The sequence below is a fragment of the Ascaphus truei genome, chromosome 1 (genome assembly GCF_040206685.1).
Source record: "Ascaphus truei isolate aAscTru1 chromosome 1, aAscTru1.hap1, whole genome shotgun sequence".
NCBI lineage: Eukaryota > Metazoa > Chordata > Amphibia > Anura > Ascaphidae > Ascaphus > Ascaphus truei.
In genome coordinates, this window is record NC_134483.1 from 16,810,939 (window position 1) to 16,883,027 (window position 72,089).

At 45.1% G+C, this 72,089-nt stretch overlaps 1 protein-coding gene across 2 annotated transcripts; it reads left to right on the forward strand.

Annotated features, from left to right (window-relative positions):
* The first annotated feature begins 11,158 nt into the window (after positions 1-11,158).
* On the forward strand, positions 11,159-35,852 carry DCAF12 (DDB1 and CUL4 associated factor 12). 2 transcript variants are annotated; one of them, XM_075582708.1, is made up of 9 exons: positions 11,159-11,408; positions 19,936-20,190; positions 21,690-21,896; positions 26,090-26,150; positions 26,375-26,568; positions 28,788-28,853; positions 29,872-30,034; positions 31,988-32,160; positions 34,486-35,852. In XM_075582708.1, exons 1-9 carry the CDS (start codon positions 11,346-11,348, stop codon positions 34,642-34,644), a joined length of 1,341 nt encoding a protein of 446 aa, XP_075438823.1. In that variant the 5' UTR covers positions 11,159-11,345; the 3' UTR covers positions 34,645-35,852. The 2 variants fall into 2 exon arrangements, with proteins under 2 accessions (XP_075438823.1, XP_075438830.1); XM_075582715.1 differs by lacking the exon at positions 11,159-11,408 and adding an exon at positions 18,438-18,525.
* The last annotated feature ends 36,237 nt before the right edge of the window (positions 35,853-72,089 follow it).

The window sequence follows — 72,089 nt, forward strand, 5'->3', positions numbered from 1 at the left end:
CATGGTAACAGAAAAAATAGATTCCTCAGGCCCCCACCGACATGTTTCGAGCGTGCGCCTTGATAAAGAGCGCACGCTCGAAACATGTCGGTGGGGGCCTGAGGGCTCTATTTTTTCTGTTACCATGCTCTGACCATAATAAACCTCTTGGTTTGGGAAACACTCTCTAGCATATTTTTTATGTAGCTGTGCTCCAATTCTCCTTTCTGGATATCAGCCCAACTTGTACACAGTGACCTTGCTGGCAGAAGGGACAATATGGCGCTGCCTTTGGATTGACAGCGCGGAACCTTTAGATATATATATGCACATCCTTACATATATAAACCACAAAACAAAGGTATCAACAAGCTTAGGGTGAAAAGATAATGTCTCAAAATTCTTACAATCTTTTATGAAACGTCTACAATGAAAATCTTCAAGAAGCACATTGTCAAAATTCATTTTTTCCTAAGCTTTTTAACATATATTTTTTAAATATAAATGGGAGTTTTGAAAGAAGAGTGAATGTACATGCTCTCCCGTTTTGCATATTTGCATACTAAATACACCATTCTTTTTACACAGGTTGTCATGTATATGCACCACATTAAACTTAATATGTTCTCCACATAACATTGACATTTAAATTATTCACTCACATGTTACATTGAGCAAGAGTTCTCTGTTTACAGGCTGAAACGTTCTTAAATGATACACTGTAGATCTTTGATGGTAAGTCTTAGAATCAGGATATGAAAAATAAATTAGGAGTGTAGACAATGCTTGAGAGATTACTGTGAAGTTCAAATATGTCAAACTGAAATGTTATTTTCACGTGTATCATTTGAAGAATCCTTACATAAATTGGAGGACAGACACTGATGTGTCTTATTTTTGTACCATAACAACAAGAGAATTGCAAAAATACCATTTAAATAACATACTTACATTAAAATATGTGTGTTTTTCATGCATATGCTGGGATATGTGGCTCTTTACTGTATCGTGTAAAAGTTCCTTTTTCCCCCAAATTTTATGAAATAGTCTAGATTCAATCCTTCAATGAGCTCTGGAAATTTTTATTTTTTTAATTGACATTCCACATGTTTATCTTTCTAGAATTTTAATGAGAATTTAAAGGACTTACATTTTTTATTAATTTGATTGTGTTTTGTAACTAATGTTTCCCAGATGTTTTCTAAGAACAGGAAAGCATATGATTCTTCTATGGAAAAGTGGCAAAACAAACTGCCAAAATGCTGTATTAGGAAAGAAGAATAAAAATTGGAGGGAGAGTAGTCTGAATTAGGTTAGGAAGCCATCACTTGCTTCCCCTCAGTCATTGAGCTTGAACATGCCAGCCGTGAGTCATTTTCAAGTCTGTTGGGCATTGCATCCATATCAGAAGTATATTGGGCTTCTTTGCTATGTCTCTTGCATTAAGCTTGCAACTGACCCATCTTTGATGGGAACTCACTTGCTTATACCAAGCAATGCCTTGTGAAGGCAACAAGTGGCTCTTATCTCAGACCTTCCCCAAGGCTGGTTGATAGAGTAACAACAGCACCCAGCAAGTAGCCTCAGCACTGAGCTTCTCTCCACACTTGTTGAGCTCTACTCATGTCTTATATAAACCACAAAACAAAGGTATCAACAAGCTTAGGGTGAAAAGATAATGTCTCAAAATTCTTACAATCATTTATGAAACGTCTACAATGAAAATCTTCAAGAAGCACATTGTCAAAATTCATTTTTTCCTAAGCTTTTTAAATATATTTTTTAAATATAAATGGGAGTTTTGAAAGAAGAGTGAATGTACATGCTCTCCCGTTTTGCATATTTGCATACTAAATACACCATTCTTTTTACACAGGTTGTCATGTATATGCACCACCTTAAACTTAATATGTTCTCCACATAACATTGACATTTAAATTATTCACTCACGTTACATTGAGCAAGAGTTCTCTGTTTACAGACTGAAACGTTCTTAAATGATACACTGTAGATCTTTGATGGTCAGTCTTAGAATCAGGATATGAAAAATAAATTAGGAGTGTAGACAATGCTTGAGAGATTACTGTGAAGTTCAAATATATCAAACCAAAATGTTATTTTCACGTGTATCATTTGAAGAATCCTTACAAAAATTGGAGGACAGACACTGATGTGTCTTATTTTTGTACCATAACTACAAGAGAATTGCAGAAATACCGTTTAAATAACATACTTACAGTAAAAAATGTGTGTTTTTCATGCATATGCTGGGATATGTGGCTCTTTACTGTATTGTGTAAAAGTTCTTTTTTTCCCCAACTTTTATGAAATAGTCTAGATTCAATCCTTCAATGAGCACTGGAATTTTTTTATTTTTTTAATTGACATTCCACATGTTTAACTTTCTAGAATTTTAAATGAGAATTTAAAGGACTTACATTTTTTATTAATTTGATTGTGTTTTGTAACTAATGTTTCCCAGATGTTTTCTAAGAACAGGAAAACATATGATTCTTCTATGGAAAAGTGGCAAAACAAACACTGTATTATGAAAGAAGAATAAAAATTGGAGGGAGAGTAGTCTGAATTAGGTTAGGAAGCCATCACTTGCTTCCCCTTAGTCATTGAACTTGAACATGCCAGCCGTGAGTCATTTCCAAGTCTGTTGGGCATTGCATCCATATCAGAAGTATATTGGGCTTCTTTGCTATGTCTCTTGCATTAAGCTTGCAACTGACCCATCTTTGATGGGAGCTCACTTGCTTATACCAAGCAATGCCTTGTGAAGGCAACAAGTGGCTCTTATCTCAGACCTTCCCCAAGGCTGGTTGATAGAGTAACAAAAGCACCCAGCAAGTAGCCTCAGCACTGAGCTTCTCTCCACACTTGTTGAGCTCTACTCATGTCTTATATAAACCACAAAACAAAGGTATCAACAAGCTTAGGGTGAAAAGATAATGTCTCAAAATTCTTACAATCATTTATGAAACGTCTACAATGAAAATCTTCAAGAAGCACATTGTCAAAATTCATTTTTTCCAAAGCTTTTTAAATATAATTTTTAAATATAAATGGGAGTTTTGAAAGAAGAGTGAAAGAGTAGTCTGAATTAGGTTAGGAAGCCATCACTTGCTTCCCCTTAGTCATTGAACTTGTACATGCCAGCCGTGAGTCATTTCCAAGTCTGTTGGGCATTGCATCCATATCAGAAGTATATTGGGCTTCTTTGCTATGTCTCTTGCATTAAGCTTGCAACTGACCCATCTTTGATGGGAACTCACTTGCTTATACCAAGCAATGCCTTGTGAAGGCAACAAGTGGCTCTTATCTCAGACCTTCCCCAAGGCTGGTTGATAGAGTAACAACAGCACCCAGCAAGTAGCCTCAGCACTGAGCTTCTCTCCACACTTGTTGAGCTCTACTCATGTCTTCTGTAACGGGTATTCCCTGTGAATACAGACGCTACTACCTGCTGTGTATACCTGTGTGGCTCTCAGGACCTGGCTTGTACACTGACGATTCTACTCTCTCTACTCCTGGACATTGGCATACGGAGAGGACTATTCTCACGGACACCCCCAGGCGTTGCAAGTATAACAACAACTCTCTTCCTACAGGCCCAGCAACGCTATACCACACTCTGGGCTTGCTCCCACTGCTGTGGGTGTGTGGTGTCATACCGTTCCTACCTCAGTACTGGGGTCCTGCCAGGTCTGCGGGCATACATGCGTGACACAGAGCTAAGCTTTTGCCAGCCAAGAGGTTTCTACCGTTCAGGAAGCAGAACCCGAACCCATCCCTCCCAGGACCTTGGAGCCAATGCACATAGATGTCCCAATGGAGACCAGGGTGGTAAGCCGGGGAGTGTCTGATGTGACTGACCCTCCTAACCCTGACGCTGTGACAATGGATGAAGGTACGGAGCAGAGCCACACATTTTGGAAAGCTGTGCGGTCGGCCTGGACTTGGAGGGCATGAGACAGTGTGCTGCCAATACTGCCTCTGAGCCTGAATCTGAGTGTTACCTGTGGCAGCGCAGACATCTGTACAAGGTCCAAACCCCTGTGGTTCCAAACCGATGGTGGACTGGGACAAGCCAGTTAGGTGTGCCCATGGCATACTGGGCCCAGATTCTACACTTGGCCTACACAATACCGCCAGCTAGTCACTAGGGTCCGGATGAGAGCCCGCCTTATGCAGAATGTCTACTGGTCAGGAGTAGCGCAAGTGGTGACAATGTGCTGTCGTGTCTGTGACACGGACGAGCGAGTAATCAGGCATGGCGATCAGGCGAAAGCACCCAAGACCACTACCAAGGATCAGAGAAACTCTTCCAGTGGGTAGCTGTGGATATAGGGGGGCCCGCAAAGGTAATTAAGGGGTAACTTGTGCTTTAATGGTTGGGCATCGGCCCTTTCTTTAATCAATGATGGTGAGGATGAAGAGGAGGAGGAAGACGGCCTTCACCTTGGCAGGGGTAAGTAAAAGATTTAATAATTTATTTTACTGTATATTTGAATGGGCAAAAGCACCAGTAGCCATATTTGGCTACTAGGGCATTTGCCCATTCTGTGGGGAGGGGGTGAGTTTGTTGGGGGTGGAAGAATTGGGTGAATGGGTAGTTCCTCCTGGGTGGGTGGTTAGGACTCCGGGGTGGGTAGCGGGAGGGGTTAAATGCTTAATTACCTTAGCGGTAGTAGCCGCTAAGGTAATTAAGGGATTAACCCCTCCTGTAACCCTATCGGGAGGGTTAACCACCCATCCTGGGGCAACAACCCCCTTCACCCACCCCCACTACCTCCCCAAAAAATGGTTACTTTGATTTAACCCCTTCATTACCTTAGCGGCGAGCCACTAAGGTAATTAAGCTACTTTTATTATTATTTTTATTACATAGTATTGGAGTGCTGATATCTCATGCACGTTTAGATGTCCAGGTCCCATGGGCCGTGACGCCGGATAATTAAACTTGCAGGGTACCGGCACCCAATACTGGGACCTGTAACTCAGGAAGCAGGCCTCTACTTCAATACTATGTAATAAAAATAAAAACATTGCGATAATCTGTTTGAGCTGCGCAGAGAAAGGGACCGATTCTATCTGCTTTCACTGCGCACCTCTTCCAGACTGGTGCTGATAGATAGTATTAACACATCGGGAGTCCCATTCAGAAGCAGGAAATCCCGTTGTGTTAATGCTGATGGGCAATTAGTCTGGCCATGGGGAATACGCGGTCTGGTCGTGGTCTGGCAGCTTTTCATCTGCAGTTTCCTTGCGGAATACTGCTAAATGAACCTGACTGCATCTGTATCTGACTACAATGGATCTGAGCCAGGGGTACTGGCAGATCCAGTTGACCCTGGAGGCCAAGGAGAAATTAGTCTTCATCACTCCAAGCAGCCTGTACGAGTTCTCCGTAATGCCGTTCCAGATGAAGAACGCACCAGCCACCTTCCAGCGCCTGGTCAACCAGTTACTGGAAGGGATACTGGTGTATTCCGAAGCCTATTTAAATGACCTAGCAGTCTTCAGTTGCATCTGGGAAGAACACCATGGGCACATAGTGGCAGAAAAACAAGAAAAGCGGGTACTAGCTTTAATGGAAATGGCTGGCTATTACCACAAGTTCATGTCTCGCTAGTGTCATTGCCAAGCCCCTGACTGAATTTACACGAAGGCGATTTGCCATCGCTGTAGCCTGGTCTTCTGAATGTGAGACTTAAAGAGCGCCTTAGTCAGTACTCCCATTCTAGCAGCTCCCGATTAAAGCAAGCGGTCCTTGGTACAGATGCCTTCACTTATGGCATCAGTGCGGTCTTCAGCAGAGTTGACGCGGACGAGAGCGAGCACCCAGTTGTGTACTTGACCCACAAGCTGTTGGAACGGTAGGTCGCCTACGTGACTATTGAGGAGTGCTTGACTATTGTTTGGGCACTTCAAAAATTACAGCCTTATCTTTATGGCAATCGTAAAGTTACGTAGTGGTTACGGACAACAACCCCCTTAGTTGGCTGCAAAGGGTCTCCGGGGAGAACGGTAAGTTGCTGTGCTGGAGGTTAGCCCTTCAAGAGCATGACACAATACAAAACAAGAAGCGCAGTGACCATGGCAATGCCAATGGTCTCTCCTCACAGGATGACCCCAGTCCAGCCCACTAACCTACAACTAACGTTGACCCAGGGGACCAAACAATTGGGGTTGCTACCCAGAAGGATCTGTCAGGATCCATGATCCTCGGCGCGCTCAGCGTGATCTTCGTTTACCACAACCCGCGACCGGGTCTTCCGCTTTTCCCACCTCCTGCAGCACATCTCGCCTGCTTGCGAATACCAGCATTCCATCTAGGGGCACGCGCGGACCACACTCTGCACTAAATGCCGTCCCTGCTGGCCCCGCCTCCAGGCTACGCTCGCGCGGTGACGCCACCGTCACGCAGCTCACACCTGCAATGCGCAGCACTCACACACATGAGCAGAACCTTCCTCGCTCCTCTGCCTATACTACACCTGTTGCTAATTTCTCTGCCTAGTATACACCTGTGCTGATTCTCTCCAGCCAACCACAGCCGGGCATAATACTGAGTATGCTCTCCTCTCATTGGAAAACCTTCCTTTATATGCTCAGCTGTCACACTCGAAAATTGGCAGAGCATAAACCTTCCTATGAACGAAGTGTTCACTGCTGTCTCGCCTCCACAGTCTTGTCGCGCTTCCAGATCCTCGTTCCTGACCATAGCTTTTCCTCCGGACTCCGTTCTTCTGTTCTCCTGACCTCGGCTACGTACGACCATCCGCACCTCTCCAATACGGACCTCAGCAACGTACCACGACGATCTGCCTCTCTCCAATCCAGACCATGGCTAAGTACCTCCTACGATCTGCTACTCTCCAACACCAACCTCGGCAAGTATTACTGACCATCCAGGCCTCTCCTACCCCGACCCGGCTACCTCGACCAATCTACACTCCAGGCGCGCCCACGCGGCTGTGGGTTGGTGTTATATCAAATCCCCACCTGGGCCTCACGGTCACACATTGTTTGTGGTGAGCACTCCATTACACTCTTCTTAAATGGGGATGTGTGACAAAACAGACAGCAGGACAGGTACAATAAAGGTTAAGCCCAGTCATGCTGTCCCTTTCATCAGGGTCACTTACATGTGGCAATAAGGCAATAAGATTGGCTGTAAATGTATTTTCTCCAAACTCTGTAAAATGGTAAATCTTTATTGTATTTTGAAAGTAGTGGTACTGTGTATGTTATGCTTTAACACGTGGGGCTGCGGGACATGGTCAGGCCCCCTTTTCTCTATGAGAGCCAGGCCCCTCTGGACAATTAATTTTCCTGTGCTGGGGAGAGACACCCATGAAAGGGCACGTAGACCGTTTTCTAGGCCATAGGAGGGTGAGGAGAAAAAGGCAGAGTCGAGGGAAGGTTGTAACCAAAATACGTCTGCTCATTTTCCACACGGACCAGAAGAAGAGTCATTTTCTTGACCACCAAATAGGAGTCATCCAATCCACCCTTGTGGAACTCCAGCTCGGATCAACTCATCTGTGACAGGGAGGACAGCTTGGTCGAGCTGTTTCTCCATGCATTCAAATAGCAGGGGGAAATCTACAAATGCAAGGCCGCTCCACAGCTACAGGAAGTCAGATGTTGCTCGTCGGTAGTCTCGGTGATCGGAGACTACCTGGAAATATGAGCCAGCGGACATTGGAAGACTTTGTAGCCACGGAGGCCTGATTTGCAAGAGACAACAAAGGTAAGTGTGCTTATGTCGTACTCAGCGGGTTAGGAGACCCCAGTTAACCCAGTAAGTGCTGAATCTGGCTATTTTATGTGTTTTATACAATTGTTTGTGTTTTGACCGTGTTTATTGTGATGTTCCCTGTTGGCTTTTTTAATATTGGAAATAGCTGCACACCTATAAATAATAATAAAGAAAAGATACAACTACCGGTGCTCCGGGTCCAGGAATCTCTGCGTAATATCCCAAGGGTAATCAATGAAGGAGGCAAGGCAATGCGGATTTCTATCAGGCTATTTATTGCCAAGAAGTTGACGTTTCGATCTCAGAGGGCCTTTTCAAAATGAATGGCATAATACAAAAGTTTACACAAAACCCCATTAAGTAGACCTAACACCAGGTGTCCCAAATTGATACTAATTAATGACATCATAATCCCACACCGCTCATCTCCTCCAGGGCGTCGGATACCTCTGGTCATGCTGTCAAATCCTCCCGTTGTGCTCAGTGGACATCACTCCCCATTGATTCCTTCTCACTCCATGTAAATTTACATAATCGCGCGAGATGCGTGACGTCAGCACGAGATCCGTGACGACAGTGCGTCAGTGCGTTCCCATCTCCCTGTCAGCCGATGGGTAGTCTTGCATGCTCTTCCGCATTCTTTCCTCCTATCACCAACATCCAGGTAGGAGAGCGTGTGACGTCACTGCGCACCGTCATCCCCATGGTCCAAGCTGATTCGTCCTTAAGATTGTGTACAGTGGTTGCTAAGCAACCCGTTTAGTTGCTGAAAAGCAAATTTACATCATTAGTCATTCAAGAAACTCCAGAGGCACAATTGATCTGGTGTCAGGATACTGTGTTTCCAGTTTGTATTATGTGGGATTAGTGCCAAAGATGTTTTCGTATCAATGTTCACTTATAACCAAAACGTGATTAAGAATAATCTGTTCATTTCTATTGATGAACAGTGATGATGATTAAAAACAAGTAGTGTATAGCTTAACGTAAATGTAGGAGAGAATTCATCAAAAAAAATGCATCTGAATCATAGAATGCATTATATAATATTGTAAATAGTCCTAAAAAAAACAGATATACAAACCTCGGATCTAAAGGATGACATCGTAAAACTGACTATATGGTCTTTCAACGCTCAGTCAAAAAGCAACCTAGGGAAAGATTATTATTTAATCCCCTCAGGAAAACTGTATCTAGCGTGAAGATCCAATAAGCCTCGCGTTGTAAAAGTGTGGCATCCTTTTCAGACCCTGCTATAGATCTCTTAACTTGTTCTATGCCCATTAATTTTAGAGAAGAGACAGAGTGTCTATGTTCTTTACAGTGCTTAATCAGTGCCGTCTCCTCCAATGAATGGTTGATTTTGCTTTTGTGCTCAATGTACCAGGTCTTAAGCATCCTTTCGTTTTTACCTATGTATCGTGAGCCGCAAGGACACGTCATCATGTAAATAACCGATGTAGATGTAAATGTGATTCTTTCTTTAATAGTGTATCTCTTGCCACTCCTGGGATGCGAAAAGTCCGTACCAGTATTTAAGCTGTTACACACAGAGCAATTATGGCATTTATAGCAGCATGGTTTTAAAGTGCTTAAGAAATGAGGCGTATCATAAGCCTCCTTTCTGTCCGCTCTGCTCAATAAGTCCTGAAGATTCTGCCCTCGCTGGTACGCGAATCTAGGCTTTGACATACAGATATTATTTAAAATTGCATCACTCTCTTGGATTTTCCAGTGTTTGAGAATGCTTTGATTTCAAAATGTGCGCTCTGTGGTATACGTTGTAACTATCGTAATCCTCTCAGACTCATCGTGTGGTTGAGATTGCAAAATAGGTCGTGTGAAATCTTTGTCTACCATGCTCTTAGAGTGTCCCCTTGCGAGAAAGCGAGATTTGAAGTCTTCATATGTTTCCTCTAGTTGTCCTGGTCGGTCCACAATCCTGCGAGCCCTCACCTTTAGTGAATAGGGTAGCATATTTTTTAAGGGGATCTGGATGAAAATTAGTGGCATCTAATGTGGCATTAAACTAAAAAAGGTGTATGGCTCGCTATTCTAATACTACAATATAATTAATAAGTGATCTAAAGACAAACTAATTGCTATAGTGTGTGTCTTGTGGCTGCCTGATCAGTGATTTCGACCACCCTCATCAAAAATTGAACATTGTGAAAAAAAACAAGTGCTGAATGGCGCCTTTTAAAAAACTTAGACTAAAATAAATACTAAACTAAATAGTGTACAGGCATACCCCGGTTTAAGGACACTCACTATAAGTACACTCGCGAGTAAGGACATATTGCCCATAGGCAAACGGCAGCTCGCGCATGCGCCTCTCAGCACGTCCTGAACAGGAATACCAGCTCCCTACCTGTACAGAAGCTGTGTGCAAGCGGGGAGACTATAGCGCCTGTTACACATGCGTTATTTACATCAGTTGTGCACATATATGATGATTGCAGTACAGTACATGCATCAATAAGTGGGAAAAAGGTAGTGCTTCACTTTAAGTACATACAATTTTCGCTTTACATACATGCTCTTGACCCATTGCGTACGTTAATGCGGGGTATGCCTGTATATATATATATTATCTAAGCAATAACAAAAAGGATATCACTATGAATATAACGTTTAAATGACAGTCCGGCTTAATCCATGGCTGCTTGGTTGGTTGAACTCAGCATATGTAAAGAGGGGGGGGGGAAAAAACCACAACATAGTACAAAAATGTTTTGGTAAGAGCAGATTATACCAAATGGTCTGAGAACGATGAATTCCTCAGAGGTAGGAAAAAGATGCAGAAAAGAAGATTAAAAATGTACATTTAATAATCATTAAAAACGTGTATACTTAACATAATCAGATCCAGATCATGGCGCGGCCATGGCGTCACGGAGCTGGTTCGCCCTCATTGGGCCGGACTACTCGCATGACGCGCGATGCGAGCGACAGGTTCAAATTTGCTTGCTTCGGCAAGCAGCTAAGCGCCCCCGCGCAGGCGCTATCGCTCACACTGGCAACACACATTGTCAATATAGCGGCAATTAAAAAAAAAAAGCATCTTTTGGTAATGTGATGTATGGTAAATAAATCTGCTCTCGAAGTCCGCCATGAATAAATTGGCGCAGGAGGGTGCCACGTTCGTGTGCTGTGCCCGCCGTCTGTATGTAAAAGTCCTTTTCAAAACGAAAATAATTGTTAAAGAGGATAAAGTGCAAAAGTGTTGTCAAGCAACCGCGCTGGCTCCGCCTCCCCCGTTGTCAAGCAACCGCGCTGGCTCCGCCTCCCCCGTTGTCAAGCAACCGCGCTGGCTCCGCCTCCCCCCCGCGTCACACAGCCCGGTTGCTAGGAGACGCGGCCGGTCCCGGCGCGTCACGTGTGGTGACGTCACCGCGCCGCGCTCGAGGTGAGAGGTCGGAGGGCGGGGTTTCGGTCGGGTTCGCATCTGCCCCCCCCCCTCTCTCTCTGCCTGCTTCCGGGCGGACTGTTCCCTCCGCGGTCCGCTTCTCCCGCACCGCCCCCCGTTATATGAGCTGTTCGGTGGCCCGGTCCCTCTCCATGCGGGCGGGGAGGGTGTTCGGGCGCGAGCATGACCCGGAAAGCAGCTAGCAGGAAGAGGAGAGCGGCGCCGGGGACAGGCCCCGGAGAGGAGGTAACTGGGGTGGGGTGGACAGAGCTGGGAGAGGAGGTAACCATGGGGGGGGGCAGAGCTGGGAGCAGATGTAACCGGGGGGACAGAGCTGAAAGGGGACAGAGCTAGGATATGTGGTAACCAGGGAGAGCTGGGAGAGGAGATAATAAGGACGGGGAGGAGAGGAGGTAACGGGGGGGACACAGAGCTGGGAGAGGAGGTATCCAGGGGGGGGGGGACACAGAGCTGGGAGAGGAGGTATCCAGGGGGGGACACAGAGCTGGGAGAGGAGGTATCCAGGGGGGGGACACAGAGCTGGGAGAGGGGATAATCGAGGGGTGGGCAAAGCTGGGAGCAGAGGTAACGGGGGTGGGGGACAGCTGGGAGAGGAGGTAACCAGAGGGGAGAGGGGGCAGAGCTGGGAGCAGATGTAACCGGGGGGGGGGGGACAGAGCTGAAAGGGGACAGAGTTAGGATATGTGGTAACAAGGGAGAGCTGGGAGAGGAGGTAACTAGGGGGGGACAGCTTGGAGAGGCGGTAACCAGAGGGGGACAGCTGAGAGTAGGTAACCAGGGGGGGACATAGCTGGAAGAGGAGGTAACCATGGGGGGGACAGAGCTGGGAGAGGATGTAACCAGGAGGGCGACAGCTTGGAGAGGCGGTAACCAGAGGGGGACAGCTGAGAGTAGGTAACCAGGGGGGACATAGCTGGGAGAGGAGTTAACCATGGGGGGGACAGAGCTGGGTGAGGAGTTAACCGGGGTGGGGGAATAGCGGTCATGCTGGGAGAGGTGACCGGGGGGGGGGGGGATTGGGTCGGTGGACCAGGTAACCAAAAGGGGGACCGAGCTGGGAGCGGAGGTAACCAGGGAAAGGGAGTGGTGGTGGTGGTGGGGGGGGGAGAGAGACGGGTCTAGGAGAGGGAAATAATGTACATTCCCGAGGAGCCCATTTGCTTCGCATCCATATCCTGATGGCCTTGACCCTTTCCCAAACTGTGCTATTGGTTTGCAGCGCAATGAAACGGGCAGTAACCACTAGGTGACTAATGGCACTTAAAGGGTTACATTTGTGTGATCAATGTATTTATTTTTTTTACCAAAGTCTGACGCGCGCACACACACACACACCATTTATGTTGGTTTGTAAACATGATAGGGTATCTCTGGCTGCTCCCTTTTGTGTGACGTTGCTGTGTGACGTCGCTGTGTGTTCCATAAGGCTTTGCTTGGCAGAACTCCCACACCTGATTGACAAACCCTTCCCATTCAGGTGCCAGTAAGAAACGCAGTTTGTAATTGATTTCCAGAGACACAAGAAGCCATATATTTGCTTTGAACATGGTCAGATTTATTGAACAAATCCCCCCCCCCACGCTACGTGAATTGCACCTTTCAAGTAACTAGATTGTTAAAGACTGTCTCTACAATATATGCTTTTTGAACATATTTCTGCAGTGCTGTCTTATTCATCTGATCTTAGTTGAGTGTATGAAGTATTTATTATATATAGTTTTCCTTATGTAGCACCGCAGTTTTTCTTGGTGTGTGTGTGTGTGTGTGTGTGTACGTGTGTGTGTACACGTGTGTGTGTACGTGTGTGTGTACACGTGTGTGTGTGTGTACGTGTGTGTGTGTACGTGTGTGTGTGTACGTGTGTGTACGTGTGTGTACGTGTGTGTGTGTGTGTGTGTGTGTGTGTGTGTGTGTGTGTGTGTGTGTACGTACGTGTACGTGTACGTGTACGTGTACAAGATATTTTACCAGGAAGTAATACATTGAGAGTTACCTCTCGTTTTCAAGTATGTCCTGGGCATAGAGTTATGATGACAAATACATAGTTAGATAAGTGAACAGAGTATACATTATATACAAGACATTGCATGCACAGTTAAAGATAATATATATTATAGGCGTATGTAACAGTTACAGACCAGATTAAAATGTGAGACAGCCTTAGTTTTGAAAGAACTTAAACTGGTGGTGGCTTTGAGACTCTCCTGTAGGTTGTTCCAGGTGTGAGGGGCACAGCTAGAGGAGGAGGAACAGCCAGGGACTTTGTTGAGCCTTGGGACCATGAACAGTCTTTTGGAGTCTGATCTCAGGTGATAAGTGCTGCATGTGGTAGGGGTGAGGAGCTTGTTCAGATAGATGGGTAGCTTGCCCAGAAAGTATTTGAAGGCAAGACAGGAAAGGTGAACTTTGCGCCTATACTCTAGTGATGACCAATCTAGTTCTTTGAGCATTTCGCAGTGATGTGTGTTGTAGTTGCATTGGAGAACAAAATGGCATATTGAATTGTAGAGGGTATCAAGTTTGCCAAGGTGGCTTTGAGGTGCCGAGCCATATACTATGTCTCCATAGTCAATAATTGGCATCTGGTGTGCGATACGCTTTCTGACCAGGGAGGATTTGTTCCTATAAAGTACACCTAGATTGGCATAGGTTTTGGATGACAGGGTATCAATATGCATCCTGAATGTTAAGTGGGAGTCAAACCATATGCCCAGGTATTTAAAACTAGTAACAGGAGTTGTGGTGGTGTTAGCGTTGGTTCTGATCTGGAGCTCAGTCACTGGAAGCCTTGGTCCCAAATACCATTGTTACAGTCTTGTCAGTGTTTAAAAACAGTTTATTTTGGGAGATGCAATACCTATATATTCTCTTGAAAAAGGGTCCTTTCGTTTAAGACTTTGGCCAAAGCGTCTTAAGCCTGCTGCCACTTTCAAGGCATGACCGTTGGCAGATCCCAACACTCCTTTCAAGGTCATGCCTTGAAAGTGGCAGCAGGCTTGAGACGCTTTGGCCAAAGGGTTAAACTAAATTACCCTTTTTCAAGAGAATATATAGGTATTGCACTGTGTATTTTTGTCACATTGGAAGTAACTTTGGACATCTTTGTATGTTTTTTGTTGTATACATTTAGCCACGCCCACTAGCACTTCTTTTGACACTTATATACATGTGCATAATTATGCTTTTAGCTTCCACTTCGGATTGCTATGACAACTGGGGACGCGATCAGTAGCGCATGCGCAGCCCCATGCGAAACACGCGTATGTATGACTGTTTACACCAGTCAGCGCGTCATTTACCAGGATGCATTGCTTGGGATTGCGTGTGCACTTTACAGCCTATGTTGGAGGGGGCTGGGTATGTATACACTTTGCCCTGTATTAGGCCGAGTCCATAGAAGGACAGGCCGTGCTGAGCCGTGCGGACGCTCCGCGCTGAGCCCCTGCATCCTCAATGAGGATGCCTTGAGAGGGGGCTCACGCGAGCGTCCGCAGGCGTGCTGACGAGATGGAGGTTTCAGCCGAGCGCCAAGCTGTTTTTCAGCGCCCTGTCGGCTGAAAACCTCCAATCCCAGCACAGCAGTGTCGACGTCACGGCGCCGTGACGTCGGCGCCGTGATGTCGACTTCAGTGCGTCGCGGGCGATTGGCCAAGCGACGTCACTGCCCCGCCTCCAACCACCTCCCCCGGGCTCCGATCGCGCCCGCTGGCTCGCCTGTATGGGCATGAAATCGCCCAGATTTCAGTAGGCGAGCCTCAGCGTCAGCGCGGTTCGGATCGCCTCACCCCTCTATGGCCCAGGCCTTACTCTATTGGTTACTGAAGAACGAGCCGGTTATGAGCTCCTGGTCACATGATTTAGTTATACTTTTGGATTGGCTGATCTGTTCTTAATAACAGCTGATGATTTTCACATGTTATAGATTTTATTTGATTGGTCAACCGGGTGATTAGTAGGCACTGGTGGAGGTATAAGTTTGATTGACGTTCATTCCCACACTGCATAACCCTGAGGAAGGTTCTGTTTGTGGAACCATCTGTGTCTACATCTTCAATACAACGTGTGTGTGTGTGTGTGTGTGTGTGTTCTGCATACATGTGTATTGAAGCTTCCCTACAAGCTGTAGGAAGATCATTGATGAACACTGAGAAGAGCAGGGGCCCCAGAACAGAGCCTTGTGGGACATCACAGGTGATATCCAAGGAGTTAGAGCCTGAGACAGACACATGTTGGGATCTACTTTTATAGGTAGGAATGAAACCAGTTTAAAGCATGCTTCCCTATTCCTGAGCTCTGGAGTTCATTTTGTTTTGGTCGTGCGACGGCTGGGTCACGTGAGCGGTTCAGCCAATGAGGGACGTACTTGTTTTGTGATGTCACGGCCACACCCTCCCGTCAGGTCTTCCGCCCCCATCCTAAAGGCCACACCATGCGCTCTGTCCTGCACGTCGGCTCTATCCGAGGCCTTAGAAGTACTCAAGAACAGAAAACATTTGAACTCAAAATGTTAATACACTTTGACACTGAAACAAGGGGACTTAAAGCTGCAGTTAAAGCAATATCCTACGTACGTGTTTCTTTTAATGAATCGGTTCTGTACTATGAGAAAATACTTGTGGCGCTTTTTTGGGGAGAGGAAAACAATTTTTAAGGACTTTTTTTATGTATTCTAATGTAACAAGCATTTTTGTTTCTATAGCAACCATTTACAAAGTCACATTCCCTTTTGCCCTCTCTCTAGCAGTGCACCTATTGTATCGAGTGCCTGCCCACATGATCTTTCACACAGAACTTTGCATCTTGGGTAATCTTCTGCAGGCCTAATAATGATTTTAAAGAACCCTAAGCCGAATCTTCAGTGAACAGGAGAACGGAGCGATCGGCAACTTAGCTCAGGGGAGAGCAACTTTTGGAGCCTCGCCCCCCCCGTCACTTGTTTGGCGGAGTTAAATGATGCCGCGGGGTCATGTGACCCTGTTGCAATGGAGACGGATGTGTGCTGTCACTCCGCATGACACCACGCCGCGTTGCCATGGCGACGCACCACAGCAACTCTTCTGTATTGATGGTCCTGAGAACTAGACTCCAGTAAAAGAAAATGAAGGGAAAAACAGGGGAGGGGGAGAGGGAGAAAAGAGGGGGGTGGTGGGAGGGGGTCGGGTTCCCCTCCCTCTCATGGCGGCGCTTCCTCACACCCATCTGGCGGTCCATCATGATTGCCTCTATTGGGGAGAGAATATAGGCGATACGTTCAATGGGTCAGCCAGGGTTCCCATATAGTATAGAACCTCTCCGTCGAGTGGTTGAGGAATGCGGTCAATTTTTCCATTAACATTACCTCGTTCAGTCTCTTACTCACAGATTACTCCGTGGGGGGAGATATCTTCTTCCAAGAGGACGCCACTGAGCATCTTGCTGCTGTTAAAATGAAGGAGATTAATTTCCATACTGGGCGGTCGATTTCGTCGTTCGGCCTGCCCAGTATGTAGGTCAGTGGATCTATAGGGATTGTGAGGTCTGTGACCTCTTTTATTAGGTTTTGAATTGTGAGCCAATATTTCTGAATTTCTGGACATAGCCACCAAATATGGGCCATTTTTGTCCACAGCCTCTCCAGCATAGATCAGAAGCCAGAGGGTAGATTTGTTTCGGTCTCACCGGAGTGAGATACCAGTGGAACATTATCTTACATATGTTTTCCTTGGTTGTGGTGCATACAGAAGTTCCTGATGCCGAGTCCCATATTTCTTCCCAGTCCTCTGAGCATATAATCATGTGTGGCGGGGTTCGCTGGTTTCTCCAATTCAGCGTAAATTTGAGATATAAGGCCTTTTTGGTGTGTCTCCTCCCGACACAGTTTTTCAAACGTTTGTGAGAGGTGGGAATTCTAATGTGGGGGACAGTTTTTGTAGAAAGTCCCGAATTTGGAGGAACTTGAATGTATCCAATTCTGGAATGTCGAATTTGTTGCGTAATTCTTGGAAGCTCAGGAACTTCTTGTCGCTTAGTAGGTCGCCCACCGCTCTGATCCCCTTATTCTTATATTGTTCAAATTGCTTTGTCTCGCAAACTCTGGGTTATTGTACAGCGGAGTGAGTTGTGAGCCGGGGGTCGAAAGCTGAAATTTGGTTTTAGTCTTTTTCCATATGTTCCATGTATGTCCCATTGCCCCTAATTCCGAATGCTATTTTATTTGTATTTTTTTTGAACTGCAGCTTGAACTGCAGCTTTAATGCTGATATGGGGGGGTTTTAACCCACTACCCTAATTTTTTGTAATGTTTCTCCTTGCCTCTGTGTATTTTAAAAATGCTTCTCTTTGCAGACCTATATATTTTGTTTAGTGTTACTCCGTCTTCAAGCCAGCTGTCTGCAGTCGGTATGGGACGTTTGGCCGCAAGCGAAACGGCCCGGCGTCCTGCCGCTACCGCCCGCTCGGACCTGCCAGGTCTGATAAGTGCATGCTTAAATGTGCCGCGCCAGACCGCTACACTGCCTGGCTTGTCGGAGCGGGTACATCGGCCAACTTTAAATGTCCTATGTGGCATATTTAAAGATGGATGGGCTAGGCAGCGTAGTGGTACCGCACGGGACATTTAAACATGCCCTTATCAGACCTGTCGTCTTGGGCATGGCAGACATCGCGTCTCCACTGACTTGGTACAGTCTCCAACACCCACAGTCACGGCTGTAAACCTGACTTTCTTAAGTATATTAGGAGTTCCCACATATACAGTTCAGTCGTTATATCTCGGAATATGAGACGCTCGTCCTGGCACCAATTGTGTTAAGGACTGATGTGTTACTAGGTAACAAACTTCCAGGATTATGAGCAAATGTTTTGGCATTATGTAGGGTTAGGGACCAAAATACCACAGCACTGAAGAGTTTAGGTTGTTACAATATGATACTTTCCTGCTGTATAAAGTCTCATAAAGGTCAAACTAAAACACAGCAAATCTGCATCATAGATGAAATGTCCAAGAAGAGGAATTCGGACAAATATGGGTTAATTGGTCAGCAGTTTCATCCATTAGGGGGCAGTTGCATCCATCAAGGGTCACCTTGCATCTTACAAACAGCTTTGAGCTGCCCTGTGCCTTCCTGTGTTATTGTTTGACTTGTAGAACCTAAGGTGTAACTGACCTGCACAGAACCGGGCCGGCTGCTCACACTTGGGCTGGTAACTGTAACTGTTGCTCTGCCGGTCAGGACGCCCAGCTTCAGATCTCATTGGTCTTCTCCCCAGGCAAGGCACTACATTGAGGCCCGTCAGCTGCCTTTTAATGCTCCTTCATTACTTTAAGCGCAGGGGGCCATGCCTTGACACCACGGACACGCAGGTCTGTGATTAGCTTTCTGCCTACATTACAGGTCCTCTTTGCCGTTCTATTAAACATTTATCTGACAAACGCCCTCTTTGGGAGTTTGATGCTTTTTACGCAGCTCTGTAAAAAAAAACAAATGAGTCGGCTGCTAGAAGGGGTTGGAAAAACGTCTAAACCCCATAATCTGTAGCTATCACATGAGTATTGAGGTTTAATCTATATGTTTACTTTAATAGTTTTATCAAGTATCTGTCTTAATATATATACGAGTGGGCCCCAGATTATAATCCATTTGGTCATAATTACTGTATTTTATTGTATGTTTATAGCCATGTGCAGTTGATGTTTTTTCTTGGTTATAAAAACTGAAAGGGAACATTGTTAAAATCCTAGCACTAAGCACTTTGCCTCTGGTTTATCTTATCTGCTTCTTGTTACTACTTGAACATCTATTTTGTCTTATAGCTGGTGGACCGTACTTGTGTTCAGATCTATTTTGTTTATTATTTAACATACTTTTAGATTAGAGCACGGGTGCCCAAACTGGGGGGCGTGAGATTTATTTGGGGGGGGGGGAGGGGCGCGGCGGTTGCAGAGGCCCCGCACTCTTTCCCGAGGCATTTAAATTAAATGCCGGGGCATTGAGCGAGGCCTTTGTAACTCAACTTACTGAGATTCAGCTGGCTTCGTGACGTGTCTCCATGGCAACGTTGCGTCACATGACCCCGCTGCACCATTTGACGCCGCACTAAGGTAAGGGGGGGAGAGCCGGCAGGGGGGCGCAGCAACAAAGTTTGCGCACCCCTGGAATAGAGCATTAATAGCATTATCCCTGTTTTTAAGGGTGAACTCCGCCTTCTGGTAAAAAAATAATAATCATCTTCAACATATTCCTTCTACTTGTTAAATCTATTTAATTGTAACATCGGGATGATGAATCTCTATACACTTCTAGCTACGTCTACGAGCATGGGTGCTGGAAACAGATCTGCCTTCCGGGTTTATATATTTTTACCTTATTATGTATGTTGCTGATTTCGTATATCCTGCACCCCCCATTCCAAAACATACCTGTGCTCACATATTAGAGTAACAATTCTCTCCCTCTCTCTCTCCTTTTTTTTTTTTTTTATATATATATATATAGTGTATGTGTATATATATGTGTATATATATGTGTATGTATGTATATATATATATATATATATATATATATATATATATATATATATATATATATATATATATATATATATACGCACTGCATTTTTCATTTTTTAGAAGCGTCCGCCATTGTGAATTTGTGTGACTGGCTGTTTGGGAATTCCCGCCGGGTTTACTGCCCTGTTGATCAGTGTTGCAGTCTCCGGTGCTATTTCCCACTGTATTATTATAATAATAACTTGGGGTTGGTTTGTTCCCCAGCCCGACTGGGATCATGCTGCTCACAAAAGGAAGAGGCTTCCTCCTGAGAAGAAGTCGGTGGTTTACTACCTGAAAGGTAGAGAGGTGAAGACGCAGAATGATTGCAACTACCGCCGGCTGTTAAATGGATATGCCGCTCAGACCCTCCCCAGCCTCCTCAAGGAGAGGGCTTTCCATCTTGGGACCCTCAACAAAGTCTTTGCCTCTCAGTGGCTAAACCATCGGCAAGTGGTGTGTGGAACCAAATGCAATACGGTATGTTCATTTCTCTTCCATTGTTGACGTGTGTGTATATCTTTATTTATATAGCGCCATTGATGTACATAGCGCTTCACAGCAGTAATACACGTGACATAATATAACACACAATGGGAATACGCGCTTCATACATGAAGTAACATTAGGAAAAGGAGTCCCTGCCCCGAAGAGCTTACAATCTAAGTTGAATTTACTTAGGAGCATTGTAGCATGTTAATGTAATGTTAGTGGTGCTAAGGAGTACAGTTTAAGTCCAATGTAGGCAATAAAGGTATTTCTTATTGTTCTGCATAATACTTAGGTCCCTGGTTTATACAAATGCACCTCTTGATCCACAATCTGGGTTCAGTCCTCAGTGCTGCCTCCATGTAGATGGGCTTCACTAAGCTCTGATACAGAGTATCATCGCAAGGCGATCCCACATTAACTTGAATGACAGATAATGCAGGCTCGTGGTGTGATACCCAGTATCGTCGCTTCGTGAATCTCCTCTTAGGCTGCAAACCCGCTGCGGCCGGCGGGGCGCGCGGCCGCGAACCCCCAGACCCTTGCCTGAGTGGTTGCTGCCTCGTTCCGACAGGGTTGACTACGTACTGTGACGCGTCAGCCAGCCGATGCTGCAAGAATCTTGGGAATTTCGGTGTTGACACGTCACGTGGTACGCGAGTCAGCCAATGGGGAGGAGGGGAGGGAAGGAGGGAGGCGCCTTGGGCGGGGAGCAGGGAAGGAGCTGCGTGTTATTAAAGTGTGTGTGTGTGTATATGTATGTGTGTGGGGGGGTGGACGGCACCACGATCAGAGCCCTCCCTCCTCCCCCCTCCCGCCCCTCTCCGGCTCCCGGCTCACTACAGGCCGCATATCGCGGTCTGTGTCTGTCAGCGCCCCGCCTGTCTGCAGTGCGGGCGCGCTGACTGAGGGAGCGGGGCCTTAGCCTATGTATCTATACATCTCAAGGAAGGCGTCCTAATGTGTGTAATGATAAAAGGGCGCATGTAATAGGAAACCCACTTACTGATGCGGAGATGTAAAAAAAAAAACAATTGGTGTTGGACAATTCTAAGAAGCCTATAATAGTGTAGTACCCAAGTAGCATACTTAGTACCCAATAGTGTAGTACCCAAGTAGCATACCAATAATCAATACATTGAAAAATGTCATCAATCCCCATAGGGGAGTAAAAACAAACAACTCTCGGCTGCAATGCAAAATTAAAACATCTGGCACACAAGGCTGATAATGACCGACTGACTGTTTTTAACCCATTAACCCTGTGCTGTACTAGGCCATGGTCAGGCAAACATGTCCCTGCTATTGGTTTACTTTGGTCCTAGCAGGCACTTCCCCTTTAAGCGGCAGGTTGTATCACAACTTCATGCCTTCAAGAATCCAGAGCCCTCCTTGAAAACCAGTCTGCCTTGACATTGCTAAACATTGTTGTCCTCTAGTTTACTTGTATGAGAAAATGAAATGCTGAAATATCTGCTCTTCCCTCGCAGCTGTTTGTGGTGGATGTTCAGACTGGCCAGATAACAAAGATTCCCATCCTGAAAGATCGCGAGACTGCCGTTGTGAGCCAGCAGGGCTGCGGGATCCACGCCATTGAATTAAACCCCTCCAAGACTTTGTTAGCTACAGGAGGGGACAACCCAAACAGCCTCGCAATTTACCGGCTGCCTACCCTGGATCCCATCTGCGTGGGAGATGTGAGTTATTTTTATCTGACGGTTTTTTATTCACTTTTTTTTTTTATTCTTTAAAATATTTTGTTTTAGTTGCTCAGAAAATAAACGGGTGTCCCGCTTACGTTGCCATATTGAAACGATGTAAAATAACAAATAATGTGATCTTGTAAAATGCTTGGCTGTTTTTGAAAAAACAATCCTTAAGCGTAGGTGTCACGTACGGCACACCTGTGAGCACGTGACCTGCATGTGGGATGAGTGTTAATACACAGCTCACAAGAGGTCCCTCTCTTCACCTTCTGCAAAGGTCCTTCAAATGAACAATATCTCCCCTCAATTCGTCACCATATACCATCTATCACGAACAGCACACAAGTGAGCACGTGCCTTAGATATGCAACCAGGGTTAATGCACACGGCTGCTCTAGCCCACTCGCCTTTCTCCTGCGCAAGGTACTTTCAATTAGTTAATGTTAACCCCTTTCTCGATTGCAATCATATCTACTCACTGTCACACCCAAAAAATATCAAATTAAATTTGCAGTCTCGGGTCCCTGTTTATTAAAGAAAACGTTGCACTTGGCATGCAAAATTCTGTTGTGGCAAAATGTAAGTTAGCTTTTACAAAGCGTGCAGCAGTTCATTCAGAGCCCAAAGCATATACTTATTACAGGTTTATTTGAATATATAAAAATACAGTGCTTTAGATGACATAAAAATATTATTACAAGAACATACAGTTACAATAAATGCAGAACAGTCTCTTTAAAATAAACAGAAATCCCTATACACAACGTTACCATATGTCACGGCGTAGGAAAGATGAGAACTTGCATGTCTGATCCCAAAACACACCCCTGTTGAATTCTGATTTTCAGATTTCCCTGGTGAGACTTTTGTACCATTTCTTCCCCAAACATAAGCCCACCCCTATCATAAATCAGCTCGGGCTGACTTAAGGGAAAAAAAACAACCTTTCTTGACGTTTAAATTTGACTGAATGTAGAAACTCGGAACTTTAATTTCCTGAATACTTCGACAGACGCCATCTTCACGTCTGTGCTCTCCATGTGCCCGTCTGCATCTAATTGGACAGCCTAAGGTCTGTTTTCACAGGAGAAACTGTTATCGGTCTTTGACACCTCTTAATCATGAAGTGTGGTAGAATTTGATGCGTCATATTGCAACAATGCCAAATCTGTACCTGTTGGTATTCAGAATAGGTGTCATCACGTGATATCCACATTTTTAATAAAGTCATCCAATTAAGTGGTGACCTGTTTGTTCTCTCTCACTCTCACTCGTATGTTACGGTTTTCTTTGAGGCTGACCGCCCAGAATCTGGCTGTCGTCTATAGCCTTCTAAAATACAAACATTTCACTTTTAGTGGGCCATCAGAGCCCCCCCCCCCCCATTTAAGTCCTATCTGTAGGTCAGCACAGACAGGACCATCAGAGTAAAGGCGAGAGCTACGTTAAAGCGTAATGTTAAAAATTAACATGGGTGTGCATGTTTACCATTGTGTAATTGAAATCTAATGACCGTCTCATAGTGAGGAACTTTGCATGTTGATTACTCTATGCAGATAAGTAGATGCCCATCAGCGCATTTGTCTACACGGTTTTATTAGCTTTAAAATATATCCTTAATATCAGTGGGGATGAGTACATTATTACAGGCCAATGTAAATGTTATACATGTTGCGTTTACATCCTGATCATGGTTTTAGAAAAAATATTCTTGGCTGGGGGGGCGGGGGGTAAAAATCATATTGAAGTTGCTTAATAACTGTTCTGTGATTGAGTCCTGGCATTATTCAGAGTAGAGTAATCGCTCCGAGATGGGGCATAATAAGTGAGGTTTATATATTGAGATTTTCTCGTCTGTCTCTAATATTTATTTATTTTTTATACATTTGCAACGCTAATTTTCACCTATCTTAAATTCTGGTTGAGGAGGGGAGGGTTGGGTGTTGAGGTGTTAAATATCACTGAGGGCCATGGTTTTATGTTTGACCGACCTTTTTCAATGAAGCTACTGCGGTATCTTTGCAGCCATCCATTAGGCATATGTGCATTAATTTCATTTAAATTCAGTGGCCCCGCATCTTTATTTCTTGAATTCCTGCCTCTTTTCTCTTACTCAATATGCCTGGTGGCTGGAGACGATATACATTTGAATGGAGCTTTATGGTTCCTCGGTACAGGGAAGGGCAGCCACTTCACAGCACACTGAAGAGGACCTGTCTCCACGCTTCCACTTCTGCAGCTTTATGTTCGTCCCTGGAGATGGGATGGAAGTTCAGTTTGCAGTGATGGACGTGAAGATTTTAGCTATAGTATGTACCCCCGCATAAAATTCCATGGGGCCCGATTATGAATACAATGATCACTTAATTATCAAGTTCTCAATCCTAAGAGACGAAAACTGGGTTCACTGATATTTTTAGGAAGGAGAAATAGCCGCATTCTGTGTGTTCAAAGGATCCTCAGATCATTTATTTGTAGTCAAATGAGACCACAAAGTTAACCCTTCCTCAGGTTCCCAAGGGGTAACTTTGTGCCCCGAAATGTTGCTATTCCTGTTCTCCTTTTGAATACAAATTAAAGTATTTGAACACGAAGATTGCGGCTATGTCTCCTCCCTTATCGCTGTAACATGGTGCTGGTTGGGGAATCCCGTCACGGAGATGCTACGCGCCACCGTATACTGTACGGCAAACCATATTGGAACAGGAGTTTTCACTTTCAATTGAAACGAATGCTTTGCTTGGTCTCCGTCTCGATTTTTGTTTTGCTCTCTTTTGTGTTTATAATAGTTTAATTAGTCGAAGTGTTAAATGTGAAACATGAAGGGCGATATTTAGTACTCATTAATTCAGCGGACAGGAAGAAAAGGAACACATAAATTTTTCACAGGACCCACAATTTTTATTTTAATGGTGAATTAATCTTTCTAAGGAAGCAAGTTAGACTAAGTGTTTTCCGTTTAGTTTTTTTGACCTTTTGCTGATAATAACATAACAGAACCAGGAATATCGCGGGCACTCTCTGCAGGACAATAAAGATGTCTGATCTGTCCGTATATCAGTTGTTTTTGTTATTTTGCCGTATTTTTCATGTAATAATTCAAAAAGTTTTTTTAAAGTGGCAATGAAAGCTTTTTTTTTTTTTTTTTTTTACACCGGGCTGAAGCGGGGTTTCTCCGGAGCTGACACCCATTGATTTCAGCTCTGGGGACACCCTGCTTCCCGAGATACTGCAGGCCAATAGGAAGCAGTGACATTTGGCAAGGCTTCCTATTGGCCAGCGTGACACGGGAGCGTTAAACTTTGCAGAGATAATCACGCCTTTTGGATGTCTATTTCAGGGAGCAGGGGGTCCCAGGAGCTGAAATGAATGGGGTTCAGCACCGGCGACCCTGCCCCCCCCCCCCCCCATCCCTCCCTGCTTCGAACCTATGTTAAAAAATAATATAAAGAGCATGAATTGCTACTTTAAAACGTAACAATTTAATCTAACTGTTCTGGGATACTGAATGCGTTCTTTGTTTAAGTGCCGGAAGGCGGGCGGCACACGTGTGGACAGGGGCCCACAGGAAATGAACCGAAGTGGATGTTACACCACTTCCCTTCTGATTACGTTTACAGCGGAACACGGTCTCCCTCTAGAAAACGAGTGTTCAGTGCATGATGCACCGGCTCTTATGACGTGCCCTGGCCCCAGAAGTACCAGCAAGTTTGACGTGCCCCGGTACCACAAGTACTGGCCCGTATGACGCGCCCTGGCCCCAGAAGAACCAGCTCGTATGACACACCCTGGCGCCACAAGTACCGGCCCATGGGACGTGCGCTCTGGCCCCAGGTCTACCGGCCGTGTGACGTGCGCCCTGGCCCCAGAAATCCCGGGCCGGATGACGTGCAGGCCACAGCTCGGGGGCACTTGGGATTTTTTTTAAAAATACGCTCCCTACCACAGCAATAGTATTTTATACTTTCATATGAAAAGTAGGCTGGTATTCCACGGGGCGCCAAACATATGTAAAGGTTTCCACTGTTGATCTAAAGTTGACAACCACTTAAGTAGAGCGATATGCAGCAGCATACAGTAAGTTACAGGAGCACTCTAATCCACTTTGGTTTGCACGTGGAAGCCGACCACCATCTCTTCCTCAATTAAACTCCACGCGTAACTGTTTTTTCTTGCTCACCCAGGATGGACACAAAGACTGGATTTTTTCCATCGCATGGATTAGCGACACCATGGCCGTTTCAGGTAAGGTCATTTTGCTTTTACTCGAGAGACACTCCCTTTGTTTGCTGCCTATCATACACATTTTCAGGGAGGTAAATGTTTTCTCACTAAGAGTAATGCTGTTTTAATTCCTATTTCCATATACTACAGCTAAAACGAGATATTCAAAGCCTACCCAGTCAGCATAGTTTGTAGGAGAGGGGAGCCTGCTGGTGTCTGTTAAATCCGCTCTTGGTTGTGTTTAGGTTCCCGGGATGGCTCGATGGGCCTCTGGGAGGTAACAGAGGAGGTGCTGAGTAAAAGTGATTTGCAACCTGGGATTTCCCGAGTCCCAGTGTATGCTCACATTACCCACAGAGCGCTGAAGGACATCCCCAAAGAGAACAGTAACCCGGATAACTGCAAGGTCCGCGCGCTGGCGTTCAACAACTACAACAAGGTCTGTTCACGGGGCGACGTCACTATACATTTCCTTCCCTATTTCTAACGCACCTAAAATCATCTTCCCTGACTCCCGTGTCCCTATAAAGGGGGGGGTGGCCAACTCCAGTCCTCAAGGGCCACCACCAGGCCAGGTTTTAAGGATATCCCTGGTTCAGCACAGGTGGCTCAGTCAAAGATTGAGCCACTGATTGAGCCCTCTGTGCTGAAGAGCCAACTGAGCTGAAGCAGGGAAATCCTTAAAACTTTACCTGTTGGTGGACCTTGAGAACTGGAGTTGGCCACCCCTGCTCTAAGGCACCTTACAAATCTGAAATATATGAAGTACTTGTGATTTTATGTGTTTTTACCCCTTTAAACCCATAAAGCACATTATTGCTTGTTAGTTCCCCTTGGGTCTCAGTGGAACTTCAGCTGCAGTCCTGCTGCTATCAAAATAAAAAGAACTGTGGCCCTCACAAACATGGCGACTTCCGGTCAGTGAAACGGTATGGAGCAATGCTGAAACCGTCTGGCAGGAATCTTCGTGGCTGCACTTTAATCACATGCCAGGAGCCCAGAGGGTCAGACACTACTTCCCCTGAATGGATTGAAGCTTTCATTTCAAATAAAGTTGTTCTATTTAAAGCAGCAAGCGGTAGTGTCAGCCCTTTGTCCCAGATATTTAACCCTCTCACTGCCGGCGAGGGGCCAGCTGCACCTTGCAGAGAGCGCAGTGTTCTAGGACTAATATAGATGTATATCTTTAGCGCCATCCATGTACATAGCGCATTACAGCAGTCGCACATGTGACACAATAGGAATAAGCGCTCCGTACGTAAAAGTAGACATCAGAAAAAAGGAGTCCCTGTCCCGAAGAGCTTACAGTCTAATTTGGATGCAACCCACCAAGCAACATTCCCTATTCAGATTTCTCACCCTGGTCTACAAATCTCTCCATGGTCTTCAAATCTCTCCATGGTCTTCCCGCCCCGCATCTCCCCTTACCTTTCAGCACTCATCTCTCGCTACACCTCTTCCAGTCCTCTTCGCTCCCTGACTGCCACAACTTTCACTCCCCCCCCCCAGCCTCCTGTACCTCCTCGATTCCGATCATTTGCCTTACTCTCTCCCCTCAACTGGAACAAGCTCCCCCACCACATCCAATCTGCCCCCTCCCTAACTATCTTCAGAAGCCAACTCAAAATTCTCTCCAACACATTCCATGATCCCCCGTTAGCCTCCTATCTCATCCCCTCTCACACCTTCCTAAAGTCTCTCCTAAACCCTCCAAAGTCACCCAATTCAACGATCCAATCGCCACCACTGTCAGACCATCACCATGCCACCGACAAGACTAAATCCAGAGACCTGACCCCAACCCCTGCCCACCAAGCAAGCTCTCAATACACCTAACCCATAACCTGGTCATAATGTTCCCATCCCTACCCACCAACCAAGCAAGCCCTCAATGCATCTAACCCATAACCTGACCATAATGTTCCCACCCCTACCCACCAAACAAGCTCTCAATGCATCTAACCCATAACCTGACCATAATGTTCCCATCCCTACCCACCAACCAAACGAACTCTCAATGCATCTAACCCATAACCTGACCATAATGTTCCCACCCCTACCCACCAAACAAGCTCTCAATGCACCTAACCCATAACATGACCATAATGTTTCCATCCCTACCCACCAAACAAGCTCTCGATGCATCTAACCCATGGCCTGACCATAATGTTCCCACCCCTACCCACCAAACAAGCTCTCAATGCATCTAACCCATAACCTGACCATAATATTTCCATCCCTACCCACCAAGCAAGCCCTCAATGCATCTAACCCATAACCTGACCATAATATTTCCATCCCTACCCACCAAACAAGCTCTCAATGCATCTAACCCATAACCTGACCATAATGTTTCCATCCCTGCCCACCAACCAAGCAAGCTCTCAATGCATCTAACCCATAGCCTTACCATAATGTTCCCAACCCTCCCCACCACAAAGACATCTTGGCAATGACTCTCTGCCCGTAATTATGAAATGTTCCATATGTAACCCCACCATTGTTTTACTAACATGTACAGCGCCCTGGACAAGGGCGCTATATAAATGTTGTAATAAATAACCCCATTGTACAGGATCGGCGTTCCCTTTCCTATGTAATGGTTTCACTTGTATCTGTGTGCACGGACATGTCCTATTCAGACTGTGTTTCCTACAGGAGCTGGGGGCTGTCTCCTTGGATGGCTACTTCCACCTTTGGAAAGCAGAACACACCCTATCAAAGGTTTGTTTTACTAATCTGCGAGTCGTTTCAGAGGTCACTGCTCAACCCTTCATTGCCTGCGGGTGCCAGCATTGCCGAAAACAGTTGCCAGTAGTTCTCCTCTTCCTTATGACATAAGGTTTTTCCCTCTCCCATTTGTATCTTTCTCTGTTGTATCTTTCCCGCTCTCTCTTTCTTGTCTTTCCCTCTTTCTCTCTCATCTTTCATTTAATACCTTAAGATGTCGTCAATTCTTTCTGCGTCTCCAGCATTCTTGCTTTCTCCTCGCGTCAACTGACACTTTCATTCTTCGTCTTAACTGTATAGCTATCTGACTTTATCTGCCACCTGGCTATGTGCGTTATGATACCACCGATGAGCTATAGCTCATGTAGGGAGCGGAGAAAACTTTTTTTTTATATCTATCAAATGGAAATATTACTGTGCTCATTTGCATGTCTTAGACAAGTCTGCAACCCCGCCTTTCACCATTATCACCCAGCACTTACACTGCAGCAAGGCATTCTGGGAAATTACATGGAAATGAGCACACAGTGCCACCTTTTGCTTCAAATCCATATGACATGGGCATACATAGTAAAACACATATGTTGCATTTTCATAATGTTAGTGGATGTATTCGCTCGGTCACTGGACATTTTTAATGTGTGCACCTCTGTGGATGTAACTAAAATGCGTAAAGGAAAAAAATAGCTGGTAGTATTTCCAAAAGTGAATTTGTTCTGCATTCTATAAAGGATGCAGAAAGAAGCACGTGCATTTAGATGCCTGTGACGTTTACAGTAAATCTGTCCAAGTTTTCAGAAAAACCTACATATACACTGAAAATCTGATCCAATTTTACCAGATTGGGGCACAAAATAAGCATGGTGGAATTACTAAAACTAGCATGTTTCATCCGAAAACCATGTATTGTCAATCGTTTCAAACAAACAACAAGTTGATCTACATCTGTCAGCAAGACTATTCTCACGTTGTGTATGCGGCCAACTTATTTTATCCCTCCTATTCTGTTAAGCTGCTTTCCACCAAGCTGCCATACTGCCGAGAGAACGTGTGTCTGGCCTACGGTCAGGAGTGGTCCGTGTATGCGGTGGGGTCACAGGCGCATGTCTCCTTCCTGGATCCCAGACAACCTCCCCAAAACGTTAAATCTGTCTACTGCAGAGAACAAGGCAGTGGTAAGCAACCCCTTTCCTGTATACCCGGTAACCCTGCTGGTGTAGGCATATGTGGTGGGGGTGTGGGGGGGAGTGACCGACCGACCAAAATAGACGCATAGGTGGGAGTATGGATATCTGTGCAAGCAAGGGATGGGAACGCTTAACGAATCATTACATTCAAAATCCTATTTCTTGTCATTTTGTTAATAAATCACTTGTGTAGTATTAAATCATTCTACTTTTTCCCCCTCTCGATGCCCTAAATTAGTTTTAATTTATTAAGCGTCCGTGGGTTATTATAGCATCCAGTAAGAACACCACAGCACTTCCTCTTTTGAAGTAGGTGGCCATACTGTGAAGCCGGGGATGCCAGATCTTCACCGGTACATCGGCAGCTCAGATAATTACATTGCCGTGAATATAGGGAATTGCTTCAGTTATTAGAACAGGCAAAAAAAAAATGGACCACGCAGCAGGAAGAAATGAAGGGGAATATACAGGAGATGAGAACACCTAGTCTACTTGTTCTGTAACTGGGATACATCAGACCCTGTTTAGGATAGCCCAATCTTTTTTTTATTATTTTTAATGCCCTTACTGCAGGAGTTCTCAACTCCAGTCCTCAAGGTTTTCATGATATCCCTGCTTCAGCACAGGTGGCTCAATCAGAGGCTCCGTCAATGACGGAGGCACCTGTGCTAAAGCTGTGATATCCTGAAAACCTGACCTTTTGGGAGGGGGTTGAAGACTGGAGTTGATAACCCCTGCCCTAGACCGTTCCTCTAATCCATGGGTGCGCAAACAGGGGGCCGTGGGATTTTCATGGGGGGGGGGGGGCGGGATGGTTGCAGAGGCCACACTATCTTCCCCAAGGCATTTAAATTAAATGCTGGTGGAGGTGTCAGGCCTCTAACTTCTCTTACCGGCTCTTCGGCGAGGCGTTGCCATGACAACGCGGGGTCAAATGGCAGCACGTCACATGAAGTTGTGAAGCCCAAGACCAGGTAAAGAGGGGGGTTGTGCACCCCTAATCTACCCAAATCCTTCATTTTGTTTACCCATTTGAGTGTAAACCCTGTTGCAGTTTTGTGTCATCTGCAAAACTGCATACTTTCCTCTCCAGACTATTTGCAATGTCACTGAGACACACTAATAAAAAAAGTTATCTAAGCAGGCAGGGCAGGAACGGAAGAATCCGTGTTGGTGACAGTACGGTCAATCACCACTTCAGAGTCGCACCCCATAGTGCTTTGCAAGGAACCATGCAAGGCATTGTGGGAGGCGTGACATCTGAAAGCAGCGGGTTGATTACCAGCTGTACCAGTCTTCGACTGAGCAACTGATTGACCTACGTGCTGAAGCAGGCTCTTCACCTGAGCCACTAATTAAGTCACCTGTGCCGAAGCAGGGATATCCTTAAAGCTGACCTGTTGTGGAGGGTCTTGAGTGAGTTGAGAACCCCTGGTCTAGTGTGACAACTACAATTTTAATGCAGAAAAGTGCAAAATCATGCACTTGGGTCACAAAAATCCAATGGCAGAATAAAGGATTAAAGGCACTATGTCAGAGAAAAGGGAGCTGTGAGTAATTGTGATGTAACAAGGCCATGGGTAGAGCAGCAGGATGCCACGTGGTATAGGGAGAGCTATTCGCAGCAGAGAGAGAGAGAGTGGTGGTGATGCCACTTTATAGATAATTGGTAAGACCTCACCTAGAGGTGTGTTCAGTTCTGGAAACCATATCTGCAGAAGGATGTAAATAAATTAAAAGGTGTGCAAAGGAAAGGTTCTAAAATGGTGCGTGGGCTACAGATCTACATCATAGACCAAAGGGCCTTTAACATGTGCAGCTTGGAGAGGGGGGTGGAGGGGAAGTGTATGATGGACTTTTTCATGTATGTATGTATGTATGTATGTATGTTTCAACAGCGTACCTAGATATTGACTGTATATCCCTTCCTGTTCTGTGCAGGGATTAGGTCAGTCAGCTTCTACGAACACATTATCACTGTGGGAACAGGACAGGGCTCACTCTTGTTTTATGACATCCGAGCCCAGCGGTTTTTGGATGATACATCTGCTGGCTGCCAGAAATCCAAGTCCAAAGGCGACATGTTAAAGTTGACCACCGGAAAAGGCTGGCTGGTGAGTAGAGCATTGTATAAGGCAATAGGAGGCCATATCATTTAACCTGTAGCTCATGTTAGAACATCTCTAAGTATTAATAGTGTTAATCTATTGCAACATGACCGTGTATACTTTGAGTCTTCTAAAGCGGTGGTTATCGGCTTCATTTTGTTCTGTCTTATATGCGTATACATATACACAGTGGTGAGAGAGTTTGTGAACCCTAATGATAATTAAGGAAATTTTATAGTTTCTCTATGATCTATGAATCAAAAGTATTTTTTCTTTAATATCTAATAGGTTTTATATTAACCAATTACATGTCTTTTGAAACAAAATAATGTATGAATTAGACAAATAATTAGTAATTAAGAGTCATGGTATGTGCAAAAGTAAGTGAAACCCTGTTTTAGCAGCTAAATTAAAGGGAACAATTGGAATCGGGTGTTAAAATAATTAGGTAGGTCTTCAGGTGTGAGTTTGGGAGGCCCCACCACAGATACATTTTGTGAGTTTGGCCTTCAGCAGGCGGGTGTGTGGAAACACGTCATGCCACGATCAAAAGAAATCTGAGGACCTCAGAAAAGCAGGTCTTAATGTTCAATCTAGAAAGGTTTACAAAACCATTTCTAAGGATTTGGGGCTCCACCAATCCACTGTCTGACAATCTACAAATGGAGAAAGTTCAAGACCACAGTCATTCTAACCGGGAGTAGTCGTCCTACCAAAATCTCTCAAAAGAACAAACTGAAACATTACAAAAGAATGGCTGCAGAAGAAGAAATTTTACAATGGCCTAGTCAAAGTCCAGACCTAAGCCCGATCGAAATGTTGTGGCAGGACCTGAAGCGAGCTGTCCATGCAAGGAAGCCCTCAAATGTCACTGAGTTGAAGCAATTCTGTAAGGTCAAAATTCCTCAACCAATGTGAGAGACTGACCAGTAGTAAAAGGAAACACTTAGTTGAAGTCATTGCTGCTGAACAGGGTGCCACCAGGTATTAAATCTAATGGTTCACATACTTTCACACATGGAATTTGGATGTGGATAAATAAATGTTGAAAAAGTATCATGTTTTTGCGTCATTTGGTTGATCAGGTTATCTTTATCTATTATTAGTACTTAGATTAAGGTCTAATACCATTTTAGGTTTGACATATGTGAAACTTCTAAGGGGTTCACAAACCTTTGTGTGTGTATATAGATCTATCTTCTGTGGGCACCCACAGAATGAATAATGACCAGTAGAAACCGTGAGTGCTATATGCCCCTTCACCTTTTCCATTAAAACTGAGCATACATACATGCATACCCCGTTTTAAGTACACTCACTTTACGTACACTCGTGAGTACGTACATATTTCCAATTGCACCATACCCCTGAGGAAATAACCGGGCTAAGGGTTTAGCCTGTCAATCTCCGGGTCTCTGGCATTCTTCTCCTTCAAATTTGCAGAAATTTGACATTTATATATTATACCACACCAAGCAGGAATTGGACCCTTGATCGTTTCATATACCAGTCCCCTGCTCTAAGCACGACACCACTGTACGGATGGAAGGTTAACCTCTTTAAAAAAAAAAAAACCCCTATGGTTGTTTGGAAGGTATATTCTAATTGGGTGATGAACTGCACTGTGCAGAATGTTAAGTTTGCTTAAAGAGTTAGATTCGTCACACCCCCCTGGGGTGTAGCAGTTAGAGAATTGCACTAGCATATGAAGCATGAAGGGTTCAATTCCTGCATGGTTTAGTGTAGTACTAATAATAAATATTATTATATACTTTATATAATACACCATGCAGTAATTGTAAAAACAAGGGAATCTACAGTACATAACACATAGTAAGAAAAATCAGCTGACATGAAAGATTTTCTTTCAATAAAGCCTACTGTATTTTGGTTACAAATGCGTTACTTACATCAGTTATGCATGTATATAACGATTGCAGTACAGTACAAGCATCTAAGTGGGGAAAAAAGGGAGTGCTTCACACACTTTCGCTTTACATACATGCTCCGGACCCAGTGCGTACGTTAATGTGGGGTATGCCTGTATACATTATATAGATTTTATGCCTAATTATATCTATTGGTTTATATTTGAAAGATCATTGTTACTAATCCAAGTTTCTTTTTTGTTTTTACATTTTCACAATTTAAAAATAAAGTTGTAAAAAATAAAAATGGCTGCCAATAATGGTGACTAGGTCGGTGCGCATAGGTTTGGGCACAGATTTTATAACTTGGTGTTTTTTATTGCGTCTTCCTGGGGAAACCTGGGTTTGGGAGTGCACCTTCAGTGGAACTAACTCTGCCTCTTGTTATATCACTATCTGTTAGAATCATGATGAAACCTGGCGGAATTACTTCTCGGAGATAGACTCCTGCCCCAACGCGGTTTACACCCACTGCTACGACGCCTCCGGGATGAAACTGTTTGTTGCAGGCGGCCCGCTGCCTTCAGGTCTCCACGGAAACTACGCCGGTCTCTGGAGCTAAACAACCACAAGTCGCAGACGTGCGTGTCATTAACAACTTCACTGCCAGCTGCGGCCTGATTTGCAATGTGTTGAAAGCACTTCTAGTAGGAAAGGGGTTATTATATCTGCTCCAATATTATTATTTTTTAATCCATTTAAAGAAGCTATTTTGGAAGCTGTTTATTGGTCAACTTTCTTTTCTTAAAAACAAAACTGAGCTTTTACGCCCCTGCTTCTTATAAGAAGTTTATTTTATCTCTTAAAATAATTTGACATCTTCTCACCTGCAATCCATATTCATTCATTCCCTTCCCCTATAGTTCCCATTCAAAGCTGCAGTCCCACTGGTTTGCACAATAAATACATGTATTTATTTATTTTTTAGCAAATTTCTCAATTCCCCCTCCCCCCCCCCATATGTAATTTTTTTTCATCGTAAAATCCTCCTCCATTACTATTCTGAGAAAAGATCGAAAGAAAAATAATCTCAGTATTTATTAAATGACCGATGTTCACGCATATTCTCAGAGCTTTTTTATAACTCAACCCTTAGATCATAGGAACTGCTGAAATCTTTTCTCTTTTGCATGGGCTCGTACATTATGGATGTATACACCCCCTGAGAATTGCCACTCTTGTCATTTTTGGAGTCGGGCTTTCAGATCTAAATTTGGGACGTGGTTTAAGATTATCGTAAATTCTGAAGCAAACCCTTCCCAAATGGCAGAGGACAAGTTGCACATGAATGGGGTCTTGCCATTGTCGGGGTCCCTTGCTGAGCAGGGCTGCAGCTTTACACTAAAGCAGTCAGACACCTCTACTTAGCCGTGAGGTAGAAGTCATGTAATATTCCGTGGACAGTCCCAGATTTTCTGTGAAAGTCTTGGGACCTATTACAATGTGTGTATGTATATGTGTGCGTATGTGTGTGTGAAGGGTACTTTTTTGTGTCAAGTAAATAACATGGTAAAAATTACTTGGAGTGAAGACTGTCGTTAACATTATTGAAGAAAAAGCTCTTTATTCATTAGGTCCTGCTTGGAGGACTTATTTTATCATCATTTTTTAAATGTACAAGTCTAGCGACACTGTGTATTGAAAATCAATAAACGGAAAAACAAACTATCATACTATGATATTGTTTCTCTTTATGGCTTCCATGTTTTTTAATAAACGTATGATATCTCTGAGCTGGCAGACTCTGTAAAATAAAAAAAATACACTAAACGGTGAATTTCTATTTATTTTTTTACTAAGTCTTGGATCCAATGAAAATGATAGTATACATTATATGTTAAAACATAATCTCTCGCTGACCTCACCGTAGTGCTTCATTTGGGTGAATGAGATCTCTAAAATATTCAATAAAACTCACAGGGAGGAGAGAGGAAAGTCCTTCCTGACCTCAAATATTGAGAATGGTAACATCCGACATCAGTTTCCCTGGGTAATGACTGCCCTTACTGTAAAGAACCCTTTCCTCCAACCTTAAGGGATGACCCCATGTCGTTTGTACTGTTCTTGGGATGAATAGCTTTTTGCATTGTCCCCAAATATATTTTGTATATAGTTATCATATCAAAACTTAGATGCCTCTTTTCCAATGTAAACAAATCTAATTTACTTGGCGTCTCATAAGTAAGATTTTCCATTTCCTTTATTAATTTGGTGACTTTTCTCTGCACTTTTTCTAGTGGTGCCCAAAACTGTACTCCATATTCATGCATTAACAGGTTTTTTTAAATATCTGTGTGCATAGAAGGCATATTTACTATGGGGCACCCTGCCGACCAGTTCCCAGACCTGAATCGTACTATTCCTAGTTCTGGGGGTCACCCTGTTAGAGATATATTTCAGACAAGAAAAATACCAGCGCTCACACTCAATATAGGTAAAATGGCGATGACACATTGTATACACACTGATAGTTATCTAATGAAACGGTCTCTATAAGCAGGCCATATAACTTGCAATAAGGTGTTAAGAAAAATCAAAAACCAGGTGACGGTGTAGATGGAGTTAACTCCTATGGAAATAACGCAACAAGCAAGGGGGGCAGCTCTTCAAATGATGAACCACATCAGAAAGGAATCTAAAAAAACAAGTGTGCACTTTATAGTGCATACATGTGTAAAAATAGTCATTTTATTAAACGGGACGACAATGCCCACTCACATTCTGTCAGATAAAATCAAACACGTAGAGAGAGATTCAGGTTACCGGAACCGGCTGGTGAAACTCCAATGAGGCAGTTGTAACACGGAGCCTGTGTTATCTTCAATAAAGCCAGGGGAATTCAGGACACAGAAACAATGGCGGACTCACAGTTAGTATCGCCGACTGTTCAAAAAGGACATTTATACAGCATCAGTCCGATCCGGTTCCTATAGTCCAAATCCTAGTCTCGCCTAGAGACATGCCAGTGTGACTCCGGCAATGGAAGAGCATGCTAGCTCATAACCGGCGGGGACTCCTGCACGTTCTACACGTAGCTTGTCAAGATGACGCATGGCCCGACATGTTTCGTCAGCGCTCAGGCTGACTTCATCAGAGAATTAGCACCTCTGTGCACTTACGATTTATAGGCATAAATGCCAGACCCTTGAGCTGAAATCCCCCTTCTCAATTTCAAATATATGGGAAAGAACAAAGAGCTCCTGACATTCACAGTCCTGAAACACTTGCTGCCTAACAGTGGATCACCTGTTGGTCAGAGCTCTTTGTTCTAGTTATGCCTATTAATAGTCTGCAAGTGCATGGAGGAAGTATTCCCCTGATGAATACAACAAGACACCCAATGCTACAGCAATGTGGCAAAACACATAGTTATATACTTCAATGTTAGTATTCTCATGAATAAGGGTCAGTTAGTTAAACCCTTTGGCCAAAGCGTTATAAGGCTGCAGCCACATCACGGCATAACCAGTATGCAGCCACATCACGGCATAACCAGTATGCAGGTCCTAACGCTGCCTGTGAAAATTCTCGTTTACCTCTGCTGGAGGGAGAATGGTCTTAATAGACCTGTCCGCAGGAACATGGAAAAACCTGCTACTTAAAAAGTGGGGTGGGGTGGGGTGAGCTTAAACCCTGGGAGGAGGGGCCACTACCACTGAAGTATTTAACTATGTATTTTGTCACCTTGAATATCTTTGTCTTTTGTATGCATTTGGCCACACGCTATCTTGACAAGCTACGTGTAGAACGTGCAGGAGTCCCCGCAGGTTATGAGCTAGCATGCTCTTCCATTGCCGGAGTCACACTGGCATGTCTCTAGGCGAGACTAGGATTTGGACTATAGGAACCGGATCGGACTGATGCTGTATAAATGTCCTTTTTGGACAGTCGGCGATACTAACTGTGAGTCCGCCATTGTTTCTGTGTCCTGAATTCCCCTGGCTTTATTGAAGATAACACAGGCTCCGTGTTACAACTGCCTCATTGGAGTTTCACCGGCCGGTTCCGGTAACCTGAATCTCTCTCTACGTGTTTGATTTTAGCTGACAGAATGTGAGTGGGCATTGTCGTCCTGTTTTTAATAAAAAATTTATTTTTACACATTTATGCACTATGGATTACGTGCTCTTCTTTTTTTTGTTATATATTTATTTCAAAGATGGCCGCCTGGGTCATCCAGTAGGACAGTGCAATGTCCTGCTCTGCTCTGATGACATTACATTAAGTATAGAAAGCTTCATTAAATGATTTCACTTAGGCCTGTTAAATAAACTGAAGCCATCCCTTCTCCCCCCTTCTGTTGTGATGAATGGGGTGTAAATCTTTGTGAGCGAGGGCTGGCGTCTTGCCTTATTGCAGCAATGTCCACGCTGCTTGTTTTGTGTTCTCTGGAGAGCTCATATCACAGCTTTCTATGGGTGGCTCCGTGGCAATATCTGTACTTGTTATAAAGAAGCAGATTATACCCCCTCCTTTAGGCCGGGTACATGGTACAGCAGGCCGTGCTGAGCAGATGCACTTACCCGCTGCATCTGTAATCAGCGCGGCTTTAGGAGCCGCTTCCGCATGCGTGCGGAGGCTCAGAAAATTTCAGGAGACAGGCAGGTTTGAATTTCTCTTGAAAGCATGCCGCTCACCCCGCTACTAAAACACTTTAAAGAAATACACAATAATGACCCCGCTTGTATCACATTTAAAGGGCTTGAACATATACAAATGAACAGCAGACAAGGAGATAGAGAAAATCATTTATTGAAACGTGAACAGTATTGGATTTACGAAATGCAAACTAGACACCCTATTCGTTTTAATGAACTCATTGAACTTAAACCTTTTTTAAGATAAATCATGTTTATTTTCTTTCTTTTTTCTTCTATGTTCTTCTTTTTATTAAAATAAAATTAATCTCTCATTTTTATAATATATGTATTAGGATTATGTATTGCTTTTTATGTGTGCATTTATTATGTTTAATTAATATATATATTGGCATTTGTGTGTTCTTATTCATTTTCTGTCTGTATACTTAGTGATGGTCTTTGGCAGTGCTGATACTGCTGTGTTACAGTTCCCGTTTTGTATACACTTTGGTAGACCTGTATCACGTGACTATCGCACATGTGACACTGTCAGAGAAAGAGGTAGCATCACTTTAAGTATACAGCTGCCCATCTAAGGGCGTTGGATCTGGCGTCTGAAGGGGCTGTCCTTACTAACTCCCTTTCTTCCATAAATACGCGCGGATGACGCTGTACGTGACCTCCTGATGAAGCACGTGGTGCGAAACGCGTAGAGGTCACGACAGGTCATCCTGCGCGTGTTTGCTGAGAGGCTGAGACGGAGCCTGCCTGAGGCTCTAGTGGTGGCTGTTCTATCTTCCCAGGTGCCGCGATCCGGATCCTGTGCGGTCAGCTGTGGACCCCCACCTTTGCCCTAGTGTAAGTGTCCGTCTCCCCCTGTCAGCGGGTATTTAGTCCTCTATGGTGGTTTTTATTCTAATCCCCTTGGGCTGTTAGTACTTTCTCTGTTTACTTTTACATTGAATGTTTTTTGTTGCATGTGATGTATTTTTCCTAGACATTTTATGTTAAGAGACCATATGTATGGCTTTAATTTCTGGGCATTTTACTTTTACCTTTATCTTTTGAGCTGAGAAGGGGTTGGATCCTCTCAGTCATTTATGTGTTTGTTTTATTAAAATACTGTTATTAACTCCATCCCTTGTGCGCTTCTGTGCTATTTTCTTTCCTAGGTTTGAATTTCTGCGCTGAGGGGAGCGGAGGAGCGGTCACGTGACCGCAAACACCCAATGGGAATGAGGGACTAGCCCCGCCTCACGCCACGCCTCCATCCTGCCCCCAAAGCACGCTCACTGCCTCGCCTGCCAGGACGCAAAAAAGCACCAGCTTGAGCAGGGGAGGCAGAGCAGGAGCACGGCCCGATGCACCATGCCCGAGGCCTTAGGTTGAAAGCAGGGGGTCTCTGGAGCTGAATTGTTAATTTCAGCTCCAGGGACCCCTGCTCCTTGAGATACCTACGTGGGAGTGCCGATAGCCGCTCCGCAAGTTTAAATGTCCCGGTCACTGGTTCCTATTGGCCCTGTGGGACATTTAAGCCGCCATTTTGATAGCCCAGCCAGAACTGCTACTGGCACCCCATAAAGAGGTAAGTATCTCGGGAAGCAGGGGATCCCCAGAACTGAAATTAACCCAGTTCAGCTCCGGAGACCCCCTGTTTCAAACCTATAAACAACAACAAAATGTTTAAAAGAAAGCAGGATTGCTGCTTTAAGTACCATTTAAAAAAACGCAACATATTTGTAATTGCATTAGATACAATCCCGCCCGGTACACGTATTAACCTCATTTTTCAACTCAAAAAGCTCAAGCTGCCTCCACATTACGAAAAACGTTCACCTCTTGCAAACAATGCATTACTGGTCCCTCCAACAGCAAAGTGCTTCATCTGACTGTTTTCCATAAAATAACTTGGGTTTAACATCAAGAAAGAACAATGAACGGAGGGTTTGCCCAGCGCCGCCATGTTGCGCATCTCTTTGCTGTCCCTCTTTCTGATGTCATGCATGACTGCCTGCGACGGAGACCATTCGGTAACTCGGCAGGGATGTTCGAGAAGAGTGAGCTAGTAAAAGTTGTAATGTGAAGTAGTTAAAACCAAGCACGGTGGTGAAAAAGGCATGGATACCTCTGAGTAAAAGGATGCAAAAACCAATGGCATAGGTTGCTGATATAACGCAGCAATACTACATTCCCCCTCCCCCCCTTATTTGTATATGTAAAGCATGTGGCAATGTATAATTCTATATTCTTACCTAAACTGGCAGTTGTTTGGTGCTCCAGTTATAAATCTGTCAAAATCCTGATAGTGTGCCTTATAAAACGGCCGCCTTCTGACTCTATGCTGCAGTCTGTGATATGCTGCAGCTGATATGTAACATTATATTAGTAAGTGTAACACATTGTTGTTACAGCTTTCAGAGTAATAGACAGTCTGCTGTTTGGAACACAGTAACAGATCTGTTTGTGATACTTTGTTGCCAAAGGGCAGAGATCAAAAAGGTGCGTCAGAGCCTGTTTAAAAGAGGAAGTGGATATGACTATCTAAATGGTTGCTGTAGCAACTAAAGGATGATCAGTACATTTAAAATTAAAAATGGCAGGAGTTTAAAAATGCAGACAGTATTATCTAATACTACAAAAATAAACACATAGGATTTTTTACGTTTTGCTGCTTTAAGTAAAATAATGCAAAAAAATGTCTATCAGCATAGGCTACTGGTTTAAGATGGAGTTTCTTTAGCACTGCTGTGTCTGTAGTGTGATATATCTGTGCTGCTAGATAATTACATTGTATCTTCCTGTCACAGGGTCCAAAGTTACATTGATGTCTATATCTGGAGATTGATGCACCATAAATAACAAAGTGGCAACCCACTGTCCTACTTTTTACATTCATGACTTTAAAATACTATAAAAAAAAATAACGAATACTAAAAAATAAAAATGAACCCCTTTGCCTGGGGACTTGCGGCACATTGCGGTGTAGCGGTTAAGGCGTGGCCTGCCTTTAAGGATTTTTACGGTATCCGGTGCACTCCACGTTTGCTATTTCACCCCTGGAAACCTCTCCTTGTCACGTTGTAACTGTTTATCGGCTGTTCTATTCCAGTGAGGGCGCCGACATCATCTGACAGTAATCAAAGCTTAATTTGTACGATTAATTATCCAAAGATTGGGCCACAAAAAAACATAATGTTGCATCATTTGTGAACCCACAGAATTTATCCTGTGTCATGTTTTGGAATTTTTTATTTATATAAGTTCTTGCTTTTCCTTATTACTTTGTGTGTCTGTTTTGTATTAAGGACATCCTATGGTTAGATGACTGTCACGGTAGCCAATGATAGGTTATAATTAAACACACCAAAATATCTCTGAGTTGAATTGAACACGGCTTAGATATGATAAATTAGAGTTTATTCCTTAAATAAGATGAACACACAAGATATACAAATAACAGGCAAAATATACACTTACTTAGGGTTGGAATGGGGATGATGAAGTAATCAGGAACCAGGATTAGCAATTCATCATGCATCAAATAGTTGGTAAACTTGAAGTCACAAAAACACGAACTGAGTATAGGCTGGACACTGGTTTATATGCCATTTCCAGTCTATACCTTATTATTGAGTGTAGGCCATTGGAGAACAATTACCTGCACCCAATCTCTCCTTGCCACCTCACCTGAGGGGCACCTTAACACCCACCCACTGGGTGGATATTATTCTAATTAGGGGGCTTAATTCCTCATCCCCCCTCCCACCAGCCTGGCGTTTTAAAGTCTAATTTGGCCAGGATACCCTTTGTCCAAGATGTGAATTACAACACTTAATCTCAAGTACCCATGTCCTGCATTCTGTTGTGCTTGCATACACAAGCAGGGTGGGGGAGTCTTTGATCAAGAGTTTATGATTGACCATTTGTCTGCTATCCGGATCAATAACATAGCATATGGGCTCTGAGTTTTCATACCAGACCCAAAATACAATTCATAGTTTAATACCTTCACATATTAAAATAATCCGTTCTGCTGGGCCCAGTGGGCTGATACTTGCCAATCCCTCATGCCGGAGGGGATTCTCCAGGGTGGCCAATTTTCAGCTCTCTGCGACCCCCAGAACCGGAGATACACAAATGCAGTTTAAAACACTTTTTAATTTAATACAGGATTCTCCGCTTTAAAATGAATCTATGCTTTTCAGCCTGTTCCCATTGAAATCAATGGGCTCCACCACCATAGGCTTTTAATGGAGCAACTCCGCCGTTGAAGTCAATGGGTTCCGCCGCCATAGACTTTCAATGGGGAAACTCCGCCATTGTAGTCTATGGGGAAAACCATGAATCTTTACAGTTGCCCAAACTCAGTCTGGTTGGTCGGAGAGAGTTGGAAGTGGCCATGCATTCATGCCGGAACCGTGGCTACATGCGACCCAAATCCCAGCCCTCTGGTCCTCCCAGAACCGGAGATATGGACTTACACTTTTTACAGTTTCAGACTTTTTAACGCCATGCGGCTCTCTCCCATTGGAATCAACAATGGCCGGCGCCACCATAGGAAATGCATGGGCGAGCGCCACCATTAGATTCAATGGGACCTCTGTTTAGCCATTAGAGTCAATGGCGCGACCCACTTGTTGAGCTCGACCCTTTACGGGGGTCCTGGATTCTCGGACCCGGTGGTGGTCAAGTGTGGGGAGGCCTAGGAGCTAGGGGCAAAAAGAATTTTATTTCTAGGTGCCCTAGAACCTAAGGTTCCCACGCCAATTGTGGTTGAACTTGAACTCAGTGATAAAGCTCTTTTCAAAGACATTGTATCCGCTCTTGCGGTCTGCGGTTTGGATGGCTGCCAACCTGTTTCTGGAGGTCGGCGTCGAGGAATCCCCATTGAAGTCAATAACCCCATTGACTTACAATGGGAAACCGCCGCTCCTCCTCTTGGACGCCACCTGCTGGTCTTCGCTGGAAACAGGCCCAAAACCGCCAGATCTGCCATTGGAATGCATGGAGCTGCAATGGCGACCTATGGAAGGCTGCAAAATAGAGCCTGAAAAGGCGGGAACCTGGAACAAAGAGCTATAAACACTAAGTTAACCTTAACCCTTTCCCTCCCGCATCAATCCCAGTGTATGTGTGAGTGCAAACACTGGAACAGAAACAATACATTTTTTCAGGGGAATATACATTTGGATTCTGAAGCAGGGTAAAAACACATTACTGGACCGCAGTCCAGTTAACCCCTTGCTTCCCAAGTGAGCGAAGGGGGTTGCCAAATGGGGTGTAACCCCTTTAATACCGGGCCAAACCCCCTCTCCCATGACAATGACATTGACTGAAACACTTCTTAAAAGTCTTTTTTTTTCTTTTTTTAATGGATTTTCTTTTAAAGATGCAGAAATATCTATTTCCTATGTTAAGGCTAAATAATCATATTAACCAATGTGTTTAATATACTTAAGCTGTTAGCATGCATATTAGTTTTCCTTGCACTAATGGGCCTCATATTGGAATGAACGATGAAAGACCATTTTATGTTAATTAATAACAATATATAGTTACATCGCTATATACTTATAGATAAGTAACATAATAATGCACGTCCTATGCCCCATGAGTCTGCGAGGCATACAGTCATAGGGGACATACTGGGATTACTTACATCGTCACATAAATATATGATGTGACTTCGTCTGATATACCCTACACGCTTATGATATACAGTATCCTCATTTCGTCTGTCTCATTTATTTACTATCTGCAGTAGTGTCCACATATTATATCCTTACCAACTATAATTACGCGGGCACTATTTAGCTAATATATTATCCAATGTTATTGATACATATGGTAGTAGCCATCATTATCCAATCCACTATTATTAGCCCTATGGGATTATAGTTCTAGTTGGGTTTATTGGCAAACTATTTTCGCCTTATAAGAATGTGATGTCACAACTGTACCTATGACAGTTAGGTGCTCATAAACCCCTTTATTGCTGTATTTTTAGAGATGTTTTAGAACCTCTGTATACTGGGAAGTATGTCTTCCGTTTGGAATAAAATAACATTTTACTTAGAACCGTTTATTTGTTGCCAACCTTGTTTATAGGCATCCATTTGCCTGTTATAGCAGTGGTTTCCAACCTTTTTTTGGTGAAGGAACCTTATGTGAAATTTTGAGGAACTACAACCCTCTCTAATAGAGCGTCTAAGATCAGATACTAAGGATTAATTTATTACACGCAATAAAATGATGTAGCAGACGTGGGATCCGGTGGGTTAAAACCAGAATCCTACTCACAGCACTGCCACAGATCATGCGCAGGGGTTTTGTGATGAATGGTGACCGGCTGCAGCTCCGTCCGAACACGTGACATCCAGGGCTCTCCTCTGCTCCGCAACCGGAAGTGCGTCGCTCCGAGCGACTCTGGAGCTCTCCTGGAACTGTCAGTCAAACTGCTACCGGAAATGCACTCACAGGGGCGGGTAAAATCGCCGAAATCCCTCTCCCCTGAACTGCTATGGCAAATAGATGCAAGTCCTCTGCCACACTCTACACGTAATAACAAATCTGCCCGACGCGTTTCGTGCGCATGCGCACTTCTTCAGGGGTTATAGATCACTGGACATGAGTTGCTTAAGTACTGACAGAACTGTTGCTATTGGATGGTGGAACCAAAAAGTTAGCATGTTATTGGTCTAAGCAGCTGTCAGTCATGCCCAATATACAATCAGCCTCACTAACACATATACATAACAAACTATCACAACAATGATACAATATTAAAATATACTTAGAAAAATGCAATAAATGAAGTTAACTACTATGGTTTATGTACATACATAATGTTATGAAGCTCCATAATAACTTATTAGTCATAAACTACACGCAACATTAGGATCAATATGGTGGAGTGACATATTAATAATATTATATACACAATTATATTAAAAATCTACATATATGTCAATATATAAATATTATGAATTTGTTTAAAAAATAAATAAATATTTTAAATGATTTAAAAATGATTGTGATAAAAATGATTATTTTAAAAAAGCTCCCAGGTCGAAATCAATGTTCAGGCCGTTAGGAGAGAGGGTCTTCAGCTCATAAATCCAGTATGACTCCCGCCTACTGATCTGATTGAGCTGATCGCCCCCCCTCCAACTAGCCTGCACTGTTTCAATAGCCTGACACTTCAACCCAACCGGATTCCGATTATGATGGGTTAAAAAATGATGTGAAACACTATGTGTAATGAGACCTCTCTTGATATTATATATGTGCTCATACACTCTCTTCTGATAGCACCTCCCTGTACGGCCCACATACTGAAGGCCGCAGGGGCACTGGAGTAGATAGATCACATATGAAGTGTGACAATTAATGTGAGATTTTATATTATAAGTCTTTAAAGTCACATTGGATCTAAACATTTTAGTGTTACAACTATATGAACAAGCAGTGCATTTGGTACATTTAAAGAAACCTTTTTTCGCATTTGTTGACACAGATTTATTATAATCAAGAGGACAACTAGGTGCCAACCGTGTTTTCAAATTGGCTGCTTTAGTAAAAATAATTTTGGGTTTGGCTGGAAGACATTGTGCTAGCGTGTTATCACACAGAAGAATTGGCCAATGTTTATTTATAATCTGACGAATTTTTGGGGCCATTTCGTTATACTGTGTCACGAAGGCCAAACTGCCGTTGAATTCATTATCCCTTGCTGTTTTTTTGTATTCTAGGAGGCTATTTCTATCTATCTGATCTACCTGTTGGGATGCCTCTAGGAGTAGTTTTTCAGAATACTTTCTGACCTTAAATTTATCTTTTAGCTCATTCGCCTGGATTGCATACTCCTCCTGATTGGAGTAGTTGCGCTTCAGGCGAATGAGTTGTCCCTTTGGGATGTTGCGTATCCAGCTAGGATCATGTTGGCTGTCCGCTCGTAGGTAGTTATTTGCCTGTACAGATTTAAAATAGGTCTTAGTATGGATCTTATTGTTTTCCACAGATATATTAAGGTCCAAGAATTCTATGTGATGTTTATTGTGATTAAATGTAAATGAAAGATCCCTATCGTTATCTTAATATATAAAATCGAAAGGTTGGTACTAGCTACGGTGAATCTGATTGGTCCTCAGCCTCTGGCCAATCAGATTGGTGGCTCTATGATGTCACCCGGCTCTATGACGTCACCCAACTCTCTCTCCCTCTCCCCCACCGGCTCCCGGACGGAGGGGAAGCGCGGCGTGGCCCTCCTGCCCCAGCTGCCAATGCTCACTTCCCTCCCCGGCAGGGGGACAGGCAGTGGGCAGGCAGCCTCCAGAAGGACCCCCTTCCTCCTGCAGCTGCCCCGGTAAGATGGCGATGCACAGCGGACAGGTGGGGGGTGGTATTCAGTCAGGAGAGAGGGTGGGAGGGAGTCGGGAGAGAGGGGGGGAGAGAGAGGGAGTCAGGAGAGAGGGGGGAGAGGGAGTCAGGAGAGAGGGGGGAGAGGGAGTCAGGAGAGAGGGGGGGGAGAGGGAGTCAGGAGAGAGGGGGGGGGAGGGAGTCAGGAGAGAGGGGGGGGGGGAGAGGGAGTCAGGAGAGAAGGGGGGGGAAGCCTGAACAGCTGTGAAGAGGGGGGGAAGAGAGTTGAGAGGGAGGATGGGGGAGGCAGAACATTACATCACGGGCAACGCCGGGTATATCAGCTAGTTGTTTAAATAAACAAAAAAAAGTTCTAACTGTTCTGGACTGCCAGACCAAACAAAAATCACGTCATCTATGAAACGGCACCAGAGCACCAGGTGTGCCCCAAGGGGACAGTTGTTCCAAATGTAATCTTCTTCCCAACTGTCCATAAAAATGTTAGCATAACTTGGGGCAAACCTGGTGCCCATCGCCATTCCACATTTCCGGTAGCAGTTTGACTGACAGTTCCAGGAGAGCTCCAGAGTCGCTCGGAGCGACGCACTTCCGGTTGCGGAGCAGAGGAGAGCCCTGGATGTCACGTGTTCGGACGGAGCTGCAGCCGGTCACCATTCATCACAAAACCCCTGCGCATGATCTGTGGCAGTGCTGTAAGTAGGATTCCGGTTTTAACCCACCGGATCCCACGTATGCTACATCATTTTATTGTGTGTAATAAATTAATCCTTAGTATTAGTCAGCCTTGCTTGTTTTATGTAGTGTTTGTCTTGTCTTGTTGGTCCTGCATTTATAGTTATTGCATATTGCACTATGATGTGTTTTCTTTGTTTCTCTCTTACTGCATTATGTTGATGGAGTCCACATATTGAAGCCAAGCTGGGAAGATACATCTACAGCTAATCACTGCTTGAGACTCTTTCATTATTGGACATTTAATTTCTACCCTTGGACTAATTGGCGCCGGTCTGTATTGTCTATTTTTGTCTGTTTCACTAACTGTGTCTTGGAGTTGGTATTACCTGGCAGCCTAGTTTATAATTTAATATTTATTTTTTTTGTGTATGTTCACAACACTTCACTTACACTATCACTTTGATTTCTTTTAGCGCTATATACACCCATTTTTTCTTGTCTAAGATCAGATGCATTGTAAGGAACCCCAACCCTCTCTAATAGCGCGTCTGGGATCAGATGCATTGTAAGGAACCCCAACCCTCTCTAATAGCGTGTCTGAGATCAAATGCATTTTAAGGAACCCCAACCCGCTCTAATAGCGCGTCTGAGATCAAATGCATTTTAAGGAACCCCAACCCGCTCTAATAGCGCGCCTGAGATCAGATGCATTGTAAATTCTTCTGTATTTAGTTCCATTTTCAAAGTACCTGAAAATTGCAGGGCACCCTTTATGGATGCGCTGGGAACCCAAGGGTTCCCAGGAACACCTGTTCAAAACCACTGTGTTATAGTGACTGCATATCTATAATAGTACAAACTGATATACAGTGGCGGTTTATTAAGGCATTGGGTCTTAGGACGTACTATAAGATCCAAATATACATTTATGTGGTAAAGAGTGCAAACTAGGTGGGGGCTTTTTGTGGATCCAACTCTAGGGGCCACTCAATATTTCTAACAATATACAGTCATATGAAAAAGAAAGTACACCCTCTTTGAATTCCATGGTTTTACATATCAGGACATAATAACACTCATCTGTTCGTTAGCAGGTCTTAAAATTAGGTAAATACAACCTCAGATGAACAACAACACATGACATATTACACCGTGTCATGATTTATTTAACAAAAATAAAGCCAAAATGGAGAAGCCATGTGTGAAAAACTAAGTACACCTTATGATTCAATAGCTTGTAGAACCACCATTAGCAGCAAAAACTTGAAGTAATCGTTTTCTGTATGACTATCAGTCTCTCACATCGTTGTGGAGGAATTTTGGCCCACTCTTCTTTACAACATTGCTTCAGTTCATTGAGGTTTGTGGGCATTTGTTTATGCACAGCTCTTTTAAGGTCCCACCACAGCATTTCAATCGGGTTGAGGTCTGGACTTTGACTGGGCCATTGCAACACCTTGATTCTTTTCTTTTTCAGCCATTCTGTTGTAGATTTGCTGGTGTGCTTGGGATCATTGTCCTATTGTATGACCCAATTTCGGCAAAGCTTTAGCTGTCGGACAGATGGCCTCACATTTGACTCTAGAATACTTTGGTATACGGAGGAGTTCATGGTCGACTCAATAACTGCAAGGTTCCCAGGTCCTCTGGCTGCAAAATAAGTCCAAATCATCACCCCTCCACCACCGTGCTTGACAGTTGGTATGAGGTGTTTGTGCTGATATGCTGTGTTTGGTTTTCGCCAAACGTGGCGCTGTGCATTATGGCCAAACATCTCCACTTTGGTCTCGTCTGTCCAGAAGTCTTGTGGTTTGTTCAGATGCAACTTTCCAAACCTAAGCCGTGCTGCCATGTTCTTTTTAGAGAGAAGAGGCTTTCTCCTGACAACCCTTCCAAACAAACCATACTTGTTCAGTCTTTTTCTAATTGTACTGTCATGAACTTTAACATGTAACATGCTAACTGAGGCTTGTAGAGTCTGAGATGTAACTCTTGGGTTTTTTTTACAATTTCTCTGAGCATTGCACGGTATTACCTTGGGGTGAATTTGCTGGGATGTCCACTCCTGGGAAGATTGGCATCTGTCTTGAATGTTTTCCACATTTGAATAATCTTTCTCACTGTAGAATGATGGACTTTAAATTGTTTGGAAATGGCCTTATAACCCTTCCCAGATTGATGGACAGCAACAATTGCTTCTCTAAGATCATTGCTGATGTCTTTCCTCCTTGGCATTGTGTTAACACACACCTGAATGCTCCCGACCAGCAAAGTGCTAAAACTTCGGCTTTTATAGAGGTGGTCACACTTGCTGATGATTAATTAATCAAGGGCATTTGATTAGCAGCACCTGTCTGCTACTTAGCATCTTAATTCCTACGGAAGCAAAACATACAGGACACCTGCAAGCTCATATTAAACCCCCAAATTAGGTTATTAGGAATGTATATTAGTGTTAGGGACCCTTGAGATGTGGTCTGCCGTGTAGTGGCTCAGGGGCTTACAACACTTTGGCCAAAATGTTAAACTAAAAAAACATTTTATTTAATAGATATCTATACATATATATTTAGGCACTGTACCGTGTATAAGTTTCACTAGATGTGCACTAAGCTCTGTCTGTGTTTCATGTTCTGTCTCTGGTTTTAAATTCCTATGGAAGAGGTAAGGGTGTGCTTAGTTACTCCCCATCTCCCTCCTCCTACTCTCCTCCCCTTTTTTTGTTTTGTGTACCTGGTCCCATTCCTTAAAATATGAAAATAAAACTATCTTTGGAACAAACCCAGAAATCAGCTCGACAGGCACAGTGGAAACCCAGAACTGGCTCAGGCCCATTGCTTATTAAAGCAGAAATACTACATTTCCCCCCTTTTTTCCCCTCCTTATTTTAATATGTAAAGCACGTGACAATGTATAATTCTACATTCTTACCTAAGCTGGCAATCATTTGGGGCTCCTGTTCTAAATCTGTAAAGTTCTGATTGTGTGCCTAACATAATGGCCGCCTTTCAATTTCAATCAATACTTCAGTCATTGTAACTCAGCAGCTACAATGTATTCTTATATTACCTAGGTAGCATGATCTATTGTTACAGTTTACAGCTCAAACTGCTAGGAAGATTGGCAACAAATGATCACAAACAGGAAAGTGTTGCAAAGATCTTGCACTGCTGGGGAGGTGGGCTAAACCTGCTGTAGAAATCAAAGGATGCTCGGTATATTAAAACTCATTAAAGTTGAGCCTTAAGAGTTGAATTAAAAACAACAACAAAAAAGTAACTATTATCTAATACTACCGAACTGATTTATTAGGGGACAGGATGTATTTTCCCAGCAATGAATAATTTCCATAGTTAATGCTATGAGATAATCTGGCTGTGATGCAGTTGAATCTGATCTTGGCCTTGTAGCCCGCACTCGCTGTTATACGAATGGTATTTTGGATGCCATCTCCTCTTCCAACTATGGCAGGCCTGCACAACTCCAGTCCTCGAGGGCCGCAAACAGGCCAGGTTTTCAGGATATCCCTACTTCAGCACAGCTGGCTCAATTAGTGGCTCAGTCATACTGAGCCACGTGTGCTAAAGTGGGGATATCCTGAAAACCAGGCCTGTTTGCGGCTCTCGAGGACTGGAGTTGTGCGGGCCTGAACGATGGCATTGCTATTTCCTTTCTCGCAGTAACCTTTGCTTTTAGATTGCTACAAGCCATTAATGATCACACGTTTGTAAACATGCCTCTTCTCATATTGGGAGCTAATGTCACACTTTCCAGCATCAGTGCGTTGGAGTCTCGCTGATTAAAAATTAAAAACAAAATCCAATATGCAAGGCCAAACTCATTGCCACAATCTCACAGCCGCCAGGTGCTGTACTGCAGCGTGTTGGAAGAAACCTAATGCCCCTGATGTGAGTTTGGTTAAAAATAGAACCTGGCACATCATGACAATGGAGAGAATGCGGCCTTGTAGCGGGAGCGCTGTAATCAGTTTGCAACAGTACGGAGCCCGTGGCTGGAGTCAGACGGGAGAGGGAACTTTAAGATAGATGCATAGATTCCTCTATACTCTGACTGTCGGTGGGGTATAACCGCCACAGTGGGGGCAGCTGTGGTGAGAAGGACGTGTGACTATTTCGGTGGGGCCGGGCTCTGCGGATAGTCACTGGTCCCACTTTGGTTTTTTTTTGGTTTTTAATTCTCTCTGCTGGGTTATCTATCCATATGATCTGATACATTCTAATATGTAATCTGTTTCCCCAATTATGTTTGTTATAATCCATTCTCTTTATCTATATCCCATAAAATTTGCCAAATGAACAGTTTAAAAAAATGTTTTAAATTAGGACATTAAAATGTCGCCTTTGGTGGTTGACATCGCTGCATGTCATTTGGTTTCTGTGAGCCAGCTTTTGCTTTGGAAGTTGGTTATAGGAGGAGAATCTATGCAATGCCCATATTAAAATGATTGATATAAACTCAGTCTGTAAGACACTTGATTAAACCAGTTTATTTGGCACAGTCACAAGCGCAAATAAGAAACGGTCTACTCTAACCATGCATCCTAACGGTGTCCCAATCATTGCATTGACAGCATACCACGTGATGTCATGTCAGCATTTCTTTCAGGAAATGTGGATACTTTGTGATTTTAATCATTAGATCTCATTTACATTATTAGATCAAAATATATAAATATACTGGATAAGACTGTTGAGAGGCAGTTTTCATTCAGACACTTGACAAAGGGCTCTTACGTAAAACATAGGGTTGGTTTGTATGGCTGTACATCAGCTTTCTGAGGGTAAATACTCGGGGGAGAGGTTGAGTACTGATGCAGTAAGTGCAAATGCTGTTGGCATGCGTTTTCTAGTAATAGTTCTCGTTTTGCCTGGGGAGGGGTCTCCCCTCTCAATCCTTGCATGAACTCAATAAGCCCTCACTAAATGCTGCACGCTGCTGTAGTTTCACGAGGTACGCATCATAACAACCTAACCTCATTAGCTTCCTTTACAGGAATATGAAATATTCAGTATATGTGACCTACTCCAGTATATGCAAGAGCGTTTGACAGTGCCACACTGACACTTGCTATACGGAATGCACAAATTGCCATTGTTGGCAAATGTGTCCCTTTTAAAAGCACAACGTTTATTCACATCAGCACACATAGCAACTATTCATTCTCCTAAGGGCTTGTCATATATTATCCTGGTTCTGTTCTTCCCGAATGGCGTCCCTTTTTATAGTAATAATAATAATAGCACTTATAGCGCTACTCGTTTTAAGTAGCGCTTTACAGAGACATTTTGCAGGCACGGGTCCCTGCCCATCTATTTTTTTGGTGCCTGAGGCACACGGGGATAAAGTGACTTGCCCAAGGTCACAAGGAGCCGACACTGGGAATTGAACCAGGTTCCCCTGCTTCACACTCAGTACCAGTCAGTGTCTTTACTCACTGAGCCACTCCTCCCAAACTTGTACACACCAGTTTCCTATCTGTTGTTTCCTTTGGTGCCCAGGTCCAGCAGCCTTACCGAAGGGTACACACTATCTGCAAGGAATCTCTTTAGACCAGCACCCAAACTCAAATGGAAAACTTGCTGACTCCTTATCCTTTTAATTATAATAGATCACAAATGTTGTTACCCAGGTTTAAAAAAAAAACAAAGCTGTAGCAAGAGTAACCCTCCTTGCTTGGCACTAAAAGTGTTTACATGCGCTGACTATATACATAGCTTAGCTCAGTCTCTGCTGGATCCACGTAGCTTGGGCGTGTATGGAGGTGTAATAATGATGCCGTTACTATTATTATCGATAGACAATTCTCTTCTATTCATTCACATTCAGAATATTTACAGGTTGCGTCACACTGTTGCATTGCTTGTACTATTATCCTCCGCTTCCCTAGGTGCCCGTAGCTTAACACCCTAGGGAAGTACCGACACTTGTTTTGAGTTGGGTTCATTGACCTGTCCATAACTTCCTTATGCTCTGTCACTAAGGTGCCCCCAGCAGGCTCTGGCCGACTCAATACTATCCATGGATCCGTGTCCCGGTTCTGTATTCTGACTGCCACTTCTAGGAACGCAAGTGCTAAGGGCAATATGAACCGGACAGTTGAGCCAGTTCCGTCACACCCTGGAATCCCTTTCTTGGAAACCTCTGCAGGGTATATGCCTCCTCTGTTATGAACTACTGTGTTCACCTTGGCCATATCCGCGGGTGCTTTCTGAAGGGACAAGTGTCCCAACTACAACACAATAAATGGGAGCGGATCCGAATTCACTTACTTCTATATACTCAGGAACATATCTACAATAGATACAGTGAGGCGGAGTTCTAGAATGTTCTAGCTGAGTATATATACTCTAGTAGTGACGTGACTGTCTCCAGGCAGAATGTAGGCGTGGCTTAGTTTCTGCCAAGTTACCCTGTATCACTTGATGGGGAGGGAAGTAACTGTGTGACCCCCACAGTTAACCCTCTAAGGTTCTTAACCCTTTAACTACAAGTAGTCCCTAACAGGGAGACTACACAAGCATATAGAAAACCCTTAATAAGGCACATAGTAGCAACAAGCAGCCCTTTCATCAGCCTGCAGCTACTACAGTATGTGCCTTAAGGGTTTTCTATATGCTTGCTACAGCTTTGTTTTATTTATTTATTTATAAAATGTTTTACCAGAAAGTAATACATTCAGAGTTACCTCTCGTGTCCTGGGCACAGAGTTATGATGACAAATACATGGTTACAAATACATAGTTACATTAAAGCTGCAGTTCAGTCTTTTTTTTTTTTTTTATTAATTTTTTTACTTCAATAGTTTTATGTGTGCAATCTCTACTTACCTAAAGAACTGTATAGCTGCCGGTCAATTCGTTCTCCATGTATTGATCGGCGAAATTTGGTGACATCATTAATGAAGGGATATGTTTTTCTTCTGCTTCTGTCATTCAGTGGAAGCTCATGAATATTCATGAGCACTCCTGCACTGACATGTGCTAGAGGGAGGGCAGGGCTGACAAAGGGGTGTGCCAGGGCTTGTGACAGGACATGAAGGGGCAGTGCCTTAGCAAATGCTTGTTAAAATAGAATACAAGAAAATTGGTCTTTCAAAGTTGTTTTTTTTAAAACAGAAAATGCTAAAAGTATTTTTTCTTACTACAGAACTGATTTATTAAAAAACACACACATGCAGGATATTGACTGAACTGCAGCTTTAAGTGAACAGGGTTATAGATTATATACAAGACATTGCAAGGACAGTTACAGATAATATATATTATAGGCGTATGTAACAGTTACAGACCAGATTAAAATGTGAGACGCTTTAGTTTTGAAAGAACTTAGACTGGTGGTGGCTGTGAGAGTCTCTGGTGTTCCAGTTTTGGGTGGCACGGTAAGAGAAGGAGTGGCTGAATACTTTGCTGAACCTTGGGACCATGAACAGTCTTTTGGAGTCAGATCTCAGATGATAAGTGCTGTGTGTGGTAGGGGTGAGGAGTTTGTTCAGATAGACGGGTAGCTTGCCCAGAAAGTATTTGAAGACTCAAGAGATGACCAATCTAGTTCTTTGAGCATTTCGCAGTGATGTGTGTTGTAGTTGCATTGGAGGACAAAACGGCATATTGAATAATCAAGTTTGCTAAGGTGGGTTTGGGGACTGTGGCAGGACGGCCTGTAGCCGAGGTCAGGGAACAGTCCACACGTATAGTTTCAGGATAAATAAAAACGTTCAGTGGCTTTATTTCTCCACAGTAACATAACATGCGGGTACACTGTCCCTTTAACAAAATAAATCCTGCTCCACTTTGGGAGAAAAACTGACTAATAACACAGCAGACCTATCTAGCAGGCTGGCTTGCTAAACCAGAACCAAACCATAAGGGTACTTTAAGCAGTCAGTAAACAAATTAATAATCCTTACTTTAGTTGAAGTAGTCTTTGATGAAATCCCTCTGGCTAGGGGCTCACGCAGCAGTGTGCTTCTCTCTCTCTCTCTCTGGCAGCTACTGCCAGTCACATGATCCTTTATCTACCTTGCTGGCTCTCAGGTGTCAGCTAAAGAGTTCTGATTTCCTAACTTCCACCTGAGTTAACCCTTATGAGTGCTGGATGAAGCACTCAGACATATGTCTCCCAGACGTAACTGATAGGAGTTGACTTCACTCTGTCACAGGGACACCCCCTACAACTCAATATGTTGCTTTGTACAACAATGTAACTACAACACACATCACTGCAAAATGCTCAAAGAACTAGATTGGCTATCGCTTGAGTTCAGACGCAAATTAAATTTTTCCTGTCTGGCCTTCAAATACTTTCTGGACATGCTTCCGGCCTATCAGAACAAGTTCCTCACCCTACAACATGCAGCACTAATCACCTTAGATCTGACTCCAAAATTAACGGTCCCAAAGTACCCACCAGGGATCTGGCCGCTCCTCGTTCTGTGACTATTCCAGTCGTGAGGTGCACAATCTACCAGAGACTCTCAAAACCGCCTCCAGTCTAAGTAATTTCAATACTTCAGCTGCCTCACATTTTAATCTTGTCTGTAAATGTTACATACTACAATAATCATATATTATCTCTAACTGCCCTGACATGTCTCTAAATTGAATGTATAACCCCTGTCCATTTAATGTAACCATGTATTGTCACCATAACTCTGTGCCCAGGACATACAGCTCAACTCCATTATAATACCATCCATTACAACGCGAATCCGCTTATAACGCGGTGTAAGCGCGGCTCCCAATTTTCGTATTTATGAATACTTTACAACACGATTATTGGTGTCTTAAATACTTTATTGTACAATGCATACAATTGTACATTGTTTCTAACGCGATCCGCTTATAACGCGATGTCATTCTTTGGACCCCATACACAGTGTTATAAGGCTAAGTCCCCGCTAGCGCTGATCGGGCTGATCGGGTGGAGCTTGCGGCGGGAACTTACATAAATAGATATATGTAAGTCCCCGCTCACGCGGTGCACATGCACACACGCTCAGCCACGATCGGCGCTTAGGTAAACAAAAAACCTATATTTACCCACGCGCTCAACTACCCGCAATGCCCCCCACCGTCCCCCGCCCGTACAAGCAGGACACCCGGCGCTCATGCTTGGAGCGCTCTCCAAGCATGAGCGCGCTCAGCGCCAGTGGGGACTTAGCCTAAGGGGGTTCAGCTGTACTTGAAAACAAGAGGTAACTCTCAATGTATAATTTTCGGGTAAAACCTTTTATAAATATATACATAGGTAAGAAGAGAATGAAGGCGTCTTCTGACGTCAGAAGGTGTACTATGGCATAAGAGAAATCCGAGGATTGAATACAATACTCACATACAGCCACTTCTCTGTTTGTGCGTGCATCACGCAATGCAGTATTAGTAGAAGAGAAATCCGAGGATTGATGCGGAGCACAGCTGAAGAAGGGGACTAGCGCCAAGATACAAAATTAAAACGGGTATTTATTGAACATGGTAGGGGGAAACAAACACACTCTGACGTGTTTCAGGCTAAAGTGCCCTTTATCAAAGAGTTAGGCCCGGGCCATAGAGGGGGGGAGCCGGGCTGAACCGCGCGGACGCTGAGGCTTGCCTGCAGAAGCTGTGCGATTCCACGCACATACAGGCGAGCCAGCGTCCGCGATCGGAGGTGGGGGGAGACTGAGGGAGGCGGGGCAGTGACGTCGCTGAGCCAATCGCCCGCGACGCACTGACGTAGACGTCACGGCGCCGACGTCACGGCACCGTGACGTTGACGCAGCCCCACTCTCCTTGGAGGTTTTCAGCCGACAGCGCGCTGAAAAACAGCTTGGCGCTCGGCTGAAAACTCCAAAGCCTCAGCACGCCTGCGGACGCTCGCGCGAGCCCCCTCTCAAGGCATCCTCATTGAGGATGCAGGGGCTCAGCACTGAGCGTCCGCACGCCTCAGCACGGCCTATCCTTGTATGGACTCGGCCTTACTCTTTGATAAAGGGCGCTTTAGCCTGAAACACGTCAGAGTGTGTTTGTTTCCCCCTACCATGTTCAATAAATACCCGTTTTAATTTTATATCTTGGCGCTGGTCCCCTTCTTCAGCTGTGCTCCGTATCAATCCTCGGATTTCTCTTCTACTAATACTGCATTGCGTGATGCACGCACAAACAGAGAAGTGGCTGTATGTGAGTATTGTTTCCCCCCTATCCTACAAGGGGAGTTGCTGACCAGAAACAGTGCTGCATGTAAGACAGGTCTGGTGAAGTACTGTGCAAGACTGTTTGACACAACTGCTGACATTTGTCTTCACCTTATGGACATTATATATCATTGAAGTCTTACTGCTATCAAGTGCACTGGGTCCTATATCTCTGACAGCATTATCTCCCATAATAACAAAAGGCTGAACCTGCTGGACAGTATCGTCTTCTTTCAATCTCATTAACTATATTCGTTTGTATGTTGCTATATCAACCAAAGATTGTTCTACCCATTGTGAGGAACAAAGAGTTAAATAAGAGGGGGGGGGGGGGGGACTAATTTATATCTCATCTCCGATCAAATCCCGTATCACACATGCAATTCTCCTCCGCACTTTTAAAGCTTTACACTCTTCTGCCCCTCCTTACATCTCAGCCCTAATTTCTTGTTATGCACCATCCCGACTCTTGCGTTCTGCTCAAGGATGTCTTCTTTCTACCCCCTTTGTATCTAAAGCCCTCTCCCGCCTTAAACCTTTTTCACTGACTGCCCCGCACCCCTGGAATGCCCTTCCCCTCAATACCCGACTAGCACCCTCTCTATCCACCTTTAAGACCCACTTTAAGACACACTTGCTTAAAGAGTTTGCAAGAGAGAACCTGAAATAGGGCTTTTCCTGGAGCGGGGGAAGGAGGAAGAGAGAAAGAGACATGTGTAACCCTTGTTCCCCCTTTCCCCCCCCCCCCGGCACATATGCTATATCTAGGGTGTGTGAGGGCTGGATACATGTGCTCGAGTGGTGCATACCTGCCGGTAACAGGAGGGCCTGAGCTTCCCGCGATGTTGTTGGGGAGACAGGACCAGGCTTCTGGGGTATTTGCCTCATTCGTTTAGTGGTGGTGCAGCGCCTCCATCCTCTATACCTTCCCAGGGTATGGGGTAGGACCTGTATAGAAGAAGTGACCCCTGGTCCCAGGGTGGATGCTCCAGAATCACACAACAGTCTTTAGTAAGATCAGCAATGTCTCTCTTTATTGTATCTAGATGACACACAGCAGCCTTGCAGCATACAGCCGCAACAACAACAGCAATAGCAGTAGCAGCACACACAGAGATCCCAAGGTGTACAGCCTTTCTCCTCTCCTCTCCTCTCCTCTCCTCCAAGAGGTACTCCACAGGATGGTCTGTGAGGGGCCTCAATACCCCAGTGCCCACCTCAGAGGGTCCCGTCTGGGCGGGGGTAGATCCTCCCCATCACCCCCTCATCAGGGTGAGGGGCATTGGTTCCAACGGAGCTCTGCTCACTCGCTGACTATCATAGGCCAGAGTCCTCTTAGTATCTCTCCTGCTCCCAGGAGAGAGCTCGACCCACTCTGCTCTCTTCCAACTCCCAGGACAGACTCGGATGGACTCCCAAGAAGACTAACTGTCACTTACAGGAATCGGCTGCTAAATAGTCTCAGCCCCACCCCTCATGATGTCAGCAGGACCTCCCCTCTGTCTCATGTCTGCAGCAGAGTCAGGGGGCTGCATCTATCACTCAGGGCACGGCTTGAAAGGGGGGAAAACCCATGATTACTACTGGTGCCTGCCCTTAACAGGACTTACCTCAGTAGGAGAAAGATATGTATAGCCTGTGCTGTTTACAGGGGGCTACACATGTAAAGTAGCTTATTTGCATATTCAAATGATCTTATTTCCCAGGTATCAAAAATGGGTTCACGGGTATCTTTCCATTAGTATAGTGTAGCCCTCTTTCTGACGCTCTCGAGAGACTACGGGTACTGCACACACCTGTGGCTCCAGGAGATCTGAGCCTCCGCTAACTGGGAGCCTGGGGTAACACTTTATATTAACGGCAGCGCCTCCACTTACCCAGGATCCCCATCATGTAAGATTCCCCTGGGCAAGAACCATAGCAACACACATATGCTTTGAACTGATTTACTGTAATGCAATAATAACCGTTACTCTTAACTGTGGTAATACACATATCACACCATAACTTGTACTTATTATAACGCTAGTGGCTCGGCCACTCTCCTAATGAGTAATGTCTCTGTCCCCTCACCGCGTGCCCACACACCGTGTCCATGTACTGCAATATGAATATAGGCTCAGTCCTTTGGCCACTCCACTTAGTGTCCCCAAAGAGTGTTCCCTAAGGCGGGATCAGCGCCTGTTGACCGGTGTTGGTGAACTTGTTGTAAATACCTTCCGGTCACTGCGGTTACCGGTAACAGCTTCGAAAAGGATCCGCCGATCCAGCGCAGTTGGTCTGATGTCGCGATGCTCAGCAACCTGGTCCCAGATGACTGCAGCAACCGCAACTCTGCACACTTGTCCCTAGCTGTTTATTCAGTAAGGGGATGATGTGCCTATCACTATAGGGCTTCCCTGCAGTCCGCAACCTACGGTGACTCAGGGAATCTATTTGGGCCCTCAGGGACGATCTAACCTATGCAGGTGGGTCACGGACCCCCTGGACTCACACTACCTCCTTCCCCGCTCCTCCTGTGCCCTCTCTCACCCAGCTCCCTGACACAGTCAAATAACTGCTGCAGCTGCACTGCACACACACTGCCTCTTCTTGTCAGAGCACACAGCACTGCAGCTGTGTCCCTGACAAGACTACACACACCTAAGGCCAGGTCCCTACCTAAGGGGCCTTCCCTAGCACTTACCCACTAACCTAGTGGGGAGTGGGGCCTGCCTGGGGTGACCTGACCTAGTGTAAGAGCCACTTGCTCCTTACACCATTCCTCCCCCTTCCTGCTCCCAGCTCCAACTGCCATTCTGCAAACCCCGCGAAAAGTATCTATCTCTCCTCCCTGGAATCCTGGAGCCTTATTGGCTGCTATGAGGCACCTGGTGCCTGCCTCCCTTGGCCTCATGGGAATTGTAGTCCCGTGGAGGCCTCTAATCAATTGGGGCCGCGTGCGTGATTCCTCTGCGCATGCGCGACTTCCTAATGGCAGCCGCAACTCCCGCACTTCACTGCGCATGCGTGACCACTGCGCATGCGCGCGCAAACCATCATGGCGGCCCCGCTAGCCGGGTGCGCCGCCGAGCCTCCTGAGGCTCGGAACGCTCCCTGCTCCGGCCCCCACCTTTGCTGTGTGCCGGCGGGTTCGTCGCTGGCTCCGGCGGCACCCGCGACCGCTCGGCATGCATGGAGGGGGGTCTCTAAGAGCCGCAGGGGATGGGGGCTACAATAGACTAGTATATTGGATGGTATATAAGTTAATTGGTACCTAAATAGGTAGGCTTGCAAATTCTCGGGGGGGGGGGAGTAAGATTGTTGCTAATTCTGGAGCAATACAACATGTCACAGCTTTGCAGAAATGCACAATACAAATCCGTAAACAAGTGTGAAAAAAATAGAAAAAATGTGGACACAATTGCACACATCTAATACAAAACCAACAAGACTAATGCATTTAAATTTTCAGTTGGAGAAAATAGGTGTGTTTGTTGTTTTGCACACGACACTGACATCCCATTAGTACTCAACAGCTGGGGAAGAATGCTCCAGAAAAGCAGTGTTTCATGTTTGGAACTACTGAGCGAAATGAGCAATGCTGGTTACTTATGGCAGAGAACTGATACATATGGCTATAGAGTTGCGGTGTGGCCAACTCCAGTCCTCAAGACACCCCAACAGGTCAGGTTTTAAAGGATATCCTAGCTTCAGCACAGGTAGCTCAAACAGTGGCTCAGTCGACTGAGCCACTGATTGAGCCACCTGTGCTGAAGCAGGTTCTGATTGAGCCACCTGTGCTGAAGCAGGGACTGAGACAACTGTGCTGAAGCAGGGATATCCTGAAACCCTGACATGTTGGGGGATCTTGATGACTGGAGTTGGACACACGCTGCTTTAATATACTTCAAACTCATTCTTTTAATACTTACACAGAAGAGGTCCCAAAAATCAATACTGGGATTACCCACCAAAATGAGACCTGTTGACCACCAGCGCCATCATATAGTCACCCACCACAAAAGACTACTACTTTGAGAAGGTACTGGACCATTGGCTGTAACTGGGATAGTGAGGAGGAATCCACAGAAAACCAGCACTGACTGCTCTCATGGGGGAGGGGAAGGGGTGTCTACCAAGATGGATGTCAGAGACGGGAAGTGTATAGAAAACCTCATCATCATTATGAAGTGAAGAATAGTCATTTACATGCTGCTCTAGAGTCTGCTTTTTCTGAAGTGCCTCCATAAGCAGGGTGATTGGCTTCCCTTGGTACGAACAGCGCTCTGAGCATACCGAAAACATTTTCCTTTAAGAAGCGCCCCCTATAATATAAAACCCATACAGCTGCATTCTAAGCCCTGTTGCTAAGCAACAAGCTGAGCTCTTTTGGTTCTGCCAAATGATTTAATAGGAGATGTACATTTTGCGTGATAAATATTTAAGGCTGATTTCAAATATTACTGGGGATAAATGAAGATAAGAAATAAACCAAAGAGCTGCAGCAAATCAAAAAATATTATGCAAATCGAGCTGACCGTAATAAAGATGGCGGCAGCATGTACAGTATGTTGGGCAAATTAAGTCAGGAAATAAAAGTGAATATGGCTTACTAGACAATGACGCATTGTCACTTGCTTTAATAATTTTGTTATTTGGGTGCCCCATTTGTTATGTTACTGTACATCGTTACATCATTACATAGTAGATAGATGAGGTTGAAAAAAGACATATGTCTATCAAGTTCAACCTATGCTAAATTTAGACAACAGATACTTATCCTATATTTGTGAGCACCCTTATTCTCCCCCCTACTCCTCCCCCTTAAGGGAGATCTGCTCTTCTGGGATAAGTGCCACATGTTCCCGGTGTGGTGGTGCATACCTGTAGGCTCACAGCAGACTGAGTGCTCCGCAGATGGTATAGTGAGGTTCAATAGGACAGGTTCTTAGCTCAGATCTTCCGGTCCAGCGCTTCCATCTTGCAGGGCTCCTGCCAGGGACAGTTGTTCTCCCCACATGCCCTCCTTTTCTATAAACACATGTGGGCAGATGATAATACAACCAGTATTTATTGAGATATTCACAACCACTCCATTCTCTTACTTCCCTGGATTAGACCCAAGGAGCTTGAGGCCCCAATAGCCCATCCTTGACCCGCTTATGGGGCCAGGTGGAATAGCTCCCACTCCACAGAGGGAGATGACAGAACCACCACAATTTAGTGGAGTGCCAGCTTTTATACCTCGGGAGGGGTTTGTAACCCTGCCCCATAACAGGGCAGGTCCAGGTACTAACAGGCATCACACCAACTGCATGTGATCCAGTCAGATCCAGGCATGACACTCCAAACTGCCGTTAGGCCTGCATCTGGATAGGGTAAGATTGTATCATATCCAGTCTGCAATTCACATGCTAGGCCTCTGTGCAGGAGTTTAACCCCAACACTGCCTGTTCCTATCAGGACTTATAATGTTAGGGCCAGGAGAAAGGGTATAGTCAGGGGCACTAGTGAAATATCATCTAATAATATCTCATAAAGGGAAAAATAAATTCCTTCCTGACTCCAGATATTGGTAATCAGATTATTCCCTGGATCAACATCCTTCCCATGTTTACTTATTTGGTATATCCCTGTATACCTTCCCTTTCTAAAAACAGTCCAACCTTTTTTTGAACAAATCTACTGTATTTGCCATCACAGTCTCCATGGGTAATGAATTCCACACTGTAACTGCCCTTACTGTAAAGAACCCTTTCCTTTGTTGCTGGTGAAATCTCCTTTCCACCAACCTTAAGGGATGGCCCAGAGTCCTTTGTACTGCCCGTGGGATGAATAGTTCTTTTGAAAGCTACTTGTATTGTCCCCGAATATATTTATATATAGTTATCATATCCCCTCTTAGATGCCTCTTTTCTAATGTAAATAAATCTAATTTAGCTATCCTCTCCTCATAAATCAGATTTTGACCGTCTGCGCTTTGCCGCAACTGACCACGCCGCCAGCCCCTTCTCTGCTAAGGTAAATCCCTAACCTTAACCCTTACCCTAAAACCCCCTAATAAAACGCTACCCCATACCCTAAAAACCTTAACCTGTTACCCTAAAACCCCTAACATTAACCCTAAAGTTAACCCCCTACCTAAAAGCAGAAACCTCTTAAGATAAACCGCTACCCAAAACCGTTAAATCCCCTAAAGTTAACCCCTACCCTAACCACTAAAAGCCCTAAAGTTACCCCCTACACTAACCACTAAAACCCCTAAAGTTATACCCTACCCTAACCGTTAAAACCCCTAAAGTTAACCCCTACCCTAACCGTTAAAACCCCTAAAGTTAACCCCTACCCTAACCACTAAAACCCCTAAAGATAACCCCTTACCCTAACCGCTAAAACCCCTAAAGTTAACCCCCTACTGTTACTGTGAGGGGGTAACCAGGCTCACTAATAAAGGTCAAGCCCACTTGGTTGCCCCTGATCCATGTTTGGGGCCCTAGAGTGTCAGCTCTTGGGCCTGACTGTTGTATATGTACTGTCATGCATTGTATGTAACATATGCGACAATAAAGAATTGATGTGTCTTTTGCCTTTCCAGGAGTGCTAACCAGTGGAGATTCTCAGGCTATGAATTTCAGAGTGGACTTTGCAGTAAAAGTTTTGTCGGATTGTGCCTAGCTAGTCGGGGTCCAGAGTTGCTGGCCACCCCAAAAATGTATCCGGGAGCCGAGTCAGATTCCCGTGTACATGTAGACACAGACCTCCGGTCAAAGTCCTGGAAAGCAGTTACGCGGCTCACCGCCAGAATGCCATGCTTCAGCACAGACCAGAAAGGTAAAAGGGGGCATAGGGATCCGCGTATCCCGGGTATAGTCAGGGGTCCCTGGTATAGGGGGAGTCCCCCCCAGTATATGCCCAAACACCCGAACCCAGTATAGGGGTTCGGAGTGTCTCCAACCATCCATGAGGTTGTGAGAGTGAAATTATTTCTAAGTCCAGCTTCGGTACAATAAAAGCAACTCCGAAATTTAACCTAAGCGTTATTTGAAGAAACTTTTTAGTAAACTTTTTATAGGAAGGTCTAGCAGCTCTGAAAATTAACATCGTCTTTTCAGTAGATCCTAGGGGACAAGGGATTTAGTATAATTTTGTGAGATTTTTATTAACCTGGTGTAAAAGTATATATGTTTTATGCACTGTATATGAGCTGGGGAATTTCCAAGTCCCTGGTTCCGAGAGACCAGATGGCCACCACGCCAGTGGCTTGGTGCCACTGAGTCTGCTCGGGTCCCGGACTTGAAAGTCTCAGAGATACCAAGGTATTAGGGTGGGCGGAGTACCAGAGTTATACTTGAGTACCCATGTCCTGGCATGAATAAGGGCTATCCGGCAAGCATTTGCCCAACCCCAGACTCTGAGGAGCCTAGCTAAGTGGATGGGTTCAATATGCTAAGTGGCAAAGATGCCAGGCCTGTGATGCCTGCTAGCGAGTGGGTAAAGCGGGTGATCGTGTGAAGGCACTCCTGATCCTACTACCGGTAATTGGGGAACCTTTCCAGAGGGTAGCTATGGACATAGTGGGACCCCTCATGATCTCCAGTTGGTCTGGCAAGTGCTACATTCTCACGGTGGTGGATTTTGCCACCAAGTACCCTGAGGCTGTAGCACTTGCCACCATCGATGCTAGGGCAGTAGCAAAGGCATTGTTAGTCATCTTCACTAGAGTAGGTTCCAATAATGAGATTCTAACCGATCAAGGGTCACAATTCATGAGTGAATTGTTACAGTGTCTCTGGGAAGCGTGCGGGATGAAGCACCAGTGCACAACCCCTTACCACCCCCAGGGTTATGTGAGAGGTTCAATGGGACTCTGAAGCAGATGCTTTGAACGTTTATAGAGGCTGAAGGAAAAGATTGGGAGATTCATTTGCAGCACTTGCTTTTTGCCTACCGCGAGGTACGCAAGAATCTACCAGGTTCTCTCCCTTCAAGATGCTATATGGTCGCATGGTAAGGGACCTCTTGACTTATTCCGTGAGGGATGGAAAGGGGAGACTACCAATACGGATGCATCTGTGCTTCAGTACGTGGTAGATCGTAGACCAAGCAGGAGACTTGGTATGACCAAAATGCCTGTAGCAGATCATTCATCCCAGGACAGCAGGTACTTGTTCTGAAGCCCACTCGGCAGAACAAATTAATGGCTGCCTGGTCTGGAACGTACACAGTTCTCAGGAAGATGAATGAGTGCAACTATGTTGTACAGTTAGATGGGGAGACAGGTAGAAATAGGACTAATCATATCAATATGCTTAAGGAATATTTTACACAGAATGTGGCATCAGTGTTGGCTATCTGTAGCCCACCGATAGGGGACCCGGCGAGTAATGCCCTGCCTAACTTCTTAGGAGAATCTACCCTTATTCTGATGATGAGGATGGCCCCTACGTGGCCCTAGCAAAAGGGCAGCAGCCAGAGGACTATTTTTTTCAACGAGCCAAGGAACTGCAGCAGCAAGCAATGCGCTGTGGTCACAAGAAAAATACAGGAGTTTTTCTTAGCAAGTGCACATTCAGTACAACTGATGTTTCAAAACATACCAAAGAAAAGAAGAAAAAGGAAAGGTCTAAAGTGACGCCTGTGAGAGCTACAAAGTCTGCAAGCAAAGTTTGCCCACCTGTAGAACTACCAGCTGGGGTTCTAGCGAATACAGTGAAAACAGCTGCAATAGCGCCTCCTGAGGTCAGGAAGAAAAATACACCTGATACCACCAAAATGGAGGACAAGATGCAGCATCCTGTAAGAACCCTACCCCACAGAAGAGTGACCCTTCTGTTCCTATGAGGATGAAGATATCTCTTATGGGGAAGCCGAAACGAGACACACCCACAAAACACCCCTACGATGGTGGACGTGCCTAAACTCGGTATGCACCGAACAAACAGGTCTCTATGACCCCAAAAATTCCTGCCAGCTAATGCAATTGCAAGAAAAGCATGGAGGATGCTGTGAAACTGCTGAAGTTTCAAACCTAGAAGGAGACCCCAGTACCCCTGATGGAACGGACTTGTCCAAAGTAAAAAGGCGGAAAAAGAGGAGAGTAATCTCCAATTGCCATGGAAGGATAAGACCCGTCCGCAGATTCCGCGGAGGAAAAGGGGGGCCGAGATGCCCTGCAGTTTAGAGGAAATGGAGAATTCGTCCCGCGGATGATCGAATATCCAGAGGGCCCAAGGCAGAAGTCGTGTACCCCAAAGAAGTGTCTGTCTGGTGCTGACAGTAAGAAACCCTCAAACTATATCAGGGACGTGGAGCCGGAACCAATGAGTGACGATCCCTTAACCAGCCCTGAAGATGCCCTGCAAAATGCCAGGCATGACTGTGATCTGCTCCGAGAACAATTGAAACTGGAGAGGGAAAATAATGCTGAGCTACAGAAGACTGTTCTCGCAATGTACTCTGAATCCGGGACCGAATTGGAGGATCTAAGCATAGATCTAGATACAGCAAACGCTGTACTATTACCGCCATGGATGAAAAGCAGAGCCAATATGATAGAATGATTGCTAATCTGAAAAAGAAGTATGAGGAGACACTGAAAGAGATTACAGTCTCTCAGCAAGAGGTTCGCAATTGCCATAGAGAGGTGGAAGTCTCTCAGAATGAGGTTCACACTCTCCACATAGAACACCTCACACCAGTAGGGCAACACTGTCCAGACAGAGGTGGACATATCGCAGAATGAGGTTCATACTCTTCACATAACACTGGATGCCTCACACCAAGCGATCAGCAGTTACCGCACAGAACTGGAAGTCTCTAAAAAAGAACTTCACAGTCTCGCTGAGGAGATGGACATCTCTCAAAAAGCTATCCTTAGTCTTAGTATGGATCTTAAAGTCTCTCAAAAGGAACTTCTTAGTCTCGATGAGTGTCACGGTAACTTGTGATAGGATATAATATACACCAAATATCTGTGTTGAATTGAACACGACTTAGATATAATAAATATAGTTTATTCCTTAAAGAAGGAGAACACAGGGGGCGTGTCCAGGATGCCGATGAGAACGGTCGTGTAGGAGAGGAGCTCCACAGACCCTGACATAAAACCAGCTGAATAAGCGCTTTCCCCCCCCTAAAAAAACTCGCAGTTACTGCTACAAACCTCCCTAATACCTTCAGCAGCAAGAATGGCGAGCAAACCGAAAACCCAAACCACCCCGGGAGTCGCAAAATTCTTCTCCCCCTCACAGAAGAGCTCAGAGGCCACTTCAAGATCCCAAGATGGCGCCGGCTCCGCAAGCGCACGTGGGACCAAGCAGACGACAACCGAGCGAAACAGCACGGCAACACCCCCCCCCCACCAGAGGAAGAGCTCACGACAGCATTCATGCAGGAGATGATCTCCACAATGCTAAATAAGCTCCACACCTCACTGCAGGCTGACCTGCGGGCCGCGGTAAGAGAACTCAAGCTGGAAATAACGGGCCTCACGGAGGAGCGCACCACGGCCCTAGAAATCAAGATGGCCGACACCACGCAGTCCCAGAAGGAGGCAGCAAACGAAATATACCGTCTAGGCGCAGAAGTAAGCAGCCTGAGAGACAGTCTTGAAGACCAGGAGAACCGCGACAGACGTCAGAATATCAGAATTCGGGGTATCCCAGAAGCGGTTCTACCTGGTCAACTCAAGCCATATCTCCAAGACTTCTTTAACTCAATGTGCACAGACCTCACGCAAAAAGACATGGAGATGGACAGAGCTCATCGTGCCCTGGGCCCACGGTCTGAAGACCCTAACCGGTCAAGGGACGTAATAGCCCGTCTCCACAGATATTCTGTAAAAGAACAAATAATGGAGGCATGCCGAGCCCGGGAGACTATCAAGTTTAAAGATGTCCACCTCTAAATATATAATGATTTGTCCAAACGCACGGTACTCCGGCGCAAATAAATGCAGCCACTGACATCCCTGCTCCGCGAGAAGGAGATCAAGTACAAATGGGGATTCCCATTTAAGCTTTCAGTACAAAGAAATGGCAAATACCTCACAATAAGACACCCGGAGGATATCCCGCGCTTTGCAAAGGCCCTGGATTTGAACCCCCCTGCTGACTGGAACCCGGACCCTCTCAACTCCCAGAGGCAGCATGCAGAGGACCCCCCGATCAGAACATCAGAGAGGTTGGCAGGCCAGAAACAATCGCGGGCCAAATAAGAATCACAGCAGTCAGCCTCCACAGTTACCTCCAAGTTTACCCCCGCACGCAGTTGGATTAAACAACCTAATGACCATAGAGCCCCCCTTAAAGGACACTCCTGCCCCCCGAGGCTACCTAGGCCTGGGTAGGAAAGACACAGAACCCGAAAGCAGAAGAACTGGGAACTCTGAACACAAGCCGCCGGAGCACAACCTAGCGGACGGACTACAAAAGAAAGAGGGACAACTGCCTCCAGGCATCCTCCGACTTACCTAGCCTCACCAACAACCACCGCCCAGGAAAGGAGCCTGACAACACTGCAGAGTCCGGTGCTGGCGGGGACGAGCCGCGGCCTCGGACGGATCTGGGAACGGAGGAGGAGTGAAGGATCCGGGTCCCGCTTGGGCAGATGTATACATCCTTCTTTTGCCATCTCCCTGGGCCCAAACTGCCCGGGCCGGGAGGGGAGAGGACGGGCACACCAAGGCAGAAGCGGCACATGCAGAGCCTGGAAGGCCGCCGCGCAGATCTCCACCTCACGCCCTCCTCTCCCATACCTCCCCCCCCCCCGAGCAGAGAGCAGAGGCCGCCGGTAACAGTGAGTACATTTGCCCCCACAAAGCAACAAGGCCCGCGGAGGCAACACTTAACCGCCCGGGTCAGATCACGCGGCGCCGACGCAGCGCAGAGAGCCGACTTGCCAAAAATGACTCACAGACATGCATATACAAAGACTGCAAACACTGTACAAAGTTTAGAGTTGATTAATGTGATTTATGTTAACCCGTTCCACATATATGTCCCCTCCCCCCCCTACCCCCCCCTACCTCCCCCAATCCCCCCCCCAAACCTCCTCCCCCCCCCCCCCGGGACACTAGGTGCCCCGGCACACGCGGCTATGGCCGCTGAGTTAAGAGGACAAGCCTAGAAGCAGCCATGTTTGGATATCTGGGAACCCACCCAGGGCTAATGTTGTACGTAATATGTTGAAATTCTCACACAGAATGTCCCCAAAGGTCGCAACAACCAAAGTTGAAAAGCTAAGAAAATGAGCATGCAAAAAACACTTTGTAAATAAGGAGAAATGATGTATCCCCTCCCCCTCCTCTGCGCCCCCCCCATCCCTGTAGGCCTCCCCCCCTCTCTGCCCCCCCCTCTCCGCCCCCCTCTCCGCCCCCCTCTCCCTCTCCCCCCCTACATGCTCCCCTCGCCCCACCCCCCCCCCACACACCCACCCTTTCCCACCCACACACCCACCCTTTCCCCCCCCCCCCCACCGGACGCTGAGCAGTTAAGTGTTAATGATCTTGCTAACGACCTTCATAGGACGTACATAACGAACTAAAAAGTAGCTAAGCATAAACCCCTGCGAGCTCACTCAGAGCCAATGTTCTAAGCAATCGGTCCAAATCCCCATAAAAATGTCCCCCAAAAGCTGTGATGAACAAAACTGAAAAGCTGAGAAAATGTTAATGTAAAAGAGTATTGCAATGATAAAATATGATGTACCCCCTCCCCCTTTCCCCGCACGCCCTCCCCCCCCCCCCTCCCAGCATACCTCCCCCCCCTTCCCCTCTCCAACTCCGCCATTGAAGTCAATGGGGAAATCACAATTTTCACATTTGCCCATACTCCGTCTGGTTGATTGGAGAGGGCTGGAAATGGCCATGCAGTCATGCCGGAGCAGCGACTTCATGCGACCAAAATCCCAGCCTTCTGGTACTCACAGAACCGGAGATATGGGTTTTACCTTTACACACTTTCGGACTTAGCCATTTCAAAGCCACGCGCTTTCCTCCATTAGAATCAATATGGCCGGCGCCTCCATAGGAAATGCATGGGCCGGCGCCGCCATAGGATTCAATGGGACTTCCGCTACCATTAGAGTCAATGGCGCACCCTCGTGGTGAGCGCGACCCTTTACGGGGGTCCTTAATTCTCAGACTTGGTGGTGGTCAAGTGTGGGGGTTCCTAGGGTCTAGGGGCAAAAGCATTTTATTCCTGGGTGCCCTAGAACCTAAGCTTCCCACGCCAATTGTATTTGAACTTGAACTAGTGTGATCAAAAGCTCTTTTTTAGATATTGTATCCGCTTCTGCGGTCTGCAGTTTGGATGGCTGCCAACTCGTTCCTGGAGGTCGGCGTCGAGGAATCCCCATTGAAATTAATGGCTCCATTGACTTACAATGGGGAACCGCCGCTCCTCCTCTTGAGCGCCACCCGCAGGTCTTCTACGGAAACGGGCCCAAATCGCCGGAATCTCCATAGGATTGTATTGAGCCCCAATGGCGACCTATGGAGAAACTGTAAAATGGAGCCTGCAAAGGCGGGAACAGGGACAAAGGGCCATAAACACAGAATTAACATTAACCCTTTCCCTCCCGCATAGATCCCAGAGTATGTGTTGGTGCAAACACTGGAATGGGAACAATACATATTCACAGGGGGATACACAGTTGGTGCTGAAGCAGGGGCATAACTATAGTACTGGACATCATTCCAGTTAACCCATCGCCTCCCAGGTGAGAGCAGGGGGTGGCCAAATGGGGTGTAACCCCTTTAATACCGGGCCAAACCCCCTCTCCCATGACACTGAGGAACTGGACATCTCTCAAAAAGAGGTCAGCAGGCTTAGTATGGATCTCAAAGTCTCTCAGAAGGAGCTTCAGACCCTCAACCTAGAGATAGAAGTCTCACACCAGGAGACCGGGAGTCTCAAATCAGAAGCGCGTAAATGGAAGGAGGACTACAAGGAGGCCCTGAATATTACAGAGACTGCAAAAAAAGAAAATACAAAGCTGAAAGAAGAAAATTCTGATTTGACAGACCACGTCAATGAAAAGAAGGAAAAGCTGCATGAGCTACAAAAATTAAAGAAACTATTGGAAGATGAAAAGTTTGGAGCATTGGAGCAACACACACAAGCAGAGCACCTTTTGCAGAACCAACTGTGCGTACACACCTTCAGAATGCTGAGGAGAAGCAGCGATCTCTGCAGGAAAAAA

Bases quoted from the DNA above. Each gene is read 5' to 3' on its own strand.
- DCAF12 (XM_075582708.1), top strand. From the start codon at position 11,346: ATGACCCGGAAAGCAGCTAGCAGGAAGAGGAGAGCGGCGCCGGGGACA. The intron at 21,897-26,089 runs GTGAGTTATTTT...TTGCTCACCCAG, and splicing joins ATCCCATCTGCGTGGGAGAT to GATGGACACAAAGACTGGAT. The intron at 26,569-28,787 runs GTCTGTTCACGG...TGTTTCCTACAG, and splicing joins CGTTCAACAACTACAACAAG to GAGCTGGGGGCTGTCTCCTT.